This window comes from Juglans microcarpa x Juglans regia, chromosome 2D, assembly GCF_004785595.1.
Source record: "Juglans microcarpa x Juglans regia isolate MS1-56 chromosome 2D, Jm3101_v1.0, whole genome shotgun sequence".
NCBI lineage: Eukaryota > Viridiplantae > Streptophyta > Magnoliopsida > Fagales > Juglandaceae > Juglans > Juglans microcarpa x Juglans regia.
This window is the reverse complement of record NC_054596.1, coordinates 30,379,692-30,451,780: the sequence shown is the minus strand read 5'-3', so window position 1 is coordinate 30,451,780 and position 72,089 is coordinate 30,379,692. Positions and strand designations below refer to the sequence as shown.

At 36.9% G+C, this 72,089-nt stretch overlaps 2 protein-coding genes across 6 annotated transcripts in view; one reads left to right on the top strand and one right to left on the bottom strand.

The window, feature by feature from the left end:
* LOC121250205 (uncharacterized oxidoreductase At1g06690, chloroplastic) overlaps window positions 1-3,132 on the top strand; it is a 6,956-nt gene extending 3,824 nt beyond the window's left edge. Inside the window, exons 6-11 of one of the 4 annotated variants that reach the window (XR_005937731.1) lie at window positions 1-19; window positions 245-412; window positions 2,153-2,235; window positions 2,306-2,368; window positions 2,441-2,679; window positions 2,830-2,970. The exon at window positions 1-19 is cut by the window's left edge and continues 53 nt beyond it. Coding sequence is in view for 3 of the 4 variants with exons in the window: in XM_041149227.1 (XP_041005161.1) it covers window positions 1-19; window positions 245-412; window positions 2,153-2,235; window positions 2,306-2,368; window positions 2,830-3,015 (519 nt within the window). In the remaining variant the exon portion in view is untranslated. Of the gene's footprint in view, window positions 20-244; window positions 413-2,152; window positions 2,236-2,305; window positions 2,369-2,440; window positions 2,680-2,829 lie in introns of all 4 variants that reach the window. The other 3 variants (XM_041149227.1, XM_041149228.1, XM_041149229.1) reach the window with 3 other exon arrangements.
* A 27,812-nt stretch (window positions 3,133-30,944) lies between these two features.
* LOC121250191 (Fanconi anemia group D2 protein homolog) lies at window positions 30,945-69,923 on the bottom strand. 2 transcript variants are annotated; one of them, XM_041149197.1, is made up of 30 exons: window positions 69,427-69,920; window positions 68,499-68,949; window positions 63,674-63,928; window positions 63,382-63,594; window positions 63,158-63,289; window positions 62,942-63,071; window positions 62,805-62,851; window positions 62,631-62,732; window positions 62,344-62,451; window positions 60,342-60,484; window positions 60,142-60,236; window positions 59,963-60,041; window positions 59,827-59,875; window positions 59,668-59,748; window positions 50,389-50,484; window positions 50,208-50,308; window positions 35,950-36,424; window positions 34,430-34,631; window positions 34,212-34,345; window positions 33,875-34,055; window positions 33,532-33,761; window positions 33,303-33,398; window positions 33,103-33,186; window positions 32,989-33,021; window positions 32,752-32,886; window positions 32,569-32,629; window positions 32,435-32,490; window positions 32,301-32,357; window positions 32,079-32,199; window positions 30,945-31,294 (listed from the first exon to the last, which is right to left on the bottom strand). In XM_041149197.1, the coding sequence occupies exons 1-30, from the start codon at window positions 69,762-69,764 to the stop codon at window positions 31,146-31,148; spliced, it is 4,434 nt and encodes a 1,477-aa protein (XP_041005131.1). In that variant the 5' UTR covers window positions 69,765-69,920; the 3' UTR covers window positions 30,945-31,145. The 2 variants fall into 2 exon arrangements, 1 of the variants encoding a protein (XP_041005131.1); XR_005937729.1 differs by lacking the exons at window positions 30,945-31,294; window positions 32,079-32,199; window positions 32,301-32,357; window positions 32,435-32,490 and having other exon boundaries at window positions 32,576-32,629; window positions 32,989-33,038; window positions 69,427-69,923.
* Between the last annotated feature and the right edge of the window lie 2,166 nt (window positions 69,924-72,089).

The window sequence follows — 72,089 nt, the reverse complement described above, 5'->3', positions numbered from 1 at the left end:
GGTGTTTCAAACTACAGTGGTATTTTTCTACCATTCAAATTATAATTTATTATACTTCTGCTAATAAAATAATGCATAACTCTTTTTGTTTGAGCCATATTTTCTTTCTTTATTTTTTTTCCTGTTTTCATATAAATGAATGAAACTATCCACCAAAAATTACAAATTTTAACATGCATGGCTTGAAAATTTTACTCCATTAAATTTGTGGGGCACTGATGATGAGTACTGTGTATAATTTCAGAAAGGCGACTTCGCGATGCATATGAGAAGCTCAAGACGAGAGGTATTCCACTGGCTTCAAACCAAGTCAATTACAGCCTCATATATCGGGCACCGGAGGATAATGGTGTAAAGGCAACCTGTGATGAACTCGGGATCTCTTTGATTGCATATTCACCTATAGCTCAAGGTGAATTGCCTACACTCCAATGGTCTTGCTCCATTTTTTTCTTTTTCTGTGTTACATAGACATCTTAATCATTGCCTCTGAAACCCAAAGCTTAAGATCCCCAATTGGCAATAAGATGTGCCAAGAGAAACATTGTATTCTCAGTTCGTGTATGTTAGGCATCCCATCATGACTTTAAATGCTGTGGGCCAATGATGTAATGACATGAGCAGTTTGACCAGGAATTTCAATAACAAAGTTGCATCTGAGGTATGCAGGAAATTGGCTTATGATTCCGAGAAATCAACATTGGGCATTTCTTTTTCTTCAGCATTTCAATTTTTTTCCATGGTTTCTATTGTTGCTGTTGTTTCAGGGCCAATGATCTAATGACATGAGCACTTTGACCAGAAATTTTAAAAACAAATTTGTATCTGAGGTTTGCAGGAAATTGGCTTATGATTCTGAGAAATCAACATTGGGCATTTCTTTTTCTTCAGCATTTCAATTTTTTTCCGTGGTTTCTATCGTTGCTGTTGTTTCAATATATACTCTGTTCTATCACTTCAATATAGGTTATGGTTCTTGTTAACGGAAAGAAAAACAAATTCCTCTACACATGCCTATGCTTGTGCATGCAAATGCGTATGTCTTTTGCTAGGCTTTCAAGATTATCATCAGAGCATGCATTCAATCTGAATCTAATCCAATTAAATGAGATCCATAAATGAAAAATAGATTTGACGGTTAAGGTTTGATTATAAAATCTGAAAATGAATATAAATGGATAAAACTTAACTTTAATAGAATCTAATTCAATTAGAAGCTGACTATCATGTCTTTTGTTAACATATCTCACATAGATAGTAACTTTCGCTTTTTGCAATATGCCTTCTAGAATTTAAATTATGATCTGATTCACTCTCGTGAACAACTTAATGGGTTTTGCTTTTACCACCATTGAGTATGGTTGATTTTAATTATGGAAAATTTTACCTACCACACTTTCATTGAACTATGATGAGGTGGCATTGCCCATCGACCATTGAATGTTTCTTTAAAAAAAATAAAACATGATCCAAGGGTGATAAAAGTGCCACATTTTACACAGTGGGATGAAAGTGGGATGGGAGTGTGATATGTAGCAGTACTCTTTAATTATAGATGAAGTTGTGGTGATTACTTTGCATAGCAGATTTAATAAGTCAGTGAGTGAAATAGGTGTTAATTGAGTCCTGCTATTTGGTAGACAGTCACCCTTTCAAAATCAAATCACTATCATCCCATGCACATCTAGTTCACAGTTTATAAATTTACAATCACCCATCCAACATTGACAGTCTGGTAAACTTATATGAGAAATAAAACAAAAACAACTACAAACAAGTTGAAACTAAACCAAGCAAGATTCAAGATATGTTTAAGAATTTTATCATGATCTGATTCACTCTTGTGAACAACTTATTGGGTTTTGCTTTCACTACAGTATGTTAGAAGTCTTGGATTATATATTTCACTTTCGATCTATATGCTCTTCTTTTTTCTTTGCTTTCCATATGCACTTCACTGTTTATTTGTGTGCACCCTTGTTACTCCAAGTGGGGTGCTTTAGGTCCATGACACTTGTAAAGTTATTTGTTGAAGGGGTTCAATAGTTTAGAATGGTCCTGGTGTAATATTGTGTGTGATCCCAAGTATGGTACATGGTTAAAAGACGCAATGTCAGAAGTACACGATATATTATCTTTTCAACATATGTAGGTGTTCTTACGGGGAAGTATACACCAGAAAATCCACCAGCTGGTCCTCGCAGGCAGATTTACACCCCTGAATTTCTAACGAAGGTAAGAGCTGTGGAACATAGTGAAACATTACGTTCCAACTGCCTTGTTGAAATACTTCTGTGCTGTGCAGCTCCAACCTTTGCTTAACAGGCTTGGGGAAATAGCAGAGGGCTACAGTAAAACTCCCACACAGGTTTGTTTTGTTTTTCTTTTAAATAGTGTGTCATATCATGCCATAAGAAACACTTAAGGTTTTATCATGTAGGAGGAGTTGCCAAAAAACTTCTAGTCTGATTAGACTGCCAAAAGCTTCTTGTAGGAATCCCTTGTAATTTGCGAGTGATAAGAGTGCCTCGCAAACACAAGTATTCTTCAAAGTAATAAGGTTATTCCACAAGTACACTGCATATCAATAAGTTTATCTCTGAATCAGCAAGAAAATCTAACCAACCAACCAAGAAACAATTTCTACCTGAAGTCCACTTGTTGCGGACTTTATGGAAGGTAATAAAAACTGAGTGACATTATACCATCCTTTTTAGTCATAGGTATATGCACTATCTCATAATGTCTTTATATGCTTTCCTTCTTGTGTATACCAACTTCCATCCGGTGCCTTATGAGCAATACTAAGAGATGGGTTCCTCTCTATAGGTGGCCCTCAACTGGCTAATAGCTCAGGAGAATGTTGTGCCAATACCAGGAGCAAAAACTGCAGAGCAAGCGGAGGAATTTGCAGGTGCACTTGGCTGGAGACTTACTGTTGATGAGATAAATGAGCTGCGTTCTTTGGCCTCACAGATTAGACCTGTAGCTGGTTTCCCAGTTGAGAAGTTGTAAATTTTATTATTAGCATACAAAAGTATATTCCCTTATCGCCTAAGCTGTAAAATTACTCTCTACATCGATTACAAAAGCTTCTGTATATGAATATTACTAAGCAAATGCCTTCTGTAACGTGTACAGGCTTAGAAGCTATGGTGCCTTTCATTAGGGAAATATAAGATTGTATGTGAGAATACCTGAGAAGTGTTGAGAATGTTTATGTATAGTAGTGAAAAAGTAATAATAGAATATTGAATAGTAGTAAAAAATAAGTGAAAAGTAATGAATAGTAGTAAAAGTAGGTAAAAAATAATAATAAAGTAAAGAATAGTAGTAAGTGTGTTTGAGAGTACTTGAGGTACTCTTGGTTGTCAAAGTTGTAGTATAGTCTATCTCAGAGTATTAAATATCATGCGGTACCGACCAGTATGGCCGGTATTTACCGTGTTGGGGTAGTGATTGGTATAGGGAGGGAATGTGTTTCGTACCGGTCGTACCCGTGCATTTCGGTCAATACCGGCCGGTTTTTGGTGTACCAGCCGAAATTAATGGATTTTTGTAATTAATATAAAAACTCTTACTTTTTCGTAATTTTCACTCAAATTCTCACATCTGAATTCTCCACTTTTTTAATCCCCTTTTCTAGAAGGACTGATTATTTTTTTAAATAGTTGGATTGAAAACTTAGAAGTATTATTGAATTTTATAAATATGTGTTTTAACTTTTTAAGACGTGTATTAATATTATTTTGAAATATAATTTATACATATATAATTAATCTATTATATATAAACTATCGTGAAACAATATCCGAAACGGTATCGATATCGAAATATTTCGCTCTGATACATTAACCAAAACGATCATCGAAATAGTATTTATAACTTTGCAATCTTTCTTACCAAAATTTACGAATAGTTTCTTTTTTCTTTATTTTAAGTGACAATCTTTTCTCTGCTCGCGTGAAAGGTGCTTACACAAAAAAAGGCAAACCACCAACTTGGATTGTATTTTACAAAACACTTAAATGGCAGCGTCAGGATCCATCAGGCTCCCATGAGAATGAGGGCTCAAATTTTTAGAGGCATTCACCTTTCATTCAAACATGAATGATTGGGTTCTTCCACATCAACAACCCTTTTATCACACCATATGAAATTGTCGTCATAAATCTCAATAAAATAAAACATACTATTAAAAAAAGAATAATACTATATACTATACTCTCATCTTATTTTGATCATACTAAATAATATGTGGCACATTTATCACTATTATATGATAAAGAAGCATGCAATAAATAATAATTCAATAGTGATAAATGTGTCACATAATACTTAGTGGGATGAAAGTAGGATGATAGTATGATATATAGAATTTTTCCTTAAAAAAAACATAAAGGAATGGTCGTCCACCCAAGACATTTTTGTGGAGGTCAGTCCACTAAACTTGAGAGGTTGGTCAGCCACCATGGGTGGCAAGAACTATCTATGTGGGTGAATATGAACGCAACCTCGTGGTTGGTGAACTGCTTGTGTGAGGATTACACCAGCGCAAGGAGATAGACCACCAATCGAGTGAGAGTGGAAGGCAAAGACGAGAATCATTCCATTGGCTTGGTGAAAAATAGTCACAGGTGCTGCAAAATGCAGCTAGTCCAACATGTGAGCAAGCAACACTATGTAGAAAGCCTAGCAGACACGTCCTAGTGTAAGGTAATGAAGGAATTTTCACCTTGTTGTAGGCAAGCTAGAAAAGACACCTAACGCGTGAAGATGAGAGTGAGGAGCTGACGAGGCAGGTAGCTCGGGCAAAAGAGAGTTACCTACCCAAAGCAAACAATGGTCAAGGAAAGACTAGAGCATATATGTGAGCTTTTCAGAATAACACGGAAACTTTAGAAGGTGGTAGTGTCGTACGCAGAAGTCCACACTGCATTTGAAAAGTCACATCTGGAGTGGGTCTGCATAAAAGATCATGACTCGTCAGATCATATTATTTGAACTCAGAGATATGGTCCAACGCCACATGAGAGACCTTCACTCGAAGAGAGATTGAGGACTGGACTAAGGCAAATAGTAAGGATGTGCGAACCATGTCCTGCCAGTCTGTCTATGTCATCCTACAGTAGGACGATTGAGACAAAAAGACTCATATTCAAGCATAACTGGAGTTAGAAGTATGTTAGAAGGACATTTGAAGGTCCCGCCCTATAAATGGGATTGGATAAGGGATAAAATCTCACATTTGAGATCGCAAACACCTGAGTATCCTTAGACTTAGATTTTTCGGAGAAAGCAAGTGACTTCAAATGAGACAAAGAAAGGAGTAGCGCAACCATAGGCAGTGAGGTATGTTAGCTTCTAAGATAATGCTGAGAAATGTAGGGTAAATGTTGTGAGAATGTTATGGAATTTGGTATATGCATACTCTATAACCCCCTTCTTATCATGAATTAATAAATTTTTTCGCCATTATGTTTATGAATATTTTTACTTCGTGTTTTCTGAGATCTTGAATACGATTGTTTTCAGTGATATTTGTGTGAATAACCTTATCTTGTGTCAATCATCATGGAAGGGAAGGAGAATTCCCCCAACCATTTATGAGGTGCATTGCCATTTGTTCCATATGGGAAGGAGAACCCCTCGTGATGATTGGAGTAAGACAATATTGTATTGGCCTCACATGATAGAAGAGAATGAGAATATTCCGGGCATACCAAGTGTAGTGTCTTTGAGTTGGTTGGACGGGTAGACGTTCTCCAGTACAACATGTATATCTCTGTGTGAGCACTGACCTATTTGGGGCAGGTGAGTCGGTTTGCATGTTGGTTGGGTGTGAGTGATTCCCCAATTTCGAACGGTGAAGCGGCTTCCCCTATTGGCATTTTAGGCGACAAATGCTACGTGATGAACCTCTATGTGATGAATATAATGAGTTTTATGTGCCCAAGAAGAGGGTGATTCCTCACCTTGGTGATACTATACATAACGAGTTTTGCACAGAGGTTAGCTCCTCAGATGGTGATTCCTCGCCAAGCTTATATAATTGTGTTTTATTGGGAGGATGATTTCTTGTTATGTTACGAATACATGTTTTTTTTTGCTTGGGAGGGTGATTGCTCTACACACACTAATATATGTATTTATCCATTTCATTATATGAAAGTTTACATTGCATCTTCATGAGTATTATCTCTTGTTAGTGGTTTTGTCATAACTATCTAACCTACCTATGGGTGTTGTCGATAGGTTGGCATCCTTGGCACCACAGATTCTCACTAGGTCCTTTACCGAGGATCGGGGCACCACTGCTTGAACCTATACCTCGTGGTTGGCAAGATCCACCTATGTAGGTGGATCTCAAACCGCAGAGGAGGGTGGGGAGTATAACTCATGCGAGTCATTTTTGCTACCTACGATGATGGTCTTGGGGTGGTTGGACCACCCTTGAGTTGGTTTAGCAAGCCCCTATCTAACTTTTTTAATATATATATATATTAAATAATTTTGATATTATAATAATAATAGTCTTATATATATATATTAAATTAATCTTGATATAATAATAATAATCTTAAAAGTATTGAATAGGTGGATTGTTTATATTGCATATTCCATTGGTAATAGTATTTCATACTTCTCTATGGTGGAATGCTAAACTAGGGATATTTTTCGATTTTTATTAGCATTCACCTCAATTTTGCTATCAAACAAAGTTTATCAACAGATATCCTTACTGATTCTCTCATGTCAAGATCGATATATTTATGTGATTGCTTTTCAAATTCAAACCATTCCACGTGTGGACAAGGAAAACAAAGTTTGAGAAGACTCACTCTCCCTAGGACTACGAGTGTAAAGCCCGGTACTTGAATTTCATAGAAATTCTTTTCTCTGTGTATCTCAAAAACACTCCGAAGAGAAAACCATGGAGATAGATAGATTCTTTATGAGGTTTTGGAGGGGATTTGATCCAAAAAAAACCCACAGCTTCACTTCCAAATCTTGTAAATCTATCTATACCCCCAAATCCATGGGAGGTTTGGGACTAAGACTAATTGTTCAATTCAACAAGGCATTAATTAGTAAGCTAGGGTGGCATCTCATTAGTGGTGAAAGTAGGAATTGGAAATCTGTCCTCCCAACAAAGTACCTCAAAAACTCATCTTGGCTTAATGTTCTCCCAAAAAATTCTGACTCTAACTTCTGGAAAGGCCTTTTAAAACAGAGGGGCTTCATTGCCTCTAGTTTCTGCCTCCAAATCAACAATGGCTTTAATAATAAAGCTTGGAGTGACCCTTCGATCCCTATCGTTTCTCGTCCTGTCCCCTCTCCTAGATCCTCAAGAATAATTCAAAATCCTCTACTTAGAGTCTCTGAACTCACCTTAGAGGAACCTAGAAGATGGAATACTATCTTGATCCAAGCTTTATTCTCTGAGGAGACTGGTACTGAAATAGAAAGAATCCCTCTTTCTCAATATCAATACCATAATCAAAGGGATACTCTTAAGTGGAAACACCATTCCAGTGGTCTTTTTCAGTAAAATCAGCCTGTGCAGCCATTTCCTCCTCCATCCAGCCCAACCATCCCATCACTTTTAACTGGAAAAATTTGTGGTCTTTAAAGATCTAAGATAGGCTAAAATTTTTTTTGTGGAAAGTTAAAAGTAACATTTTGCCAACCAGATCACTCCTCAAAACCTGTCTCTCTTTCACTGAAGATCAGGCTCTCTGTCCATTGTGTTCAGGGGAGGAGAAATCTGATTCTCACCTTTTTTAAAGGTGTCCCTTTAGCCGCATTTTTTGGTGCCATTCCCCTTGGCCAATGGACATCACATCTATCACTGAAAATGATCTGAGTAAATGGATAGAAATTTTTCTTAATCCTGCCATCTCCTTAAATCTCAGACCTGAAGTTGTCCATAACTTCCAATTGTTTGCTGTTTTAGCCATGGATAATCTTTGGTTCCTAAGAAATCAAATTATTCTTGAAAATGTTTCCTCTTCTATTGAGTCATTTATCCAAAGAACCATTAAGTCCCACAAAGATCACTGCAAATCTTGAGTCTGGAAAATATCCAATGTATTTCCAAATTGGTCTGCTCCTCCAATCAACCATCTTTCGATGTAGCAACTAGGCATACTAGGAGTACTATAATTGCAATTTGCAGAAATCATGAGGGAGCCACAATCTTTACTGTTTCAAAACACGTACAGAGCAACAACTCCAACCAAGGGGAAGCATAAGCAGCTTTACTTGGAATTCAATAAGCTCACACAAGAAATATAAAAAAAATCATTGTAGAAGGTGACTCCCAAGTGGCTATTTCAACAATAAATGGTAACAATAATTCAGATTGGACTATATAGAAGGAATTGCAAGAGACACACGGTTTCTACTCCAAAGTTTTGAAAACTGGAAAGCAAGAAAAATACATCGATCATAGAATTGATGCGCGCATTCCATTGCACAATGGGCCGCTACCAACAATCAGTATGGTAGCATCCCGCTGATCAAGATCCCTCAATGCTTATTAGATTTCCAGAGTGGAAAGGATCCACCCTGTTTGTAAAGTTTTTGTTTCAAACTTTGGACTGCTTCTAGTTGTATTATTTTGTTATAATGAAGGTAGTTTAAACTTGCCAAGAAAAAAAAAATAACAAGGTTATGGTCGGCCACCCTGTTTGGGCCCATTATTTATAGAGCTCAACTAGGGACATGTTAGGAAATAACAAAATCTCTGATCAAATAGGATTCGCTTTTGTTTGATCTCTTTTTAATTTCTATCGATTATAATTTCTATCACCATAGAATTATAATTGCACTCTATGATTTTATTAATTATATACAGAGTAACCCAATTCACCAAAATTGCGAATGTGTCTCCTCTACAAAATATATGTGGAGAATTCAGGCAAATAAAACTTTTTATCAACTTGACTTTCTATACATCTTAATCCTTTAGTCTTAAACTAATACTTTAAAATTAATTGTCTCGTTTGGATACAGAAAACAGTTTCATCTCATTTCATTATTATAATTTTTTTAAATTCTCACAAAATATATAATAAACAATTCAACTTTTTCAAATCCCACAATAATAATATTAAAAAATAATATTCTAACAATATTCATGTAATCACTCAACATATCAAAGTATTGACCATCTAAGAGCTCCATAATATATCAAAGTTATCTACACTTGATATTTGAGTACATTAATTTAATAAGATTAATAGTCATTGCTATTAATGAATGTTTTGCATATTAACCAGAAGTCTCCACCACTACAACAAAATTGACTTTCAGGGATGAAATTATTTAGAGATAAATTAAATTTCGTCACAAAAAATTGATAACTTTAGAAAACCGTTCGACTAGATAAATATCTATTCGAACGGAAAAAAATACGTTCGAACAGAAAAATCTTGGTTGGAAAGTAATTTATTGTGCTGGGAAAGTTTAAAACCGTTCGAACGATAATTATTTTTGTTTGAATGGAAAATATTTGGTGGCAAAACCTGGCGAGAAGGTTTCTAAACCGTTTGAACGGAATATATTTAATTCGAACATAGTCAAGCACCACATTTATACATTCGAACGTATAATATTAATTTCAGTACGTAACTCAAAATATAAATTATATATATCATATATACAAATTCATTAATTAATTTTATGTAATTAATTTAAAAATATTTTAATGATTTCTTTTATATTAAATAAGATTTTTAGATAAATAAATATTATCAGCCATAAACCACATAACATAAATCAATAATTACTCCAGAAAAGATAAAATATGTAATTACAACTAAAGCAAATTATCCAAACACCGTATATAATGTCCATAACTATAACAAAAATAAAAAATAGAAACTACTGTGATGCGAGGTCTCTGCACACATCCTCGACTGCCACTAATTGTCTTTCTACTTGTGTCAGTCAAGTACTGAGCGTGACCTGAGTTGCATTATTGACATTAATCTCTATACGTAACTCAGAGACGCTAGCAGTAATTTCTGTATGTAACTCAGACATGTCAGTATGCACTATAGTATGCACTGCATCGATCAACGCTGATGTGTGTATGTCGATCTTAGCACGCAGTATGTCGGCCATCTCCTCGGGAGTAAATGTGCATGATGCCTCTGCCTGTGTAGATGCCTCACCAACCGATACTCCAATATCTCCATGCTGTGCATCTCTCTGAATATCAGCCATGTCAGGAACATGTCCACGAAAATGAAATCTCAAATGTCCTGTGCTCCATGACAGGGCGGTGCTATTGGTCGGTCCCATCGGCTCTCGTGCACGCTGGCAACTTCTGGCGTGACCAAAAAATGTAGTAAAAATTGAGTGATCAGGATCTCAAACGATAGTATATCTGTCGTAATGTACCGAACCTCTTATTGGATCCTCTCAAATATATACCCCATGGGGTCGATCGGAATGCCACGAGCGACCCGTATCATCAATTTCGCTCGATCCATGCCAACCTCAGTTTTGTACTGCCGAGGGTCAATATTGTTGACGATGATCAAATTCATGATCTTGAAGAAAGAAGATAAAGCTGCCTCCCTAATGCACTTCGTCCCATCGTACATTGGAGCATCTGGATCAACAATCAAGTCTCTGACCTCATGATTAGCAAGTCTATCGATCTCATATATGTAAACTGGTCCCTTGTCTTGAGACATCTTTGCATCACCTGAAGGATCATACTCTCTAGGCGGCAGGTTTGGATAGGCATCGACCAGCCTAGGAATACCGAGATATGCAGTGAGTAGGTTCGCTGAAAATGTAACAGGAGCTCCTCGAACGCAAATCCTGTATGCCCTTCCATCGTCTAGGTTGGCACCACCAAACTCTTTATAGAACTCAGCAAGGATATCAATAAAGGAAATGAGCTCCACTCCTTTTAGCTGATCGAAAATTGGTGCCCAACCACGATCATTGAATACTGATTGGAGGGAATGACACTCCCATATAAGAGTCACAAAATCAGATTGTTTTACCTACCGCTCAAGTAAAATAGTCTACTCTTAAACTGTTTGGATGGAAGATTCCCCTGATCTGCCATGTTTATGGCCCCTATATGACATTATTATGAACCTGAAATTTTAAAAATAAAATATATATTCAATGTTTGTGATAAAATCTAATATGAGAAAAGATTTACAAAATTATATACTAATAGCAATTTAATAAATTAATTGATAGAACAATTTCATAAAATGATGAAAATAATTTAATAAGCTAATACAAATTAACTTGTTCGAACGTAATATAAAGTGGTTGAATGACAAGAAAAGTGGTCGAACCAAAAATAGCTTGTTTGGTTCAAACCGTTCATACATTTAAAAAAGTGTTCGAATGGTAGGTTAAAATCGTTCGAACACGTTCAAATGGAAAACAGATCGAACTTGCTCATGCCTGAATCAACTCAGTGGCCATGAAAGCACCTAAAAATGCATTGATTCCATGGGTTTTTTCGACAAAACACATACTACTCTTCATTTCTAAACATCCTATGGTGGATTTGTGGTGTTTTACGGTGACTATTGATAAAAAAATATAATTTTCTAGAGAAAATGAATAAAACCATAAAAATAAACGATAAAATAAATTTTAAAGTACATACCTTCATTTAGGAGAAAGAGTGTTTGACGTAGGTGGTGATTACGATAGTAGACGGCAGTGATTGATGGGTGTTCATGCGTTTTCTCTCGTTTTCAAACAATGGAGATGACGGCGTTGGAGAAAGTTTTGCCCGCGATAACTTATATGTGCAGAACCATTCAAACGTTATATTTAACCATTCGAACATATTTGTTCCAATTTTAGTAAAAATTTATATTATAGTTTATTATATTTATAATCCTATAATTTTATATAATATATATACTATTATAGTAAATTATATAATATTGATACATATGATTGATCGATTTTGTGTTTACATTATACAGTGTCTCACAATTTTGCTACCAAAGAAGAAGGAAGTTCGCATTCCATCTCTATCTGTTCCTAGCTCTCTATCTGACTCACCATTAGAGACTGACTCTACGGAAAAAAAGTAAATAGCTAATACTCATTTTTTCAATTAAGATATATGATAATTGACACGTGGTAAATAACTAATATTATTTTATAAAGATAATAGTACAATCTCGTCACGGACGAGGCACTACTAGAGGCTTGACGTTGGAGAAATATCGTAAAGTAAGTAAGATTAAGGTTAACATTCTTGACGAATATACTGAAGACGAGGGACAACAAGCAGCTTGGCTTGCATCATATGTAGGTGCTCTTACATGGACTTATGCACATTTGTCTACGAATTTATAGCATAAAGTTTTGCAAGATGTGAAAGAGCTTATAAAGAAGCGTTGTTTGGACGTAATATTTAAATAATAAATTTATATTGATATTATTTAATATTCTAAATGATAATATTTTTGTGTAAATATTATTGTATATATACTTTTTCAAAGATGACATCGAACTAAATTTTGATTGGAGAGAGGAGCGTATGGCTGTTGAAGGGCTGATGTGTAATGCATTTAACAAGTATAAGGTGAGATGTCACAAGCATTATAAGAAGTACAAGAACAAGGAAGATGCACACCAGCATCCTTTTCAAGATGTCTAACTTGAAGAATGGGAAAAACTTTGCGACATGTTTGAAATGTTTGAAGATCCATCATATAAGGTAAATTAAATGAATTATTTATGCGTCATATTTGTAATTTTCACTTACTAACTTTTAAAACTTCTATGCAGGAGCGAAGTTCTATAAACAAAATGAATAGATCAAAGTTGAAGATTCATCATCATGCAGGATCAAGATCTTTCCATCGCCTCTTTCAGAAATTGTTAATGTACTCTTTTTTTTATTCTATATAGTTTGTTTTTAATATTGACTTTATATCTTAACAATGTCTCTTATAGAAAGAGTTAGACACCAATTATGATCTGACAAATTTATATGTTGTATCACATACTAATAGTAATAGAGAGTAGACTCATTCCGATGCTTGTAAGAGTTATGTAAGCATTATAATTTCTTTTAATTAAATATATTTAAATTATTATGTCAATATTAATTTTATATGTTGTGTGTAGGATAAAATGATTGCCCTCCGTGCTGAAGCTGCATCAGATAATAATTCATCAACAAGTGATGTTAAAATTTTTACACAAGTTTTGGGTTAATGTTCAGGATATTTGAGGAGGTTGGGTCGCTGTGTAAAGCCTTTAGGCTCTTTATCAACGTCAAGCACTACTACCATTGCATTAGAGAATGCAAATTCTAGGATAAAAAAATTGATTGCAAGACAACATGAGTTAGAGGTTCAATTGATGAAATAAGCAGACATGAAGATGCACATAAAGCAGCAACAAGATCAACAAAGAGAGATGCAACTCCAAATGCAAGAACAACAAAGACAGATGCAGCTTCAAATGTAGGTGCTTATGCAACAATTCAAGCCTCCAAGTAATTGATTTTCGTTAGAAGTGTTTTGCATATTGAACAATTATATATCATATACTGATAATTTTATTAGTATTATTAGTATTTTATTTATTTAGTTCTGACTTATTAGATTAGTTTTATTTATATTGAACAATTTGTAATGTATTTTTGAAATATAAATATCTATTTGGTAAATTAGTATTGTCCATGAAAATAATAACCGTTCGAACATATATAAATCGGATACAACTGTTTGAACATTACAAGTTAGAGTTCGAACGGTAAAAAACTTGTGTGCCGTTCGAACACGTTCGAACAAACAATTCAATATTTACGTTTGATCATCAATTTGTTTGTTCGAACGTTTCTTCATATGTATTTGGTCAAACGGATTGGTATCGATCTACCGGCCATAAAGTACCCGTTCGAATAGAAATATTGTTTGAACATTATTGACGCCTTTCGAACAATTTTTTGAGACGAATTTAAATCGTTCTAGAAAACAAAATCCGTTCAAACATGATCGAACAGTCCAGCTTAATTTCATCCCAAAAGATATTTTTTGGGACGAATTTGTGATTTTCGTCCCAAAATACCTTTTGGGACAGTTTTATTGGGATGACCTTGGGACATTTTTTTTTTGTCCTAAAATATATTTTGGGACAAAATTCCAATCTTTGGGGACAAAAATTTTCATTCCAAAAGACCTAATTTGTTGCAGTGCACTAGTGCACTTTCATGATCAAGACAAATTATCATATTTATTACAAGCTTATCAAATCAAATAGACGGTTTTATATATAGCCAACTATCATCTATAACTTGCAAGTCATTAGCAATCATCATTTAGGGATTCTAGTTTAGTTATCTACCACCGAGTTAATGCAATTCTGATGATGAATTATATATTGGAACAAGGGAACCCACAATAGTTTGCCTAAAGCCAGGCCAAAAGTAATTTTTTAAGGGTTTAACTTTGTCTCGTACTTTTTAGGACCTCAAAGGTTTCCTTTAAGTCGCCTGCAAGTTGCGCAATTTCTCTAATTTTCACAATTAGAACATCTACTAACACTTTCGTATTTCGCCCAATTGCATATTGAACATTTAGTTTACTAAAATTTGATAAGTCACCTTGATATTTTTTAATCCAAACGACAAGATGTAGCAATTTTGAAATAACTTAATTTGATTGTATCTTGAGATGGTTTATTAAACTAAGTAGTTTGTGGCCCACCGTTGAATCCACAATCAAATGAATTCACCGTATATAGAGGGAAGCTGTCTTTTGGTAGGTTTTATTCAGGTTAGTAATATTTATGCACATTCTCCATTTGATTCTTTGCCAAAACCACATTGGAGAGATAGTCTAACTAGGTATCCCTTATGAATATTCACTTCAAAGGTTTGTTCAGTTCTTCCGCTATGGCATGGTGTTTTTCTATTAAAAAGTTGTACATTTTCTGCTTACTCATTTTGCTGACAGATCATCAAGGCAAACACAATGCTCAATAATTCTGGGTTTATCCCTAGCATGCGTTCATGGTTTCAGGTAAACACATCTCGATGCTCCCACCGCCCTTGGACTAACTCTTCCTTTTGCTCATGCGGGATGTAATGCCAATTTTGATTGTCTTCTCTAAAGCTTCTGGAAGCAGATCAATTCTAGCACATCTATGGGCTTTCCTTTCCATAGGTCTTACCAACTGTTACCTCAACTGTATGGTTAATAATTTATGGAAGAGGAGGTAAGTTATCATTCACCGACATCTTCACCTCGCATTCGAGGCCTTTAGGGCTTACATGTAACGTTCTCGAGTGAGCACCTATTCCCCTCTAACCTCGCCTACTCCCCCTGCCGTCTAGAGTTTCATCTTTAGATGATACGATGAGACTATCGCCTTGATCTTATTCAACGTTGATTGCCTGATTATCATGTTATATGTTGATGATCCTTTCAACACTAGGAAATCCTTCATGGTTGACACTGTGTTTGCTAAGTTTCCCTCTTACCAAGAGCGTTACAACTTACAGTAGCTATGAGGTCTCAACCATGAATCCCTAGGAAGGTGATGGGGTTGCTCTTAGCCGGTCCTCTATTCCCATTTTCTTGAATGCTTCTCAATGCAGTAAGTCAACAAAACTACCATTACCCGTTGAGTTTGTTGGCATTTTTTAATAGAGTGTATTTGTTAGTAAGATTTCTTTTAATATAACTGTTGCATTCCTTAGATTTTTGTTGAGGAAATTTTAAACCAGATCTTTCAAAGTGCACATGTTAAAAATATTCAAAGTTGGTTTTAATGGATGAGCAGAAAATCAAGGCTAGCCGTTTGTATCATTTTTTCAGTTTTCTAAAATCTAGGAGTAGGAGATTTGCATATGGGATCAAACGTATAGTTTTTATTTTTATTTTTGAAAAAATGGCTTTAAGAGAGAGCCTATTGGGGTGTACGAAACAAGAAGGAAAAAGTTGAAATTTTTTGTCTATAGTGAGAAGCTTTACGATGAGAAACAAAAAATAAGATAATGTTTAGAGATTATTGAGAATTTTTCAAACAAAAGAGTGGTGTTATTTTTAGAGGAGCTTTGGGCTCAATAACTTGTGCAGAGTTGATTTGAACTATATGACGATCAGTTGGGTTGTTGTATCTTGGAGGAGACAAGTTAAGAAGAGGTCTGCTGCACCAGTTCAATTGAAACTTAACATACCACATAGGACTTGAATCTTCTTAAAGAGAGTGAGATTTTCGCGCCTCAGTTCGAGCTAATTTCGTTTGAATTTATCATTTCATTGTAATTTTTATTTTATTACTGTGTATTTCCTAACAAAGTTGTACAGATTTTCACAAGCATTGACACAATCAAAACATTGTCGTGAGCTATTGGACTCTCTTGCAATCCTTATTGCTGAAGCTAATGAAAGACCTCTCTATCTTGGCCACTGTCTGTGGGTGATAGAGAAATCACATAAACCTACTCGTGGTAGGCCTTTCTAGCTTGGGCCTTTTGTGCTAACCTTATGGTCCCCTTCCCCTGGAAAATCCACATGCTATTGTGTTTGTCTCACCAAGTGGGTTATGTTGCTCAGCAGTGATAAATATTATTTTTATGTGATTTTTATCACTCTTTTATTTATGAAAAATGTCATTTGCTCTTCAATACTATTAATTTCATTTTATTTCTACATATTTTTATTTATTTTCTTAGATTTGAAGGAATGAGAAGATTTAGTGCAAAAGGAGAGCATTTTAATACAAAAGAAGAGACTACGGATCCAAACCGATGAGAGGTAGCGAGATCTGAAGAGAGCCGATGAGATTTGGGCGAAGAGCCTTATCCCGTGGGCAGTAAATAGATCTTTCTCGCCCAAAGATGAGAAGACTTACCTCTAGGTAGGAGAGGAAACTCGCGACCAGAAGGCGCGAAGATTTGGTGACAAGGCTTTAGACAGTTAGATTGGGCGACTACTCTAAACAATCAACTTAAAAGACCAACCTAAACGACATTGTAGATAACAACTAAAAAAGGCAAGAGGAGTCTTTGGTTCCGATCGAGAGTCTTTCTACTCGGTAAGCGAGGAGAGGCCCGTTCATTTGTGACCTCCCCATCAACGCACACGGCATCTACTCCCCTCTACCTTTCTGAGTTCCACAATCAATCTATTGGCGACCAAATCCTCCCGAACTCTGCAAATCAAGCCGCATATCATTGAATTTTCTATTTTAGATAATTTCGATATTCTTGGGATAATTTCCTTTTATGTTAACATCTATCTTTAAAAACTATTTTCCAGATTTTTAAGCTAAATTGTAGCCATATTTATTTTGTTTCCGGATTTGAGTTTTGATATCTATTTAATCTCGTTTTGTGGGATGAATAGGGAGTCTTGGTTCTTACTCTTAGATTTAGTTTTAAGTTTTAGAGAGTCTAAGTTTAGGTTTGATAGTACGGAGTTTATTATTTGAGTTTCTTTCAAGGAGGCAGATCTGGAGAAGCAGAGGCGAGAGCCGCATATTTCATCAACTGACTTCAACGAAGAACACCAATTTTATTCTTTTTCTTTTTAATCTCATTATGAACTAATTTTATTTTCTAGAGTTTTGATGTAGCCTAACATTGAACACAGTTTATATTTTTATTTCAATATTTCCATGATTGAATGTTTATTCCTTGTTCTTAATACTTACAATTTTCTAATTAACTATTGTTCGATCTTTTGGATTGCAATGAGACAGAGAGGTAATTTGTGATTAAAGCTTTAGGATTAAACAACATTAGTTGAGCGAAAGCAGAGATGCTTTACAGCGACTAGTGTGATCTTCAAGAAAAATCCAAAGAACATAATGAGTCTCCAATTAGTTAAATTCATATAGAGATATTGAGTTATTTGTTGGAGATATTTTTGGTATTGTTCAAGAAAAAATATTGAATAGTTAAGGGATTTTTATCATCAACTTGAGATAATTTGAATTTTATAACAAGAAAGAATAAGCTGTGTGAGATTTGCTAGTGAAGTTAAATGCTCTAGATCTATTCTTATTATTTTTAAAATCTTAATTTTAATGTTGTTTTCTTCAATTTAATTTAGATAAATCATTATTCAAATTTCATTTTTCCAAATAGTAATTAATTTAGTCAATTTCAATACTCAATAGTATAATTATTCCCTATGGGTTTGATAACCGTTTTCTTTAAAATATTTTATTACTTGTTACGATTTTGTGCACTTGCAGAAATATTTTTATGCGAATAAGCAGCCATGTTCCTTTTCCTGGGGGAGTCTTTATTTTGGCTCCTTCCTCCGTTGTCCTTTTGGGAGCTTTTTTTCTCAATATCATTGCCAGTCCACTCACCCTAAGCTCACGAGGGTTACTTCTGCTGGGTGGTCATGTGATGCTTGGCCACAAACTTCATGAACATTTCATGCTGAATCATGTTCTCCAACTAGCCTCTTATGTATTCACATTATTCTATGTTGTGACCTCGACCCCAATGGAATAGGCAGTATCTGCTCATAGAGCCCGTTGCTGGTTGCTTATCTTTAAGCCACTGTAAGACTTGGTTTCCCTGTATCTACATCAACATGCAACTGTAGGTACGCTATGAGGTGTGTAGTGAAAAGGCCTGGGTCCCCTACGCTCATATAGTGCTCACTGCACCTTCCTTCTTGCCTTTTACCTTCTTTTTGAGATTTTTTTGTAGTTGCCATTTAAGCTTCTTATTGTGGAATTCTACGATAGTGTGTCTTCCAGGTTCAAGAATTTGTTAGCCCGGTCCATTAACTCTCTTAGTTTTGAAGGCATCTTGTAGGATAGTTCTGTCATGAAGGGACTATGCGACCACACCCTTAAGCGCTATGTCGCTAGAGTTTCCATCTCGTCTTGACTGTTCGTGTTTAATAACTCTTTACTAAACCCCGACACATATTCTTTTAGTGTCCCTTCCTCCGTTTGTTTACTAGGGGTATAATCGATCCGGTTTTGGACAAAATTTAGGACCGAACCGGTATGTACCGGTTTTGCATTTTTAAAAACCGATTACACACCGGTTACCCTCCTAAACAGGTACTTCTGATTTTACCGGTTTCTGGTCCAGTCTAGTCTAGTTTTCTGATTTTTTTTAAATGTAAGTTTAATAGTTTTTCATTTGTCAGTGCATGCAAATTACTATATGATTCTTAATTGATTTTGGTAGTTTTGAGCCACATTTAAAGATGTTTCAGTTCTCGATACCTATTCAAACTTAGAGATGATTTTGTTTATACAGATAGTGATTATGATGAAAAATGTTACAATATAGTTCAATCAATACAATAATTTCCTGGCCACTGCTGAATAATCAGGAAGTGACCATGTACCATGGTTGAAATATTTGTCAATTGGATGCCATTTAATTGTAATTTACTATATATTGACAATATATACATAAACCAGATGCAATTATCCCATTTTCTTAAAGTTATAAACCCAATCATAAAACCCTAATAACACAAACACAATCACAATCACAAACACAATCACAAAAATTCTAAATTTCAGATTCAAAAACCTAATAAAACAAATACCATCTACAGTTCTACCAGATTTCAAAGTAATTTAAAAAACACAAAAACAAATTACCATGGGTCCGTGAGTAATCTTAGACAGAGAGGGTGAGATGAGGCCCAGGGTCTGTGCGTGGTAGGTTGCAGTTCTGCGGCTAAGTTATGTGCAACTGCCAATGAAGGGATAGAGAGATAGAGACAAGAGAGTGAGGCAGAGAGACGAGAGTGAGGTAGAGAGTCTGAGAGATGGGCGTCGTCTGTAGAGAAAACTTCGATGGAGTCACGGAGGCATCGGATTGGTTGGAGGGGAGGGGGGATGCAACGGAGGGAGGCCTAGGATTTTTGGCTTTTGGGTGAGTGGGGGGAAGTGAAAGTGAAAAGTAAAAATTGAGGGGTGAAGTGACGAAAACTAACGTTGAAACGACGCTGTTTGGATTGAAATTGGCCCAAACGGCGCTGTTTCAACAGATGGTTTATTTAAAAAAAAAAACTGAACTGCGTGAAACGGCTCCAACTCAGTTTCAAAATTCTCCCCCTAGACTTAAATGGCACCATTTAGGTCCTGTTTTATACTAAAAGACGTCGTTTTGTGTTTGGCAGATGAGGTATAGTGTTATTCTTTTATTTTTTTGGAACATAATTTAATTAAAAAATTATTTAAATTACTAAAATTAAAATTAAGTAAACTATTCAATGTGGATTATTTAATTAAGTGATTAAAAAATTAATTAATTATAATTATATTTATGATGTTAATTGCTAATTTGTTACTAACTTAGAGTTAGAGTATGTCAATGTTTTAATATTATGAATCTATGTTAATTGTCAACATATTAAGCTTTTTAGTTTTCATATTTGGTATATGATTACATTGAGTTAATTACATTTAATACATTATGCTATAACTCTAATATATTATAATGATATTAGTATTAGTTGTAGTGATTTAGCATAACTATATTAGTATAAGTATAACTATTAGTATAGTTATATATTACTATATTACTATATTAGTATTAGTTATAAACTTATATATTGGTATAACTATATAATATATTAGACTATATATAATATAATTTAATATACATTTTTATGTTTAAAGCATATGATCAATTAAATTTTCATCTTCAAGATTAAACTTTTATTTTATAAATTATATAACATTATCTTATATATAATTATATTAATAACATATGATCAAACAAATTACAAATATTTATATTTAATATTAACATTTTATGTTATAAATTATAATTTATAAATTATAATATGAAATTATTTCATATATGATATATAATTATATATATTATATAGACAACTTTCACGTATAATTATATATTATATATAAAACTTATAAATAAAAAATATTTTTTATAATAGTAATTTTGTATAAAATTTATATATAAAATATTAATTTATATATATATATTTCTCCAACCAGTCAGGGAAAGCGTAAAATCGGAACCGGACTGGTTCCAGCCAGTTTCCCTAATACACGAACCAGTCTCGGACCGGACCTGTTTTCCTATTTTTCAGTGTAAATTTACACCCCTATTGTTTACTAGTTAGTAGGTAAGCTGCTGATTTTCTTCTATTCTTACATGCCTTGAATTGAATGAGAAACTACCCGCTGAGTTTGTCAAACCTGGAAATCAACAATGATCACAACCCCAACACCAACTCCCATGTTTCCCTTATAATGTCAACAGGACGGTGTAACAATCTATTTCACCAGGAAAGTAATGAAGCAACATGTATGCATTGTATGTTTCTAAGTGCTCTAGTGGATCATTCAACCTGCCGTACTAGCCTATTTGAGGGATCTTGAACTTTAATGGCAACGTGACCACCATTATATCCCTATTGAAGGGCGATGATCAACTCCATGAACATATTTTCTACACTGGAAAAGATTCCAACCATCTTCCCCATTTCTTCATATATCTCAATGAACTCCCTCCATGCATCTACCCACGTTCTTCGCGCTCCCCATATATGTAACATCTCGTACCCTTTGGGTTAAGAATAGTGTCATTTTAGAAGTCTAGGGGATTCCGAATTCTACTAACCTTTAAGTTTACTCTTCATGAGTCAAGTCTTGTCTTGCAGCTCCATCCTTTTAGTGATCCACACTTGGGGTGGTAAACATAAAAATAACAAAAATGAGTTGAGTATTAAATAAGCAACATATCAGACAGTAAATATAAAGTAATGTACATGTGTGATGCAAATTAATATGAAACATATGCATAAAATCATGATATTTATTGTGACAATTTTCTGCAATAGTATAACAGCTTTTGCATGTGATAAGGATCCAAAGTATCATAAAAGAACCAAACATATAAGTATCTGAATATCAGAGACATGGTAGTGCAAAAAGATGTAGTCTTGAAACATATTTCTGTGAGTCGCATGGTTGATGATCCCTTGACAAAGCCCATAGCGAAAAATTGTTCTCAATCCTCATGTTAGGAGTTTATGATTATGTAGATTGTAATTATCTTTTATTTTAGTTGAGAAAAAAAGTCAACTTTCCTTTGGGATTTAATACAATATGATGTTTTTTCTAAATTTGTTTATATCATATGGCATGATTAGTATACACGCACAAGGTATGACAACATGTTTAGATCGTCTCACTAATATAGGCTATCTATTGCCTTTGGCACTACAAAAATGTAGCAAGCAGAGATGAGATATTTTGTCTCTTTGTACTTTTTTCAAAAGAGATCAAATAAATTGAATAACATAAATATATGCGGCCTTAGTGAGAGCTAATATGTGTTCCATTATATTGGGCGGATTGTGCATAAGCATCCCACAACCCATGTTGCTTGTAGGATACCAATGCGAGACCCTCTTTAACGCTTTGGAAGCTAGCAAATGGAGAGAGTTGGGTTAGAAACGGAAATAACATCTAAACTAAGATATGTATGGTGTTTGATATAGACATATGCTCTTAATGAAAGAATAATCCACCGTAACATTTATTTCATACTACATGTGCTTATTCGATCAAATGTGGAAGTGAATAAATGATTCTTTGCTTCCTCTCTGTGAGTTCTATTTATTTTATTGAGTGCTTGTTCACCTTTGGCTATGTCATAAGATAGAGGTTTTGATGTTTGCTACTCTAGCGCGCTGTCTATGACCATGATTTATTCCGTTTAAAGAGGCATTGTTGGGAAAGCAGATGGACCAAAGTTGAGTAACATGAGGGCAAATGGAAGATTATTCGACCATGCATCATCAGTTGTGTTTGTTAATGTCGAGCTTTGGTGCTACAAGGTTGTAGTAACAAAGTGTCTAAACACATCGTGATGATTTAGAGTAGTCAAGCATAGTTTCGAGTTTTGAACTCAAGATGTATTAAAAGGCACGATCAAATGCGACCAAATGAGTCTAGGGCATGACGAGACAATTTAGGGATGTTTCTTTGTTGGGTTTCTTTGGGAGAGATTTGGTATAATACTCTCATGTTTCTCTTAAATGTGTGTTTGATGATCGCACGACCTATTTACTTGTATAAACAAAATTGAGAATACAACGAGAAATACCTACAAGAGGGAGATATAGAAATGTAAGGAGCACCCATTTGGGTAGCCCCTCTCTGTTGAATGCCCAGAACGGTAATGCCTGGTATTATGGCATGGTATTATGGACAGTGAAGGCTGGCTTTTAAGGCGAATCGAAAGTTACTAGTTAGGGGATATAATATATATAATATATATGGAGAGGCCCTCTTCCCTCTGTGAATTGATGGTAACCGCATGAAAACCCTCTCTCAAATTGTTGCTCTATGTGCAATGTTTTTAGGCTGTTGGTATTTTGAGTGTTGCTCCAGCTCTTGTTATGTAGTGCACTAAGTTACCGAGTAGAGGAACACCGAACACCAACCCTGAAGGACAAAGCCGAGCATAATGGAGCTTTGTAAACTCCATATATTTGTGGAACAATTGCTAAGATTTAAATCTCAGTATATGTCTAAACCTTTTTCCTTGTGCTCTGTATATTTTTTTATGAGCCCTAAAATATCACATAATTAGTCCTTGAAAATTACATATCAATATGAATGCCGACTTTAATATAAAAGCATAAAAAATTCAAACAAAAATTAAATTTGCTCGAATAACTCTGTCAGTAATAGTATTTCGCATACCCCATACATAGCAGACTTTAAAATTATGAATCTTTTTCAATTTTTAAATGTAGATACATGCCTTAAAGGTTTACCACCAAAGAAAGTCTACGTATGTATTAAGAGATCTTTCAACTCCTACTAGACAAAGCTAGACTAGTTTTGTGGGATCTTTTAAAAGGAAAATACTACACACTGCATTTTTTTAAAAGCGAGCAATGCTACGTAATCTCTACAACCTCCACACACCACATTTTTTTAATTTTAAATATTTTTTTTTAAATTTTGAGTTTATTCTTTTTAAACTAATTCAATTCTTCTATTCATTATTCATATATTAAATATTTGATAAAAGAAAAAAATAATAAAAATTAAAAAAATGTGGTGTGTCGAGATTGTGTGAATAGTAAAAAGTTATGAAAATTCTTCTAATTGGATTTGTTGCCCAAGACAAACAAATCTCAAGACAATCAATCCTTCTTCACGTTACTATGCGTTTAAGCCCAGGGCTTGAGCCATAGGAAAGTTCTTTTGTTTCTCTCAATATCTGAGAAACAGTCCATGTTAAAAAATAAAAACAACAACGGCTCATTTGAATACTTATAAAATATATTAGAATTTTGTGAATAGTAGTGAATAATTTGATTTAAAATATTTTATTGCGTTTTGAAAAATAAAAGATAAAAAAATTGAATAAAAATATTATAATATTAAAAAATTATTTAAATATAATTTTTGTTTTGAAATTTGAAAAAATTATATTATTTTTTATGCTTTATTTGGAAGTTTGGAAATGTTGCATTGAATTTTGTGTTTGAATAATGATTAAGTAATTATTAGATAAAAAAAAATTGAAGATTTGAAATTGAAAAGTGTTTTATAATTAAGTGATATTTGAGAAATAAATTATTAGAAATTTTGAGAATATCACATTATCCAAACAATGCTTAAGTCTATGGTCGACCACGCCCTGTCCTATTTATAAAGCTAAATAAGAAACTCGTTGATGAGTAAATAAATCCTAACTCTATTAGGAATTATCTTTGCCCTGTCTCATAAGGAATTTTTTAATTTCCAGTAGTTTCAATAGAACTATCCCCTATGAGTAGTTCAAGTGATAAAAATTTTGGTCTTAGTAATATGCTTCATCTAAGTCTAAGATTTGAACTCGTGGGTACAAAGAATTTTTAGGCATTATCAGAGTGAAAAGTCTTTTTGAATTACTCAAGGTGCACTTACGGAAAACTTGCGAGACCTTGTACCCTTAGAATGAGTTGAGTTTTTGTTCTAGATGTCGCCGCCTAGCTTTAAAAATAAGTTATAATAAATCTATAAATGCACTCTAGGACTTTAATGTTATAACCTGATTCAATGAAATTACCAATTTCACAACTTATTTTTAAACTTCCAAGTTATTTTAACTTGCTGCTACGGCTTCTTGAATTACTGTAAGCTTCAATTATCTAGTTTATAGATATTCTTGAATTGCTAATGGGGCGTTTCTAAGAGGTTCGTGTTCAACATGTTAGTCGGATTGGGAATGGAGTTGCTCATTCTTTAGCTAGACATGCTTGGAACATTGTTGATATTAATGTTTGGTGGGAGCAGATCCCTTGTTTTGTTAGTCATGCACTTTGGTTTGATACCAATTGATGTAATATTACTATTTCAATGAAGTTTCTTTATCAAAAAAATAATAATAATATTTAAGAAAGATTTTAAAAAAGAACAAAATAGATTAATTAATGAGTAATGATACATACAATTGTGGAGTGTGCAAGTGTCGTGTAGTCGCTTTAAAAAATAGTGACGTTCACTATTAAAAAATTAATTTTTTTTTCCTGCAGATCCTTTATTTATTCACTTTTTTTCAAAGTGATTGCACGGCGCTTACACACTCATGACTACAACTATCATTTCTCTTAATTAAATACTAAAGTGGTTCAATAGAAGCAGAAGAATATGCTTTGAAAATTATACCAAAATACATAAATTTATTGACAGCACTTTTCAGATTAGTTTATACTTAAATTACCAAAGTTATGAATATTCAATAATAATATTTAACGAAAATTATAAAAACTAAAATTGAATAAAATATTTTTCAAATTAGCCTAGGCAGGTGTTTTTGTTTCCCTCTCTATATGTTATATTCTCCAAATGTTCAGATTCCTACTTTATTCATTATATAAATTTACAGATCTGTGTGATACAGCGAGCCAGACATTCTCCGTACTTGCTTTGTTCTATGTTTAATCAAATTTAATCAAGAAGTTTGAAGCTTCTTGTCATGACCTGAGCTGAAATGTAAGATTGGAATGGAAGAACACAAGGCAGTGAGGGGAAAGTGCAGCGGCAGTACTTGGGTGAAGTTGAAGATAATGGTCAAAGTGAAGAACATAGGATGTGGGAAGCACATGTTCATTAATTGGGAGAAATGACTTAAGTATCCTTCCATTGTAACGAAATAAACTGTAATCTTGAATTGTATAAAAGGGACGTCATCTGTATGAGGAAAACACTGTATAAAACATATCAATGCAATTTGCATTCTTGGAGGCTCTGGTTCCTCCCAGAAGTATCATCTTCTTGAATTCTCAATATTTTTCTTTCTTTCTTTACATTGGTTCTTTCTTTCTTTGCAGTTTGGGTTGATTCTTGGTTGAAGAAGCAGCAGCAGACACACGGGTTCTTAACAAAGTGGCATCAGAGCAGTTCTTTCTTGGGAAAATGGCAGACAAAACACGTTATAAAGATTTAGAGAAGATGATTCTTGGGTTGAAGCAATACCAAAAAAGGGTGGACGATCATCGAGGGATGTTGGATGACTTGATTTTCAATATGGATTTGTTGTTGGAAGCAGTTAATGGGGTAGAGTTGGATCTCAGAATGGTCATGTGATTGGGCCAGGGGAAGTTTTTAATGTAGAAAATTCAAGAATGTCGAGGGGATGCAGTTCAGATCTTAAAGTTGGATTTTCCTAGAATCGATGGGGAAAATCCTACGGGTTGGATTTATAAAGCAAACCACTATTTTGCTTTGAATCCTATGCCGAATGGAGAAAAGATATGGATGTTATCTTTTTACGTGGAAGGAAGTGCTCTAGTAGGGTTCCAAGATGCTGTAGAAACTGGGACTTTTCGTTCTTGGGATTCTTTTGTAAAGGCACTGCAAATCATGTTTGAGAGTTCATCTTATGATAACCTAATGGAAGCAATTACAAGGCTAAGATAGACTACTATAGTAGCATCTTATAAGTCCCAATTCGAGGTTCTGTCAAATAGGTTGAGCGGTTTATCTGAGAATTACAAACTGAGTTGCTTCCTCATTGGACTCAAAGATGAAATCAGGCTACATGTTTGTATGTTGCATCCTAACAGTTTGAATATAGCATTTGGGCTGGCAAAGATTCAAGTCAAGTATGTCACAAGTCTTCATAGCAGTGGCAGAGCAGGGGCAAGTCACATTTCATTTGTTCCATTATCAATAAGAGGTTCTAATCCATCTGCTAATGTCAACAAAAGGGATGTTGTCCAAAGTCTATAGAGGTAATAATTTCAAAAGCTCACTTCCTATTCAGAGGGCCAGTCCTATAGAGATGAAGGAGAGAAAAAATAGTTTCTATTACTATTATGATGAGAAATGGAACCCTAATGATCATTGTAAAAAAGCTAGTTTATCCTGTGGAAGGGATGGATCTGTTTTCTAATAGTGAGTATGAAGAAGAGTAAATTTGTTACGAAGTAGAAGGGATTGAGAATTGTAGTAGTAGAGGTGGAGAAATTCCAGAAATTTCTCTACATGCAATAGTTGGGGCGTTAAGTCCAAGAACTATGAGATTAAATGGGTAGGCACAAGACTGTTTAGTAATGATCTTCATGAATGCAGGAAGTACTCACAACTTTTTGAATCTTTTGATAGCCAAGAAGGCAGGGTTACACATTTGTAAAGAACAATTTATTGAAGTTAGAGTGGCTAATGGTGATAGAATGAGCAGCGACAGAGTGGTGGAGAAGGTGAACTACAGAATTTTTCTTGCTACCTTTGGGAGGCTGTGATGTTGTTTTGGGCTTGCAATGACTGAGAATGTTGGTGCTTGTATTATGGGATTTTAATTCCCTCACTATGTCCTTTAAGAACGACAAGCATTCAGTGATTCTAAGGGGAATGAATCCAAACTATTCTGAGATAGTGCAGGATGTTGAAATCTGCTAGCTTACAACAGTGGAGAGAAAGGGCATGTTCTTACAGATTATACAGCAAAATCAAGATGGGGAAGTGGGGAACATTGATCAAGGCATAGAAGTTGTGTTGCAGCAATACAATAGGGTCTTTGAAGAGCCAAAGGAATTACGTCCAAGGAGGAGTAGAGACCATTAGATTAATTTGAAAGAAAGGGTAGTTCCAATATCTGTAAGACTATACAGATATCCTTTCTATCAAAGTCAGAAATTGGGAAGATTGTACAGTAATTGCTTGAAGCTGGGCTAATCAAAAGCATCCAATCTCCCTTCTCTTCTCTTGTGTTTCTTGTGAGGAAAGCTGATGACACGTGGCGTATGTGCATTGACTATTGGGGCTCTAAACTGAGACACAATCAAAGATAAGTTCCCAATTCCTGTGATTGATGAACATTTAGATGAATTGTTTGGAGCCACTATATTTCCAAAACTGGATTTGAGATTTGGTTATCTTCAGATTAGATTAAGAGAAGGGGATATTGAAAACACAGCATTTAGAACTCACCAAGGGCATTATGGTTCTTAATTGTGCCATTTGGTTTGACTAATGCTCTTGCCACATTCCAAACTCTCATGAATGAGGTTTTCCAATCTTTTTTGCATAAATTTGTAATTGTATTATTTAATGACATACTAGTTTATAGTAAATCCAAAGAGGAGCACTGAAAACATCTTTCTATGACCTTAGATAAACACACTCTTTTTGCTAAGAGGAGCAAGTGCAAGTTTGGATGTGCTGAAATTGATTATTTGGGTCATTTGGTCTCTACTGAAGGAGTTAGGGCACATTTTCTAAAACTCAAAGCTATGGTGGAGTGGCCATTGCCTAATCCATAAAATCCTTGAGAGGGTTTCTTGGATTGATTGTTATTATAGAAAGTTTATAAAAAATTATGGACTTATTACTGCACCTTTAACTGCTTTACTAAAAAAAGATGCATTTTGTTGGAGTGAGGAGGCTTCTACAGCCTTTGAGGCATTGAAACAAGCTATGATTAGCCCACCTGTATTGGCCTTGCTAGATTTTGAGAGGTCATTTATAATTGAATGTGATGCATCTAGATTGGGGGTTGGGACAGTTTTGATGCAAGGAGGAAGGCCTTTAGCTTACCTTAGTCAAGCCTTGAAGGAAAAGGCTTTGGATTTGTCAACTTATGAAAAAAAGCTACTTGCTCTTGTGTATGCTATAAAAACAATGGAGACCATACCTGTTGGAAAGAACCTTCTCTATTAAGACTAATCCACAGAGTCTTAAATTCTTACTCGAGCAGTAAATTGGAACACCCTCACAGCAGAAGTGGATTAGCAAACTGCTTGGGTATGACTTCACTATTTAGTATAGAAAAGGGAAGGAAAATGTGGTTGCAAATGCTTTATTGAGGAGACATGAGGCAACTCAAGTGGAACCTACAACTCATGCCATTATAGTGTTGGATCCTATCTAGTTGGAGAACTCGAAGGTTATTATATGTAGGATGTCGAGATTGCTGACATTTGTAAGAAGATACAACAAGGGTCATTAACTGAGAAAGGATTTGAAGTAAAAAATGATTTGTTGCTTAACAATGGGAAGTTGTTTTTATCAAAACTTTCTCCTTTTAAGCAACAGGTACAACGATTCATCCATGGTAGTGCAATTGGTGGGCATTCAAGATACCAAAAATCATTGCATCATGCTAAATCTAAATTCTATCGGTCTGGTATGAAGAGAGAAATTAAAGAATTTATTAAACAATGTCTCATCTCTGTCAGCAGTGTAAGGTAAAGAATTTAGATCCAACTGGACTCCTACAACCATTGCCTATACCCACCAAGCCATGGACTGATATATCCATGGATGTCATTGACGCTTTGCCTAATTCACAAGGTTATTTAGTAATCTTTGTAGTAGTTGATCGTTTTACAAAGTATGCACATTTTCTTCCACTTTCTCCTCCTTATATTGCAATAATAGTGGCCAAATTATTTCAAATGCATGGGACTATGTTGAATTTTACCTCAACTTACCATCCACAATCATATGGTGAAATTGAGATTGTGAATAAATGTTTGCAGTAGTACCTCAAATGTTTTGTTAATCAAAGGCCAGAGTCGTTGAAGTGGCCGCCATAAGCTGAGTGGTGGTATAATACTAACATTCATTCATATACTAAAATAACACCATTTGAGGCCTTGTATGAAATACCACCACCTACATTGCTTTCAGTGTGTAACGGGTACCATTCAGAATGTTGAGGTGGACTTCCAACTAAGATCTCAAGAAGAAATTTTTACTTTGCTAAGGAAAAACTTATTAGCAGCACAAGGAGTCATGAACCATCAATATGATAAAACCATACACCTCGAGAATTTGAGGTGGGAGACAGGGTTTATTTGAAGCTCCAAAAGTACAGGCAACACAGTGTGGCTCATCGTGCTAATTACAAGTTAGCACCAACCATCAAGATTTTTTGGCCCATTTAAGATTTTGTAGCGCATTGGTGGTGCCATATAGATTGGAATTACCTACCAATGCTTTAGTTCATCCAGTTTTTTTCGTGTCCTTGAAGAAACATGTGGGATCATCAGCACTAGTTCCATCTTCATTGCCTCTGTTAGATTCACATGGAGGAGTCAGGACTGATTATCCTCCAATGCCGAATGTGTGCTGTGGACAATAAGCCTTTGATTGAGCTCCTTGTTAGGTGGAAGGGAGAACCTAAAGATGATTCATCATGGGTTCCTGTGACCAGTTAGGTGCCAGGACCCTAACCCTGTGGGCATGGTCTTTTGATGGGGAAGGGAATGTCATGACCTGTGGAGAAATGGAAGATTGAAATGGACGAACACAAGGAAGTGAGGGGAAAGTACAGTGGCAGTGGGTAAAGTTGAAGATAACAGTCAAAGTGAAGAGCAAAGGAATACAAAGGAGCATGTGAGAGGCACGTGTTCATTAATTGGGAAAAGTTAATTAAATACCCTTTCATTGTAATGAAATAAACTGTAATCTTGAATTGTATAAAAAAGCCGTCGTATGTATGAGGAAAACACTGAAGAAAATATATCAATGCAATTTGCATTCTTGGAGGCTCTGGTTCCTCGAAAACCAGAAGTATCATCTTCTTGAATTCTCATTTTTCTTTTTCTTTTTTTTTTACATTGATTCTTTCTTTCTTTGCAATTTGGGTTGAAGAAGCAGCAGCAGACACATATACACGGGTTCTTAACACTTTGAGGGAACTAAGTCACTAATTACTCTACTTCTCTGCAATCTTCAGTAGCAACAATGGCAGGTTCATCATCATCATCTGCTGAATTTTCTACAACATGGTTATTTTGTTCGTCCACATATGCCTGCGAGCTCACCACCTGCCCCATCAAGTCTTTATGCTTTAGATTCCCTATCAAAAGAGAAATGAAGGGTTAGTGATGAACCATATACAGACGTTATGAACACCTCGATCTAAGGATGAAAATAGCATTCAATAACACCAACAAAGAAAATAGTACAAAAGCAATAAATTCAGTTTAAATCCATATATATATATATATAATATTTGTATATTTTTTATAAGTCCAAATATATATTTGTTCACCAAAACTTTTGACAAATCTAGAAAAAGATACTAATTCCAATCATATTTGAATTAATTTATAACTAGCCAACCAAGTTTTGCTCTTAGACTGAAGTAAACCTAGATTGCTTTAAGCCCTTGACAACAATTATATTATTGGAATTGGCAGAAATATTCCAGAGTTACAGCCAAAGTTACATCAAACTTCAAATTCGCACCACTGGTTATATCTCCAGCTGAGCTTCTGCGATTAGTTTGGCAGTGCAAACTCAGAGCACAGTAACTAGTAGTAAGCCCCCGAATATCTGATTTCCTTCACACCTCAAAATCATCACCTTAATCCTAAAGATCAGGTGAAGCACATGCTATAACTGTTCACATGGTGATGTAAGTGAAATTCAAAAACTATTCTGAACAAGGCACCAAAGTCAAGTATCAGTGATGTTCCTTTGTAGGGAAATATGGGTAATTTTATCATAGAATGACAAGACTGAATCCAAGTAAAGATCAACAAATTTATGGGTACTGGTAACAAAGAAGATTTTAGTCTCTGTGGAATTATTCAGATCAACTAGGTACTTTCAGCAAAGAACAAGGATTCATTGCTTACCCATCCAGAAAGAGCATCCACTTGATGTTGTGTGGAGCAAAGCCTTGACACAAAACAAGAAGCGTTCCATAGATCTCTTTGTAGCCGGGATTTTGCTGGTGATAACTGTTTGTTTCAAGCCCTTTTTACAAATTGATAAGATAAATAAGTGAGAACGAGGATCATTTAATCTCACCATTTTCCAATATTTTTTTAAAGATAGAGTTGAAATATAAGTTAAACCTTTGCTTCAGAACATAGTGTCTGTATCATTCTTGTGGCCTTTTGAAGCTCTTTCACCTGAAAATAAATTCCTAAATCTCTAGAACATCCAGCTGAAATTAATACCAGAAGAAATATGGTGCACCTTATCATACCAAGTGGATAATAAGCTCATTGAACATATTGAAGTGGGCCTGTAAGAAGTCAAAAACTGGAGAGTATTCGGATTTCAGTACCCCAAAAAATTAGTACCTCAGATCATTGTATGCCAAAAACCTCCACCCCATACCTTTTAAAAAAGAGTCAACAAACTTCCCACCATACTTGACAGCCATGGCATGCACAGTTACCTGTAACATCATTTTAGAATATCAACATTTTCCTGATGCTGAAACATCTGAACTTAAGGTGACAAATCTCCAACTGCAAAACAACTTTTGATAAAGAAAACCAGATCGCTCCATTTATATACCTTGTGATGTTTTCTGCACATGTTAACCAATGATACCACCACCTTCACAGAATGTTGCAGTTTGACCAAAAGCTCTTCAACAGTTTGAAGTTGAACACTAGCTCTGAGTTTCTCTAAGAGAACAACTTCCTTAACCTAGTAATGGGAAATGAAGAGTAAAAGTCTAATCCTTTGACATGGTAAATTGATCAACTCATATATGATATGAAAGATTCAATGATAGACTCTACTGCTCACCAATTTGTTAAGAACAGTAAGATTCTCTTCATGCTGCACATAACACCGGTCTGTGACATCTCCATCAAGAAACAGCATAACAAAAATCAAAACAGGAAACAAGAGATCCCTTACCAGCACTCTGTACCAAACAACAAACGTTGCAGAACATAGAGTTGGAAAACCATGAAGATCATCTTCTTCCTTTCTTGAAGAAACCTGCTCCAGAAAGGGAACAACCATGATTGAGATCCAGCATAGGATCATGAAGTCACCCAATGTCTAAATGTTAAATGGCGAATGCAATACAAAATGTATTGAAGACATTCAAGCACCTGAGGCAGTACAGAGCAGGCAAGGTCATCCAGCAAATCAGAAGTTGACTCACTATTTTCCAAGTAAATCTGCAATATTTTTTCTAGAATATCTCCCTGCAAAAATCAGAATGTTTGACTCTATGTAGGGAAACACAAATATTGTATAAGTGCTAAGATCATTCCTGAGCACTGCCAAAAATAAAAATAAGGAGATAATGAACTAGAAAACATATCATAGACGGTTTACTTTATTCTTCCAAACACTCAGAACTTGGCTGTTGTCCCAGTTCTGCCTTAAAAGCTTTTGAGCAGAAGCTCCAAGTCTGCTTCTTAAGGTAGGAAGAACACCATGGATAAAATCAGAGTGTCTACTTTTACCATTTTCATCCAACTTATCAAGAAATTTCTGGAACGAGTTTACAGTTGATTCTAGAGTAAGAAGAGATTCTGATGCCAGCATGAAGGAAAAGGAGCATACTGCAGCAACAAGATGCCAATACCAATGCAGTTATAATAATACTAATAAGGGTAGTAATAAAATAACTAAGAGCACCATAGATAACTATAAGAATCAAAACAGAATTATATACCTATGTCCAAGATACTTTCAATGTATGAATAAGCCCCTAAATATAAATATTCCAAAGTCCCTTGTGAAACGTTGGAACATATGTCTGATAAAACAGCATCGGGTGACTTGATGGGCTGGAATGCTTCAAGCAGATCTGACAGAATTCTATGTTCTTTCTGAATAGAAGAAAGACTTAGCATCTGTGCTCAAGCATTACAATGAATTGTTTGTTAGGTTTTTATATGATAACTTTCGAGGTATTGTTTAGATAGAGCACAACGCCCATCCCCCCCCCCCCCCCCCCCCCCCCCCAAAAAAAAAAAAAAAAGAGACTGACAAAAGGGTAAAAATTTGACCTTCCTGAAACAATGAAGTGTTTCTTTGAAAGTAGACATAGAAACTGCAGATCTTGAAAGCACAAGATTGGGTACATCTGGGTTCTCAGCAGAAGAAGAATGAACATTCCAATGCTCTTGACAGGTTTCATCACCTAGAAAGTATTGATTTAAGATTGCAAGAATATTGAAGCTCTGTTATAGTATTAATCCAACCAAGTTAAAAGCCACCATCTTACTTCCTCTTAGTATAAACAGTGCACTGTTGAAATGCTTCCGAAGACTTGGAAAGAGTGGTGTGATTTTGGTCAAGAATTCATTGACTGCCATCCTGGTGAACCCAGCTGGGGGACTTGGGCTTCTAGCCAATAATTGTTTGGCTGGAGTGAAATAATCCAGCTTGTAGTGAAGATCCCGCAGAAGATACAAAAATAGAGGTAACTAGCATACAATAGCAACGTTTTCCGGGTTTATAACTTCATTAAAAAAAAAAACGAAAAAAGACAGAAAGAAAGAAAGGAAGAAACTTCTGAACCAGAATCAGTGTATAATTGAAAAGTGTAAAAAATCCCACCATTCTTCTCAAATAAGTTGCATAGGTCTAATAAAGACCAAGAAGAAAATAGTTTTTAGCTCTATAAAATGTGGGCACAGCACATCTGAACTGATCTCAGTTTTATCAATGAGCAATGCAACAGACGTTATCATTAAAAGTGGTGCAAGAAACGTTATTCTACACAATGTATGTTTATGGAACTTCCATTAAGTGCCCTTTGACAACCTACACATTTTGCACAATTAAAGGTTCTGTATTTCCTAAGAAAATAAGACAAAATCAGAGAGGACTTATACCTGCATGAGTTAATCTCATACAGCTTGCAAGTTTTAACTGCTAAAAGTAAATTGTCTTATGACCAGATGATTATATACCTTGAATCCTAGTGTACAGAAGAAACTTTCATTTGCCAAATTTTCATTAAGTGCAATTGTTAGGTGCTTGAACCAAGAGCAATTCAGATTAAAACAATCAGAAACAAGCATGAGCTTCAGAATTTCCATTAGAGCTTGATGACCTCTGTAGATTGGGTTGTAAAAATCAGCTCACCTAGTAATTGATACCTAATGAATGCTGGCCTTCTCAACAAGGCAATCCTGACTGAAACTATGAGCAGTTCATATATGTCAATGCTAATAGAATCATAAATTCCAACACAAACATGTAATATTACTCAATGGAGGAAGAGACGGAAAGAGCATATATTTATTGCATGAATAACTAAACCTAAAATGTAACTGTTATTGGTTTTATGTAAAAACTCCTTTTTGACATTTGCAAGTTAGATTTCATTGTCATCGTAAAATTTATACATGCCCAGTCTTCTTGCTCCCACTAATTCCTCAAAAACCTTCACAGTATAACTTCATGCACAGATGTAAAATAAGAAAACTATCACAATACCTCTTCATTTTCTTAAGCACTCTCATAATCCAGTTGATAGATCTATGAAAATAAAATATAACGATCCTAAATGTGAATAATTTTGCCTGAATTATTCAAGAAACAAATACTTCATAATAAAGCACATGCAGAAAATCCATGGTCATAAAATTATAGTTACTCTGTTCTTTATTGAAGAAAATATATCAACAGAGAAAAGGTTTTCAAAAACTAGAGTCGCATTAATTCACAAGATGCTGCAGGTGATACTTTGCAAATGCAATGTATTACTAATCTCAAATTCAATGTATGCTGACACACCTCTGAAAATGTCAAAATGGAAAAGCATTGAACCAGAAGAGGCCTGAATTTGTATCTCTGCGTTTCCAGAGCTTTGGCAACTGGAGAAACATCAACAGTTACCAGCTTATCAGGGTCACAGAGGTATTGATCTTGTGACTTGGATGAGCTTCCCTGTGAAATTAGACCAGAAGACTCCTTATTTGGCACTTCTTGGCTAGTCATAGCTCCTGCTTTCTTCAGCACATCCAATATTGTGGGCTGCTGGAGTTTTCTATTGGTATCTGAGCTTGGGGCTTTTGATATCTTCTTGCCTCTTCTATTGCTCTTAGGCAAGGTGCACTCTTGTGTCTTCTGTTGATTGTTCTTTTCGACATGCCCCGTATGGTTAGAATGGTTTAGGAGTGAAGATCCAAAATGATCAACATAACAATGAAGCTCAGGCAGCAATATAGGGTGTTGTTCAATGGAATTGTTCAATAAGATCTCCAAATATCTGCATAATCAAAACTTGTCATATTTTTCATCCTGAAGCATTTTCATCCCTTTGTAACTATTGAAACCTAGTAATTCAGTAATTAGATAGGAAGCAACCAGTTTAGATTGCGATAAAAAAAATTGCAGCATAAACCCTGCCATCTTCAAAACAGAAAAATTGCATGAGTCTGTGTGTGCACATAAAAATGTCAAATTTCATTTTGAGCACCCAATTAATGCAACACTAACTTTTACTTTTGCCCTCATTTGCGACAAATTTCACAATCCCATTCTGCTTTTACATCAGAACCCTGTGCAAGGCACAAAGGTCGGTCATACAATAGTCTCTTATCCGAAATAGAATTTCCTAATCTTGTTGCAAAATCATCTGTTCAGAGCTCACATTAGTGGAGAAAGCATGCTTGCAGTGGGGCTCCCACACATTATTCAACTTTCTTTTAAGGACACAAAGAAGAAGTACCAATCCATCTTAGAGACCTTCAAGCAAAATAAAGTCACATTCATGTCCATATTTGATAGTTCTCAAGAAAATTGACTAATTGGCTCCTTTAATTTTTACAATCCTGAGATAAATAGAAAAGCTATGAGAATTACAACCCAATCTTTTATTGTGCAAGTTTTATATTTTCCTTAAGTAATACTTGTCAAGTGTAAGCAACATGACTTGTCTGAAAGGCTCCCATCCACATCTATCTTCCAGGGTTTACATTTGTGCATTCTCCGTGGTCAGAAGGGAAAAATCGAATTTACTTTTGATTATTTTTCTTCACAAAACTTACTCAAAAGTTTTTCACACACACACATGGAAATATATTTGTGTATACAAAGAATAGAATAAGATGGCCAAAACTGAGTGATATATGCAAGTGAATGTTTAAAAACATAACTACAGAGAGAGAGAGAGAGAGAGAGAGAGAGAGAGAGAGGCTTTGACAAGAGCAACCAGAAAACAAAGACAAAACTTATACTGAGGTAAAATGTAAAAAAAAGTTTAATGAAGAAAACAAGGATGAAAGTAACGCTGCAGTAGCAAATGCCTTATTTTACCAGCATTAGAGCACATTATGTGTGTACAAACACATGGGACAAAAACCTACTTTATTCACTGATATACAACCATATATATACCCTACATACAATTGACCTTTATACCCTCACATATTACACTAATTACAACCATGTCCTCTAACACTCCCCCTCAAGCTGGGGCACATATATCATATAAACCCAACTTTAAACAAATAAGCTTTAAACGACTACAACACAATAACTTAGTGAACATATCTACGAGTTGATCAGTAGACTTCACAAAAGATGTAGAAATGTCACCACTTAGTATCTTATCGCGAATGAAGTGACAATCAATCTCTATATGTTTAGTCATCTCATGGAACATAGGATTACAGGCAATATGCACTACAGCTTGATGATCACAAAATAGCTTAAGAGGAATAGGAGCTGGAAACCCAATCTCTTGGAGGAAGTGTTGCAACCATGTCAGTTCATTAGCAGTGTGAGCCATTGCCCTATATTCGACTTCTGCACTAGACCGAGCTACTACTTCTTGTTTCTTACTCTTCCATGTAACCAAGTTACCTCCCACAAAGGTACAATATCCAGTAGTAGATCTATCTAAAGGAGATCCTGCCCAATCAGCATCTGAAAATGCTTCAACTCTGTGATGTCCATTTGGTCGAAACAACAATCCAAGGTCAGGGGCTCACTTAAGATAACGAATATGAATTACAGCATCCCAATGTGAGACCCGTGGCGTTTGTAAAAACTGACTCAGTACACTCATTGTATAAGAGATGTCTGGTCTAGTGATAGTGAGACAATTTAATTACCCATCAAGTTTTTGATACCTACCTGGATCTACAAACAAATTCCCTTCCTCTTTCAAGAATGTATGATTTGGGTCCATAAGAGTGTCAATAGGTCGTGCACCTAACATGTCAATTTCTTCTCGAAGGTCAACTACATATTTCCTCTGAGATAAATTGATAACCTTTTTAGATCTACTGACTTCAATTCCAAGGAAATATCTAAGCTTGCCCAAGTCTTTTGTTTGGAACTAAGAATGTAAAAACTGTTTTAGTCTAGCAATTCCAGCAGAGTCACTCCTAGTAATTACAATGTCATCCACATATACAACCAACAAAATGTGACATGTATCACTATGTAAGTGAAATACCGAGTGGTCTGTTTGACATCTATGATGACCAAATGCCAATATAGCATCAGAGAACCTCCCAAACCATGCTCGAGGAGATTGTTTCAAAACATATAATGCCTTCTTTAACTTGCATACAGTACCTCAATACTCCCCTGAGCAACAAACCCAGGTGGTTGCTCCATATAAACTTCCTCATGCAAGTCGCCATGTAGAAATGCATTTTTAACATCAAGCTGAAATAAGGACCAATCTAAATTAGTAGCAAAAGAGATCGACACTTGAACATAAGAGATTTTGGCAACTGGGGAGAAGGTCTCTTTGTAGTCAATGCCATAGGTTTGAGTGTAGCCCTTTGCATTCAGACGTTCCACAGAACCATCAAGATGGAATTTAATAGTATATACCCATTTATAGCCAACGGGTTGTTTACCAGGTGGTAGTGGAATGAGATCCCATGTCCCGTTATGGTGAAGGGCATCCATTTCATTTTTCATAGCTGTCCTCCATCCCGGATCAGATATAGCATCCTGAATTGTTTTCGGAATAAAAAGTTTTGAAAGTTGAGATGTAAAACATGAGAATGATGAAGATAAGGCATGATATGAAACAAATTGGCTAATTGGATGTTGAGTAACACAAGAACGATTACCTTTGTGGAGAGCAATAGGTGGAGAGTCTGAAATACTAGACAACTTAGGATCTGAAGACGGAGACACGACTAGTTGGGCCATGGGAGTCGACGGCCGCAAGCGATGCGAGAAAACCTGTAAAGGAACTGGCGAAGGGACTGAGGAGGGTTGGGTAAGGTTGGGTGAGGGTGAAGGAGGTAGTGTAAGAGTAGATAATGGTAGAGGATCACACTCAACACTTGAAGATGTATTCGAAAAATAGAATATGGACTCAAAGAAGGTAACATCAACACTCGTGAAGTAGTGTCTAAGAACAAGGCTATAGGAGCGATATCCTTTTTGAGTTTGGGAATAACCAACGAAGAGACACTTGGTAGAACGGAGATCAAGTTTATCAAAGCCTAGGTCAAGGTTATAAACATAGCAAACACACCCAATGTAACGCCCCAATGGAAGACCTAAACTACATAGCCTATACTCCAAAAGGACTAGTCAATGATACAATTGGAGCCCCATTAGAACCTATAAAGAGCACGAATTTCTCCTTCCTAAGCAATGTGGGATCTCATACACCACTTACCTTTATCCTTATCATATAGGATATCACAATCTACCCCCCTTAAATTCCCGACGTCCTTGTCGGGTCTATCCGTTGTAGGTGGCACGGCTCAAATCTCACATTTCTAGTTAGGATAGACACTGATACTATTGTAACACCCCAAGGGAAGACCCAAACCACATGGCCTATACTCCAAAAAGACTAGTCAATGATACAATTGAAACCCCATTGGAACCTTATAAAGAGCACAAATTTCACCTTTCCAAGCAATATGGGATCTTATACATCACCTATCCTTATCCTTATCATATGAGATATCACACCCAAAAATTTTTGTTGGAAGAGAATGTCAATGGACAGCTTTGCTGTAAAGCTGTCCATTAATCATTCTTCTTTCCTTATTTTATCTTTACTTCCTTTACTTAGGTTTGTACAGTTAGCATATTGATAGAATATATAGTTTCCATATAAGGCTAGAATGCTAGAATCACTCGGCAATTAGTTTCTTCCCATGTATAGTTCTCTTGTAAAGTTTCTATATAATATACAGATAACTCAAAGGTCAAGGGATTTGGCCATTCATACAAAAATTTGATCTATTTTGACATGGTATCAAGAGCTGACTACTAAGCTCTTTGTTTCCTTCGATTTTTTTTTTCCTTCTTTTCGGTTTTGGAGACTTTCGGCACGTCTATTTTTTTGGGTTTGGGTGTTCTGCTGTCGCAGCAGCATCTCGTGGGATTTTTTGGCTTCGTCTGGGTGTTTTGTTTTTTTTCGGCTTCGTCTGGGTTGTTTTTTGGTGAGTCCAACGTGCAGTTCTCATCTTCTCAGAATTGTGCTTCTTGGTCTAGGTGTTTTCGGCACTTTTGTGCCTTCGTGACTGTCGCAGCATCCTTCTGGCTGGTATTTCGGTATTTTTGCATCTCCGTGCCTCTCGCACCTTGTTTCTGGTGGGCATCTCGGCACTTCTGTGCCTTCATGATTATCGCAGCTTGCCTCTGGTGGTAATTTCGGCATTTTTTCCTTGTCTTGGTGGTTATTGCAACACCTTTCTCAGCTTCTCTGTTTGTGGCTCTCGGTTTCTCTTGCTGAACAATGACTCATTTGGCTCTCGGTTTATCACTCGTGCCCCTGCTTCCTCTCACAGACAAGTCAAAGGTCCTTATCTCATTTTATTTTGGACTGCTTTGAATTTTTTTGTTGATTTACTGTCTCAAAATTTATTTGTGATGGACTCACCACATGTGTGTGTCAAGTTTACGATCATAAATTACTCTACTTGGACATTTCAGTTCGAACTTTTCCTAAAGGGAAAAGGTCTTTGGGGTCATATTGATGGCATGGATGTCGCCCAAACATCCAATACTGATAAATCCAAAGATCTAGGGGCTTCTCCTTCATGGGTTGTCCTTGATGCTCGGATAATGTCTTGGCCTCTTGGTTCAGTGGAGCCACATATTGTTACCAACTTGTGGGCTCATCGCTCCGCTCAATCTATGTGGAAATACTAGAAGAAGGTTTATCATCAAGCTAATGATGCTTCTTACTTTCAGTTAGAACATGCGATTGCCATGTTTCAACACGGTAGTCTTTCCATCCAAGACTACTACTCGGCATTTCTGACTCTTTGGTATGAATATACTGATTTCGTTATAGCGGATGTTCCTGTTGCCGCTCTTTCAACTATTCAAACTCTTCACGAGACTAGCCGGCGTGATCAGTTTCTTATGAAACTACGCCTGGAATATGAATCTGTTCGCTCTTCTCTACTGAACAGATCTTCTATTCCTTTTCTTGATATTTATTTTGGTGAGTTACTTCGCGAAGAACGTCTTAGTACTCAAGTTATTCTGGAGCAATCTCATGGCAGTTCCAGGACGACAACTGTGGCTTATACTGCCCAGGATCATCTATGAATTCTAAAAATTTGCAGTGTTTCTGCTGCAAGTAATATGGCATATTGTTGCCAATTGTCCTAAGAAATATTGTTTTTATTGCAAGAAGAAGGGTCACATTATCAAAAAATGTTGTATCCACACCCAGAATCGTCAGACCCAAGCATTTCAGACTTTTGTTATTGTTCCTCCCGCAGCAACTTTTGTAGCACATGGCTCTTCCTCAGGTGCTTCCTCTGATCTTGCACCTCCTGAAGCAAATTACTGCACACCAGAAATGGCGCAGCAGATGCTAATTTCGGCATTATCTACAATGGGGTTTCAAGGTAAAAAGTCTACTAAACTCTGGTACGTAGACTCAGGAGCTTCTAATCACATGACGAATACACCCACCGCTCTATGTCATGTTCAGCCCTATGCTGGTCAATCTGCCATTCAGACTGCCAATAGCTGCTGTCGGAGATGCCTCTTCTAAATTTACTGATGTGTTTCTTGCTCCTCAGCTTTTCACAAATTTTATTTCTGTTGGTCAATTAGTCGATAACAATTGTGCTGTTAATTTTTCTGGTGATGGTTGTGTTGTGCAGGACCAAGTAACGGGGGAGCCGATCGCGAAGGAACCTAAAGTGGGGCGTTTGTTTCCACTATTTTTACCTGTTCCAGCACTTTCTCCAGTTTCTTCTATTAAGTCTTTTGTTTGTAATAATGTTCCTGATCTGAGTATCGTGTGGCATCGTCGTTTAGGTCATCCCAATACTCAGATCTTATCTCATGTATTGCACTCTGATTTTCTTAGTAATAAAGAACGTTCTTCTTTATCTCCCGAGTGTGATTCTTGTAAACTTGGTAAAAACAAAACTCTTCCATTTCCTTTGCATGCTAGTAGAGCTTCTCACTACTTTGATCTTATCCATAGTGATGTTTGGGGACTTTTCCCAATTAGTTCACATGAAAAATTTAAATACTATGTGACTTTCATTGATGATCATAGCAGATTTACTTGGATTTATTTTCTTCGTTCTAAATCTGAGATTTTCGTACTTTCACTGCGTTTTTAGCGTATGTTGACAATCAATTTTCTGCAACTATTAAGACATTACGCACAGATTCTGGTGGTGAATATCTGTCTACTGAGTTTCAGGCATTCTTGGCTTCTAAAGGTATTATTCATCAACGTTCATGTCCCGCTACTCCTCTACAGAATGGAGTAGCCGAACTCAAAAATCGTCATCTTCTTGACGTGATATGTACTCTCTTGTTAGAATCATCTGTTCCATCCATGTTCTGGGTCGAGGCTATAAAAACTGCTACTCATTTGATTAATCGTTTACCTTCCCAAATCTTACACATGGAGTCTCCCTATTTTCGATTATTTGGTAAGCAACCTAGTTATGATAATCTTCGTACCTTTGGTTGTGAATGCTTTGTTCATTTACCTCCTCATGAGCGACATAAATTATCTGCTCAATATATTAGATGTGCATTCTTGGGATATAATGTGTGTCAAAAGGGATTTGTTTGCTATGATCCTACTTTACATATGCATAGGAATGTTATTTTCTTTAAAAATCAACATTTCTTTCATGTGTCCTATGTGCCCTCTCCTTCTACTGTGGTCCTCTCCTCCTTTGAGCAGCAGTTCCCAAATCTTCATCAAGTCAGCTCTCGCTTTAAACCAGGTATTATGTATACAAGACGCTCCCGCCCATAGTCTCTTTCAGTGGCTCACCCGATATCTGATCCTACCATGCTCCAGAACCAGTCAGTTGCAACACCTCCAGAGCCCTTGGTACGTCGCTCTCCTCGAGTGTCTGTACTTCCGGATAGGTATGAGTTTTCTTCTAGCCCCTCTATTTCAGCTCTTACTGCTACAATGTCCAATTTTGATATTCTCACATGCTACTCACAAGCTGCCAAGCATGATTATTGGCAACAAGCTATGCAGGAAGAAATTGCCGCTCTAGGGGCCAATCATACTTGGGACATTGAGCCATGTCCTCCAATAATTGTTCCTCTGGGTTGCAAATGGATTTACTCAGTCAAGGTTCGATCTAATGGAAGTTTGGATCGTTACAAAGCTCGGCTTGTTGCACTTGGGAATAATCAGGAATATGGTGTCAATTATGAAGAGACCTTTGCTCTTGTGGCTAAGATGACTATTGTTTGTACGATTCTAGCTCTTGCTGCTTCCAATCATTGGCCACTACATTAAATGGATGTCAAGAATGTTTTTCTTCACGGGGATCTTAAAGAGTGTATTTATATAAAGCCACCCCCGGGATTGTTTTCTTCTTCGACTTCGCATGTGTGTAAACTTCGTCGCTCCCTTTATGGTCTCAAACAAACTCCAAGGGCCTGGTTTGATAAATTTCGAATCACTTTATTACAATTCTCATTAAGCAGAGCAAGTATGACACTTGTTTCTTCAGAAATCAGACATGGGTATTGTTGTTCTTTTGGTTTATGTTGATGATATTGTGATTACTGGTTCCAATTTTATTTTACTTGGCCAACTCAAGACTCATCTCTCTGAGTCCTTTCATATGAAAGATCTTGGGTCTCTCACGTATTTTCTTGGTCTCGAAGTGCATCGTAGTTCATCTGGTATTTCACTCAATCAACATAAGTATGCTAGTGACCTGGTGGCTACAGCTGGCCTACAGGAGGCCACCTCTGTTGATACTCCCATGGAATTGAATATCAAGTTTCGCAAAGAGGAGGGTGATTTACTTGCTAATCCCAGTTTATACCAGAAGTTGGTGGGTAGTCTTGTCTATCTCACCATTACTAGACCGAACATTTCCTTTGCAGTATAGCAAGTTAGCCAGTTTCTTCAGACCCCTCATCATCTTCATTTGGCAACTGTTCGTAGGATCATACGCTATGTTCAGGGCACTTCTGACCGTGGCTTATTCTTTCCTGCAGACAATTCTCCTCACCTTACTGCTTATAACGATGCTGATTGGGCCGGTTGTGCTGATGCACGTCGATCCATCACTGGTTGGTGTGCGTTCTTAGGTGATGCATTGATCTTCTGGAAGAGTAAGAAGCAAGACAGAGTCTCTAAGTCATCTACAGAATCTGAGTACCGGGCAATGTCTCTTGCTTGTTCCGAAATTATTTGGCTTCGAGGTTTGCTTGCTGAGCTAGATTTGTCTGAGACCGATCCTACACCTCTACATGCTGATAATACGAGTGCTATTCAAATCACGGTCAATCCTGTCTATCATGAGCGCATGAAGCATATTGAAGTCGACTGTCACTCTATCCGTGAAGCATTTGAAGCTTGTGTTATCACTCTTCCACATGTTTCCACTGAACTACAAGTTGCTGATATCTTCACCAATGCTCTCACTCGCCATTGACATTGCTTCTTAAGTAGCAAATTTATGCTTGTTGATCAACCCGCATCAATTTGAGGGGGGCTGTCAATGCTGTCCATTAATCATTCTTCTTTCCTTATTTTATCTTTACTTCATTTACTTAGGCTTGTACAGTTAGCATATTGACAAAATATATAGTTTCCATAGAAGGCTAGAATGCTAGAATCACTCGGCAATTAGTTTCTTCCCATGTATAGTTCTCTTGTAAAGTTTCTATATAATATACAGATCACTCAAAGGCCAAGGGATTGGGCCATTCATACAAAACTTTGATCTATTTTGACAGAGAAAATGGTGAAGATGAAGGAAACAAGATGGAGAAGGGAGAGGAACCACCAAGAACGGATGAAGCCATATTGTTAATAAGGTGACAAGCAATAAGAACACCATCACTCCAAAAACGTTTAGGAACATGCACATGTAGCAAAAGTGTTCGGGTTACATCTAACAAATGATTTTTTTTGCGTTCAGCCACCCCATTTTGTTGGGGTGTATATGAACATGATGTTTGATGAACAATTCCTTTGTTACTTAAGTAAGTAGCAAAGGAACTAGATTGATATTCTCTAGCATTATCAGAACGCAAAACTTGAACCTTTTTGTTAAATTGAGTTTTAATTTCTTTCCAGAACACTTGGAATATGGAAAGAAGTTCAAATCTGGCCTTCATAAAAAACAACCATGTCACACGAGAGTAGTCATCAACAAATGTAACAAAATGCTGAAACTTGTTTGATTCAATGTTGATTGTTCCCCATTTATCAGAGTGAATCAATTCAAAAGGACTCGATGCTTGTTTATCAATACGAGGTACAAAAGATACACGATGATGTTTACTAAGTTGACATGCTTCACAAAAAAAGGGAGATACATTTCCCAAATTCCTAACTTGACACTTCAAGCGGCAGGGGTTGACCAAGGCGACAGTGCCATTCAAAAGCAGATGATGAGGGGGATGTCAGGGCTCGAGTGGGTGACTGTTGAACATCAAGGTAATATAGACCACCAGCTTCATGCCCCGTACCAATCTTGTACCCCCCGTCTTGAGATCATGAAAAATACATGAAGAGCATATAGGATAGATGGCAAGGATAGATTTTGAGTAATCTTACTAATAGACAACAAACTAAAGGGAAAACTAGGAGCATATAGGATAGATGGCAAGGATATAGAGTCAGTGAGCTTAGTGGATCCAATGCCTATAACTTTAGCAAGAGAACCATTAGCAAGAGTGACACTTTTTAGAGATGTTATAGTATTTAACTTAGATAAGGCAGAAGACAAACTAGTCAAATGTTCATTAGCTCCTGAATCAATGATCCATGGACCTTGAGTGGATGAGACAAGATATGTGCATGCTATACCTGAGTAGGTAAGAGTAGTTATGGAAGATGAAGCCCGTGTGTGACCCAAAAACCGTTCATACTCATCTTCGATATATTAATCATATCTGGAGCTGGGTTGGAGCTCGTTGACTGTGATGTAGCATCTTGGCAAATGGCCTGATTAGCAAACCCAGATGGTTTACCATGTAGATCCCAACAATAGTCCACCGAATGGTTAGTGCGACCACAGTGGGTGCACTTACGAGGCTCTCAACCTCGAGTGCGATTACCTTTGGCATCATGTTCCCAACGTGCACCTCTACCACTTCGGCCGCCACGCCCAACAGGAGCAACATAAGAGGCAACTAGAGCGGATCTCTCACTAATCAAATCAGAAGACAACTAAGATCCATGCCCAGATAATGTGGCACGTTGAAGTCGGGAGAACACATCAGGAAATGAAGGAAGTTGTGGACTCGCCAAAATTTGAAACCGCACCGACTCGTATTCAGGTTTTAAACCAACAAGAAACCAAACAACATTAAACTCTTAACGTTGTTGTAGCATACGTGAAACATCAGAAGTGATAGGTTGATACATCTTGAGTTCTTCACATATGCTCATCACTTGAGAATAATACTCTTCCAGGCCCAAAGTACCTTGTTCCAACCCAAAGAACTGCTTAGATAGCTCATAAATACGGGTTGTGTTCCCAGCACCCAAATACATATGCTTGAGATGGCTCCACACCTCTTGGGCAATGTCAAAATGGATCAAACTAGAGCAAATATTAGGCTCAATACTAGTCAACATCAAGGACAATATTTAAGCAAATGTAGAGTTATTTGAGTCAGGTTTTGGATCAACTAGGTGGCTAGAAAGTCCCTTACCTTTCAAAAATATTGTAACAAATTTTGACCATAACATAAAGTTCTTTCCATCCAACTTCACGGAAGTCGTAGGCATATTAAAGTTTAGTGCAAGCGACTGTGACTCAAACTTAGTTGCCATAGGCGCAGAAAAAATATCACAATTCTACTTGGAGATAGAAAATTCACACAAAATATGAAATATGTATGAAAAACTGGGGAATACGATCTGGAAAACTGGAAACCCAACTCAAGTACCCGAAAAAAACAACTTGAATAACCAAATTTCGGCCTGTATCGGCCGAAATTGGGCCTATATCAGCCAAAATCGGCTCTGTATCAGTCTATATCGGCCTGAACGGGTCTAAACCGGTACCGGTTTAAAAACTGAGCTGAAACAAGAATAAGTTATCCTAAACGAGGATAAGAATACTGTATACGTGTTACTAAAAATGTGTTATTCCGGATAGGAATACATTCTTACTCCAGGTTTTGGTTATTCAAACTCAAGGATTTGATAGCTTATACCTGCAACCAAACACTACAGGGCTTCAGCCTTTTGCCGGCGACGAAGGCCCTTTCTGCCTACGGCAACAATGCCGATAACCACAAACAAGGCTGGCAAGTCCACCCTTGGTGCCCAGTACCGGAGAAGATGTCGTAGAGTGGCCGGAAACCACTTCAAACACCTTTGTTCACCAACAACAAAGGGAGAATGCGCAGAAGACGATGGCGGGGACGGTGAACTCGGATACTACACCGGAAAACACTCCGACGAGTTCAGACAACAGTGAACTCAGATTTCGGAGTGAACCACCGTCCGACAAAAGGGATCTTTGATACCATGTACAAACACATGGGACAAAAACCTACTTTATTCACTGATATACAACCATATATATACCCTACATACTATTGACCTTTATACCCTCACAGATTACAATAATTACAACCATGTCCTCTAACAATGTAAAACTATACATTTTCAATATTACTTATACAATCCTTTCACAGATAACGTATCATTACACTTAAGCCAATTACCATGTTAAGACAAACAAATCCTACCAGAAAAGGAATACACAAAGACTTGGGCTTGAATTAGGAGATAAAATTTGGGAATTCAGAACTTTACTGAGAAATGAGTGGAAGAGAGAGAAAAACAGATAATTAATAAAAGGGGTGAAGAATTGATAAGAGACTAAAACCTAACAAGGCATTCTGATTCTTTCATTCCACCAAACGAACTGTGCCAAAATACCAAGAGAATTAAGCTTGGTCGATAAGTTTCAGGGATGATGAAAGCAAAAGGGGCCTAAAAGCACACAACTCTTTACTCCACACATACCCAAACCTGCAGCGATTTGAGAATCCAATTTGTATTCTTTCACTTGTAATGAGGTCAAAAGTAGAAGTCAGATGTGGTACAATAATTTAGGTCACCTTAATTCCAAGACTTTACTTCAAATGGTAAATTCCATTTTACTTGACAATAATAGTAATGACCCAAGTCCAAAGAAAACAATTGGAGAACGAATTCTCTCCCATTCTAGGAGAATAATCCAGGCCAGTTTGTGCTACTCGTTAGAGAAATTATTTATCAAGAAAGACAATGATCCCAATCTTGCCCAAAAATAGGAAAATAAAAATAAAGCCTCATTGTTCTTTCAAGTCCAGCCATATATTTCCAATATTAGCCAAATAAGAAGAAATCACCAGACTTGCATGTGGAGTTTCGGATGGAGGTGTCACATGTATAAAATGAGGCACTTTTATCACTCTTGGATCATCCTTTATTTTTCTACGACAAAAATTCAAAGGTTGATGGGAAATGCCACCTTATCAATAGTGGGATGAGAGAGAGGTATGTAGCATTATTCTTTATTATATTAGGAGTCATCATCTTTTGAGGTTTTTGTCTTTTTGAGTTTGTAATTTTGACAGGTCAAAGAGTTAGAAGTCTATTTGGAGTCTCTATGTAAGGTTGTTTCTTTTTAGTCTTTTAGTCGGATTGCTTTTAAATTTTTGGAAGCCCTAAATGGGTTAAATGATCAAACCCGCATAGTTTTAGAGTTTTGTTATTATTTGTTTCAGTGTTTTGAGTCTTTATATGTAAACCCTGCAACATGTGACACCCAGTCTCATATTGGGAATATGGATAATCCACATAAAGTAGGTGGGTTATAAATGTAGCCATGTGTGCAAAGTCCTGCATTGGCTACTTAGTAGGTGAAATTGGGCTTTATAAGTGATTCTACGGAAGCCTCATCTTGACTGGTATTTTTAGGTCATAGCCCAGCTGCGGCTGATACTTTTCCTGGGTTGTTTCGCAACATCCAGCAACTCTCTTGCCTTTGTTTTGACATTGGTAACATCATGGTGACACTTATTACTGAATTAATGGTTACCACCATGGTAAAAATGTAATAGCCTTAAAGTTCACCATAAAAAAGTACTAAAATTAAACTCAGCATTTTAATATTTCACACCATTCCAGCTATCTAGTAATTATAGAATCTCTCGATCAGAATCAATTGAAATTAATTGAGTCAGATAGAATTCCATGTAAGTGTGAGCTTCAGCTAGTTTGTGAGTGTAAAGAATGTAGGTTGGAATAGGAAAGCAATGGACACACCCAGCCCATCTATAGATTCTTCTAAGCATACTCCAAAAATTAGTGCCCATAGTTTTGTTTTTTTTTTTGATTGGCACCAGCAAAACAGCGTCCTGACTAATCCTAGGGGTTCACAGGCCCTCGGCAAGGGGTTTCCCACAAGTGCACCTAGGGTAATTCAAGGGAAAAATCCTCCGATCCGATGAACTCTAAAAATTGTTTGCACCCAAGGGGATTTGAACCCTTAGACCTAGGGGGAACATACCCCCAAGCCCAAAAATGTTAGCAACAGCAGCAAGTATTGTAAAGGATTGAGAGTGGTAGAACTTACACAAGATTCCTTAAACGATTCAATAGCTTACAAACAGTGTCATCCTTTGTAGCTTGACTTGTACATGCAATCCTTCCCACTACTGTACAAAAGGCGTTGAGCTACATATGGAAGCAAACCGCAGTATTAATAAGGACCCATCCAAACATGAAAGTTACAATTGAAAACTTCATGAATTTACCAGTTCCCTTATCCAATTTGCGGCATAGTAGAGAGATAGGCACACGATTTGTTTCTGCTTCCCTGTTAAAGATTTCCAGCCAGCTCCATAGAAGTACTGATATTGGTTTTGGACAAGAGAAAAAAAAGTGAATATACTTTTTTTTTTTATAAGTAAAAGGAAATTTTATTCAATGATTGTAATAGGCAAAGCCCATGTACACAGGAAGTATACAAAAGAAAACACCTAATTACATTCAAGGGGAAAAAGAAGACAAAAAATCATGAGCAGAAGCTCCATCAAGTCCTAAAGCAGAAAACCATTGCAATAAAGAAAATACAAAGAATTTCCAGATTTCCTCCATAGAGCGCTCATTATTAAAGCACCGCTCGTTCCTTTCCCACCAAATATACACCACATGAGACACAAAGGAACCATCTTCCACACCATAGCTACTTGTTTAGAACTACGAAGCCCCATCCAGCACGCAAGCAAATCCACTACTTTCATCAGCATGACCCAAACCAGCCCAACTCTACTGAACACACCATCCCACAATGCCTTTGCCACCTCATAATGCAAAAATAAATGATCCACAGATTCCCCATGTTTCTTACACATGAAGCACCACTCCATCATAACAAAACCCCGCTTTCTCAGGTTATCGATCGTCAAAATGTTTCCAAGTAAAGCTGTCCATATGAAGAACGCTACTTTGGAAGGCACATGAGACCTCCAAATTCGCTTCCATGGAAAAGAACAATGCTGAACAGTCAACACCTTGTAATAGGACCGAACCGAGAACTTTTTACTTCCCGTATGCTTCCATGTCAATTTATCCCTCTCATTACCCCCAACCAGCAAGGAATATAGGAAGCTGAAAAAATCAGTCACCTCATCAGGTTCCCAGTCCTGTACAACTCTAGTAAAACCAACATCCCACTGCAAGATTCCATTGGAATGGACTAACACATCAGAAACAGAAGCATACTGATGAATTGCTATCCGAAAGATAACCGGAAACACACTAAAAAGAGCCCAATCACCACACCACGTATCAAACCAAAAACGGATCCTTGAACCTTCGCCCACAACACAATTCATGTGTTTAACAAAATTCTCCCATCCCTTTCTAATAAATTTCTTTTCACACCATAGGTCCCCCTAACCTCCTCAGAACACCATAGGTCCCCCCCTTCCAATTGATACCTCCACAGCCATTTCCCTAACAAGACCTTGTTAAAACTACTCAAATTTCAAACCCCCAAACCACCATTTGAAACAGGAGAACAAACACTATTCTAACTAACAAGGTGGATTTTAGTCTCCTCACGCATTCCTGCCCCCAAAAAATGTACGAAATAATTTTTCAATACGGTTGCCCACCCTTGCAGGCAAAGGAAATAAAGAAAGGTAGTAAGTTAGGAGATTCGAAAGAGTACTTTTAATAAGAGTGATTCTACCCCCTTTAACCCTTTGGTTCCATCGTCTTTCATCCTAGGCATACCCAGCAGCATTGACAAGCTGAATTTACTAGGTAAGCCAAAACACAACAAAATAAGCTTTAATAACCAGTGCAGGACTATAAATATTAAAAGCTACAATACTCGTGAAGTCTGGAGACCAATTTGCCAACATTTTTACAAAATCATCTTTACGTCGTAATGGTTGAGTTAATTTTGTTCCAATTTCGTGAAAAAAAATATATAAAATCAAAACAGAGATTAACCATCTGGACTGTAGTGCACTGGAGTCTCATAACCAGGCAGCATGAAAAATAAATAGAACAATACAATCCAAAATCTCATAACAATTTAATGAGCATATATATTAAGAGGGAAAAAAAAAGAGTTATGTGCAAAGAAAGCTACCTATATGATCACAAGCCCTTCCACATGCAAACAAAGGAGACCATAGTGCTTCACACTTGCTTCTCAAAATCAATTACAAAGTCCATGAATAAGAAAGAAAAAAGGGAAAAACAAACAAACAAACAAGTTAGCAAGTATAATGCTTGCACCAAAAATCCAAACTACGCAACATCTGCACCCAACTCTGTTGACAGAAAAGGTGAAATACTGACTTAACGTTCTGAAATAATAATACTATGACATCTTGTGCTTCGAACAATTTTATTAATTTGAATTAGATCTCGAAATATGGAATTGTTCTGATTTAACATTTTGACATGGTTTTGCTTCTTGATTTGATGACCCTAATGAGGACGTCAGGAATTCAAATGGGAAAGTTTATAGCACCCCAGTCCCCCATCAAGTATATTGATAAGAGCGCAGATGTGATTAATGGTTTCCCTAGGTTATTACAAACTTCCGACTCTATAGTGCCCATAACTTCGACTCCACTCCGCATGCTCAAAATTGGAGTGAAATAGTGTCGTTAATTGGAGATGAGACAACAGAAAAAACCACTGAAAAAATCACAATGTGCAAGAAAGAAATTGAGTTAGGAATTCTAAAAACATGTTACTCACTTTCACTATACCTTTTTTTAAGGTAAAAGTAAAATTTTATTAAACACAATGAAAGGCATTGTCCGAGTGCACAAGAGGTATACACAAGAAAACACCTAATTACAATCTAGGAACTAGAAAATGATACAAGAAAGTCATGAACGCTAGTTCCGTTAAGGACAATAGCAGAAAACCAAAGAAATAAAGTGTGAAAGAAAAAGTTTCTAAGCTCATCCAAAGAACACTCCCTATCGTTAAAGCTCCTTTCATTCCTTTCAAGCCAAATGCACCACATAAGACAAGGGAATCATCCTCCACAGAGCAGCCACATAAGGACTGCATGTAGACCATTCCAACAAGCTAGAAGATCTGCCACCCTCAAAGGCATCACCTATGCAAGCCTGGTCCTACTATATATCTCAACCCATAATGCCCTTGCCACCTTGTAATGTAATAGTAAGTGATCCACATTTTCACCATTCTTCCTACGAATATAGCACCAATACATGATAATAAGTCCTCACTTCCTAAAATTATCCGTAGTCAAGATTTTCCCAAGAGAGGCAGTCCAAACAAAAAAAGCAACTTTAGTAGGCACCTTACTCCTCCAATACTCTTCCAAGGAAAAGAAAGATGACTCTGAGAAGACAACACCTTGTACAAGGATAGAACAGTAAACTCCTTGCTCCTAGTGTGCCTCTAAAGCAACCTATCCGCCCCATGACTACTAATACTCGAAGAGTGTAACAAGCTAAAGAATTCCGAAATGACTCCAATTTCTCAATCTTGGGCAGCTCTAATAAAAAGAACATTCCACTAATGAGAGCCATTAGAGCAGTCCGATAGATCCAACACTGAAGCCTCATGATCAAAAGGAATTCGATAAAGAGCTGGAAACGCCATCCTGAGAGCAAAATTACCAAACCAAACATAATGCTAAAATTTAATCCTAAGACCCCACTCCAACCTAAAAACTAATACGATTGGCAAAAACTCCCACCCTTTCCAAATAAATTGCCTTAGGCCCACCCCATATACTCCCCTCACATCATTAGGGCACCAAACCCCTAGGCACTCTCCCATATTTCAAATCAATTACCTCCCTCCATAGGCCCTCTTGGTGATATAGCCACAACCATTTACCAAGGAGGGCCATATTAAAAATCCTCAAACTTCAAAGCCCCAAGCCTCCACTAGAAATTGGACAACAAATCTTGTCCCAACAAACAAGATAGAAATTAGCGTCCATTCCAATTCCTCCCCATAAGAAGCACAAAACAACCTCTCAATCGGTTTGCCACCCTTGCAAGCAAAGGAAACAACGATAGAAAATAAATCAGAAGATTAGAAAGAGTAACCTGAGACATTCAAAAGTCAAGGTTCACTCCTTTAACCGATTGCAATTAACTTGGCAGTACAATAACCCTAATTTTCGGACTACTCGAGACATGCATGTCCAAATTCTTTATTTTCATTTCCGCACAATCATAGCAAATAACCAAGCAAAACCATTCTCCCTCTTTGTCAGGATACACTTAAAACTGACCTCCAATACCTCAACTTACCACCAATCAACCAACACCATTAAACACACCAAAATAGATCCCTCTCCAACAACATAACTAACATGGCTCACAAAACACACCCAACCCCGTACTTCATTAGAAAACTAACCCCGCCAAGCACTTCCATATTTCCAATCAATAACCTCCCTCCAAAGCGACTCCCCTTCTAATTGATATCTCTATAACCACTTCCCCAATAAAGCTTTATTAAAGACCCTCAAATTACGAACCCCCCGAACCTCCAACCGAAATAGGAGAACAAATTATATTCCAACTAGCAATATGGAATTTAGTTTCCTCTCCCACTCCACCCCACAAGAAGACACGAAATAACTTCTCGATCTGGTTGGCCACCCTTGCATGCAATGGAAACAACAATAGAAAGTAAGTCGGGAGATTGGAAAACATACTCTTAACTGAAGTAGTTCTGCCCCCTTTAGATAAATATAGCTGCTTCCAACCAGCTAGCATTTTCTCAACTTTCTCAACAACCCCATCCCATATAGCATTAGCCTTAAAAGGCACCCCCAACGAAAGGCCTAAATATTTTAAAGGTAAAGAAGTAACTTTACAACCCAACAAACTTGCCAAACTATTGATGTTGTGCACCACTCCCACCGAGACCATCTCGACTTTCCAAGATTCACCTTAAGTAATAACTCTGACCACGATCCACATTACAAAAAATAAGAGTCATCTACAAAAAGAAGATGAGAAAGTGTAATAGACCCATTAGTAGGATTACCAAGAAGCTTGAAAGAAATCCCCCCCCCCCCCCCCCCCCCCCCCCCCCCCCCAAAAAAAAAAAAAAAAAGCAAAACAACGGCCTCCACCATCCAACCCAACACCTCCATGATAATGACAAAAAGGAATGGGGACAAAGGATCCCCAGTCTCTAACCATGACCATGAGAGCTATGGAAAAAACCACCAAGGTTACCATTAACCAACACCAAAAACCGGGCAATAGAAACACAATGTCTAATACATGAAAACCACATCTCCCAAGCATGTAGAAAAGGGAATCCCAATTCACGTGATCATATACCTTTTCCATGTCAAGCTTACAAAGAACACCTGGAACACCCTCCCTCATGCAACTATCTAAAAATTCATTAGCAATAAGCACTGAATCAATGAGTTTTCTCCACCAAATAAAGGCATTTTGGGGCTTAGAGATAATTTGCTCCATCACCTTGCTCATACGATTAGTAAGTAGGGATGAGCACCAACTTAGTCGGAGTCAGATTCCCCTAAATCCGACTCCGAATCCAACTTGTCAAAGCGGAATCAAATTTGGGCTTTTAGCTTTAGCTTTTAGAGTCATATTTAGCCCATTTTAAAAAATTAATTTTGTGGGCTTTCAAATTTCAATTTTTCCAAAAAATTAAAAACTAAAACTAAATCATTTACTGCTAATTTACTTCTATACTAATATCTGACTTATTTTTATATAAGACTTCTACTATAATGTCTAATTACATGTTATCATACTATAGTATTACATATTATTTTTAGTGTCTAATTACATGTTATTATACTATACTATTACATTTTATTATATTATAAGTGTCAACTTATTTCTACACTAGACTTATTTTCAGTGTCTAATAACATGTTATTATACTTTAGTAAATTAGTATTATGTGTTATTAACTTATTATACTAGACTTATTAGTTATTTCTACACTAGACTTATACTATAGTGTCTAATTACATGTTACTATACTAATGTCTTATTTCTAACTTAATTATATATCAGACTTTCTAGTGTCTAATTACATGTTATTATACTTTAGTATATTTTTTTTTATAAGTACAAGTAATTTTATTGATACAAATGAAATAGGCATAACCCGTGTACACAGGAAGTATACAAAAGAAACCTAAATGCATTCTAAGATCAAGAGATTAAAGACAAGAAGTCATGCACATTGTTTCCATTAAGTACAATGGCTGAAAACCAAAGCATTAAAGTGTGTACGAAAAAATTCTGCAACTCCGCCATTCTACGCTCCCTATCTTCAAAACACCGCTCACTTCTTTCCGACCAAATACATCACATGATGCACAACAGAATCATCTTCCACACTGCTAACACTTGAGGACAGCCTTGGATCTCCTTCCAACAGGCCAATAAATCCACCACCCTAAGGCATGACCCATGCGACGTCGACTATTTCAAAGATCTCATCCCACAACACCATTGTCATCTCACAATGCAATAATAAGTGGTCTACTGATTCTCTATTCTTTTTACACAAATAGCACCAATCCATCACATTCCTAACTTTGCTTCTGATTTAAATATTCAAAGCCTCTTCGGAACAGCCCATCCGAAATTGTCCAAATAACAACCCCCCACTTATATTAAGACGTAGGAAATTTGTCTAAATAAACACTACAGAAGACCACACCTGATTAAAACTCATTTGAAATAAAATCCTTCTTTCCCCTTTGCCCATAGCCAAAACCAAAGGAACCACAAAAATGAAAAAGAGAACCAAACACAGAACAGAATCAGCTGCCAACAAAAGCCTGATTAAAAAGGGCCTCTAGGAAAAGAATATATATCTCATAGAAACTCCAATGACTCAATGAAAAAATTTTAATGAACTCCAACGCAGCCATAAATTGAAACTTGGGACTGATGAAGTATTACAATAGAGACATAAGAATTGACAGCAAAAACAGATCTTGGAACATTTTAAGTTTGGACCCATAAAGCCAAGTAAATAAGCCGATGGAGGAGGAGAGAAACTCACAGGAAGACGAGTTAAAAGTAGCGACGCGGTCGGTGTAAAACACAATCGGAGCAATCACCGTCACAAAGAGCAGGAGATGTAGATTAAACAACTCAAGTGGATAACATTTTGACAGATTGCATGGATATGACTGAATGCAAACCAATAATCACAAATTGTTGCATGAAACCAGTAAGCCGAAATAAGCCGAAACCAGGGGTTCGGCGCAGCGGGGGTTTCTTCATCTTTTCTCTCTTTTTCACTTGGATTTTATTTTTGTGGATTAATGCTGTTTTGGGTCCTTCGATTCTGCAGCTACAGATGAATTTGTTGAAGATGTTACCACCGTTGTAAATGGAAAGTTTTTCCCCTTTAGTATTATGTTCCTTTTTTTGTAAGTCCGTCAGGCATGGGAGAAAGATTGGAGAGCTTGTATTTTTTGATCAGTTGTTGGCAAATGCAGGAGATGTAGATTAAACGACTTATGTGGCAAGCTGTCATTAGAGGGCTGCTTTTTGAGGTTGGACAGCCCGACCGGCGTGAAGGTATTCTCTTAAATATTAGTATATGTGTTATTAACTTATTATACTAGACTGATTTAAATACTAGTGTCTAGCTTATTTCTATACTTGATTATGTATGGTAGCAATTCTATGATGTATACATAGACTCGGAGCAGAACAGAGTTGAAGAGGAGTCGAATTCGGGGTCGGATTTTCGGATTTTTTCTCAGCCCTATTAGCAAGTAACTTCTAAATGATCTTTTATCTTGTAAACCCCACTTACAAGACTAATAGGATGAAAATCCTTTAACTCGGAAGCCCCAAGTTTCTTAGAAATGAGAGCAATGAAAGTAGCATCGAGTATTTTTCAACTTTTTAAAGGAAAAGAACTCCTGAACACAACAACTACTTTCACAATCTACCAACAAACTTGGAAAAAGACCATTGAAAATCCATCCAGACAAGGAGCTTTATCTTTAACCATCCCACTAACCACCTGAAAAACCTCATCATCAAACACTCTCCAACCAACTCACACAAAGAGGATCAAGAGAATTAAAAGCCAAACCATCAAGTTTAGGCCTCCAAAAAGCTGGTTCACTGAGAAGGCCTTCATAACGATGCCAATAAGATCCTGAATCTCACATGGAGATGAAATCATACTATTATTGGAATGAAGCATCTCAATAGCATTGTTCCTCCGGTGTGAGTTAGCCATTCTATGAAAAAATTTAGTACATTTATCCCCTTTTTTCATCCAAAGAGCCCTTGATTTTTGCTGCCATGAAATCTCCTCCATCAACAACACCCTCTCAAGATCAGCCACCACTGATTTTGTTTCTCAAAAAGAGCTCCTCAGAAGGAACCCCATTCATACATATTGTATTAGAGGTGAAGGTTTTGGCAGCTAAAACTCTATCGCGAAAGCTCACAAGCATGAAGTAAGACTCTAAAGCTGAAATCAATAACTTGAGGAAAATTTAAATATGGGATGGGTAGTAGACCATCCATCTCCTTATGATTTGACAATCAGTACCGTCTTGCCATATGTTAATGTCTCATTCAGGGTTAGGAAAGAAGGCAACAGTTCGAGCAACTACAGCACGGGTTGAATTGGCCAATCGCTCAATCTGTGAATTGGATAGAGACAAGAACACAATCAATAGCAGACTTAAGCCCAATCCTATGAGAATCCTATGAGAGATGATCAGCTTCAATGGACTAGTGATCCTGGGGGAATAGTTTCTGTTAAAAGTGCTTGAGACCTCCCCATCACACCTAGATCGTCTGGCTAGCGATCCGTGACATATTGAACACTCAAAACAAGTTGCAAGCTTATGAAACTATCCAATATGAGAATCTTGACGCTGTCTACTATTCTTGCCCCTTGCTTGAGTGCATATGGTACTTGCTATGCTTAATATATCCACCCATCATCTATTGAAGGTGAGAAGGAACAATCAATGGATGAGTGAGAACTTCACAGGAAAATCTCCCATGGGGGTGGTTTACAAAAGACACTAGCTGCTGCAGTTAATGCTATTTGGATGGAAAGGAATGCTAGAACTTTCAGAAGCAAAGTTAGGAATGTGTGTGATGTTATTCATGACATTATGCATCGGGGAAGATTAAATATAACATCATTCGTAGTTTTAAGCCATCCCAATAAAACTAGATAACTATAAAGATTATGGGGCATTTCAGAGAATGAACTTAAGCTTCGGTAGCTCCAAGAAGTTTATTTTGTTATCCGAGTTGGTTTAGGCCACCTTACGAACCTGTTACTGATCTGTCTTGGTCTAGGGTATGCACTATGCTTTTGCACAGGCATTTTTCACTAATATAATCAGTGAATCACTCACTTACCCCCCCCCCCCCAAAAAAAAAAAAATAAAGAAAGAAACATTGATAAAGCTAAAATAATCTGAATCCTTTATGCTCTAAAACACATAGTAAAAAGGCACATAAGGTATAGAGACCAATTGATTACATTAAGAAAGGCATTTTTATTGGTTTGACCTTAGATGAAGGAAGGTGTAAAGGGCAGCCAAGTAGAGCATCAATTCCTTCAAGAGATCCTTGATTTGTTGACCTCTCAATCTGACAACAGATAGAAACTACCAATTAATTTTCCATTATTTATTTTGTTTCCCACTACCGAAAGGACCATGCACTTACAGTGGATAGTAAGAGGAAGTTAGCAGGAAGAAACTGCAAGGAAGCTGACCTGCACAAAACAAAATTTTAACTTCAGCATTCAGTAAAATTTGGGTAAGTTCTGAAGATACATGGGAGAGAATGGCCAAAACAATACTGCAGGGAAGAGGAAGCCAATGGAAAAATGTTCAAACAAACAGGAGATATATCACCGTCCAAGTTCATCCACAATTCACCTGAAAGGAATAAGCAGAAAAGGTGCTCAATCTACAGCCCAAGATAATCCACTTTCTTTTATGATTTTGGGAACTAAACAGAGTAAATCATAAAACTTACCTTCTAAACCACAATATGATTCCTTCAAAGGCATTTTCCCACCATCAAGATCGGACAGAAAAACAGATTCAAACTCTCCTACATGTTTCACAATCCTACAATATACAAGCAAATTTTTGAGAGAAAATGAAACGTAATGAAGCCATTTCTTGGTATTGCTACTAGTGATAAGAGAAATCAGTTTGTTAAACTTAACTTACAGCTCCATAATTGACGTATGAAGAGCTCCATTGTCCAACATTGCGGTCAGTTCATCATAAAACAGTATCAATGGTAAGGGGTACCGTCTGCAAGACTCCAGTGAAGCTTTCAGAAGTTCCAATGCCTCTTCACAATTTGATTTCTGTACCCATAAAATCCAGGAATGGTGAACACACTCCTACAATATTATTGCATTTCAAATAACTCATTGGCATACAAAGGCACTAAAAGATCATCAGCTCTTATATAATTTCAACACTGAAGAAGGCATATAGCAAGCACTTCCTGTCGTAAGATTATCATAATGGGCTTTATCACATTAATTTTGTGCATTTTCTTTCTGTTTTCCATTTCTTTTCATTAGTTAACTCAGTATCAGGGCACTTCCTGCCCTTTTTTATTGGTTCTCAATGTTTTCTCCGACACCTAGATCGATGTGCCTCACACAACGGAGTTCATCTAGATCATCAACTACGAATGATTTGGCATTTTCTTTTAAATTTTTGTTATACGTTATCATTATCGGGGGCTTAGAAGAATTGTTGCTGCAGCCACTGGATTACAGCAGATTACAGCAGTGTTTCATATCTCAGTAACTACAGTTTCTGCACTTGAGGAGCGGTAATGTTGATAACGCAAGGAAGACAACCAAAACAACAGATCGAATTCTTGGTTGCTATTATGGTGTCAAACAACAATGTCGTCTTCTCAGTATTTTTTCCTGGGTTGAAAAAAAATATGTTGTTTTGCCCTTCTACAAGCCAAAAGTGACAATATTTACAAGGCAAGCTTCTGACTGAAAAAAAAAAAAAAAAAAAAAAAAAACCCAATTGCTGTGTTTGGCTGCTTGGGTAGTTTACAAGTCTTTTCTGATGTGTTTTGTTTTGTTTTGTTCCCATTTTCAGGATAGTTCATGATTTATTTTTCTATAGCCTATTTGTTGTTATTGGAGATATTCAGTTAGTTTACATGGCCAATCAAAAGATTACTGAAATAAATCGCTTTACCAACTAGAGTTTCTGTGACAGTGTCACATTGGAAAAATGTTATGATCTGAGGAAGACAACCAAACGAAAAGTCTATTTCTTGGTTGGTGTTGGGGTGACAAACAACAATGTCGTTCTGTCAGTGTATCATTTTGCCAAGTATCAAGAGATCCAAGACTGAAAATATTGATTTTTGCCTTTGTACCATAGGTTGGGTGCTTGAGCACATGTTTCTCATATTACTTTTTCTCTCTGTTTATAGTTAATTTAATGGTGGATAAATGAAATATTAAATATACGATGTCCTCCCCAATGGGAGTATGGCCTTGCCTTGCCTTGCCTTGCCATTTGACCTATCTTCCCGTGTCACTAGGAATGCTTAGTGACAACCTCTCAATTGTAGGAAGAAGGCGTAAGCAAGCCTGAATATGGCTTGATTAACAAGAAGACTAGGTCAGATTATGCTCAAGAATAGCCTTGAAACATGCCACAAACTTCGCTAGAAACCTCCACATTGTGAATTGCAATTGCTAAGTTCTCACGAAAATACTGCAAAAAAGGGTTGCTCTCAGCAGCCTCTAGCAGCCTTAAAACTCGCATTTTTCCTCTATCTAGACATGACCAAGATTAAAAGCATGCTTATACAAAATATGAATATGTTAAAACACACCCACAGCATATGGCATGACGTAGTTGTAGAATCTGACAGATTAATGAAGTTTATACAGGATATGTGCATGTAAGACAGTATATTACCCACTCACTACTATATATATACACACAGGCACACGTACACACGTACATACTAATTCATATAAATGTATGTATGCATGCATGCTTCCATAAGATTTTTATAAAAGAAAAAATTTGTATGCATTTTATATATGTGGTCATACTCTATATTTTTACTAATTGCAATAAAATCCATACACTAAGTCAGCAACAAAGTAATCATATTAGCACCCAGTGCCATCACCTATGGAAGATCTCCAATATAAATATTACTAGGGCCTACCTGAGATGTGGAGCCATAGGAAACACTACTTTTATCTCCCATAAAAGAAACTAGCTTCAGAGTTCCAATTAAGCCCATCTTCTTAAACTTTGGATCTGGATTGCCTACCTAGTGGGAGGGGCAGCATATATTTAGTCACTTCACAATTATTAAAGATGGGAAAGAGAACAATTACATCAAAAGCATAAATACCCAATACCACACATTCGCTCAAAAGCACTTCTTTTCTTCAAGACCACAAAAGCAAACGACATATTAATTCCCTGCGAAATCGGCTTTTACACTACCTGCTTTCTTATGATCATTAATAGTTCATTTGCAACAGAAGATCCAAACGAAGCTGAATTTGATCGAGCTGAAAGTGATAAATGGCTAAAAACCTCATAAACCTGCACAACCATAAAGCCAGTGAAACAATGGCAGTAGAACACTTTACTGATTTCCATGACATAATAATATACCTTGTGTAAATTCTCAACACTAAATCCCTCCAAGTAATCCAAAATACCTGGATTTCAAAATGAAGAACACATCAAGGTATCTCGCAATTGACAACTTGACAAAATGAACATGACTCTAGGCAGGACAAAGAATATACCATTTATGTGACAAGAAAGAGGAAGCAAATCATGTGCATATTTGGAGGCCAGCAGAACCATGGTCTCCAAAGCAGACTGCACTTCAAAACTTACACCAGATCCAACATGGGTAACTAGTGCCCCAAGAACCTGCAAAGAAACCACAACCAAGAGTTCCCAGAAAACTTTACTTTCCATCATAAATAAATCACAAAATTAGTTATCAAGCTGCTTACTTCCTGTCTTGAATAATTATCAAGGAACTCTTCGAACAGACAAATATACATGTGAATGCCAAACTCCCGAGCTCTTTGTTCTTTGCAAGCCAACAGGTACTCAGACAAGGAAAGAAACGACGGGAAATAATCCTATTCAAAATTAATGAGACACCCAGATAGAAATTCAAAATATATAAAAGTGAAATGAAATAATCCTTAAACGAAATCATTGTTATAGACACCTGAACCAATTCCTTATTCCCACATATGCACTGGTTGAGCATAACTTCCTGAATGCAATCTTCAATAATTTTCTTCTTGAACATCTTTTCAATGCTCTTCTGCAGGGACTCACCATTACCATATATGAGCACAAGGAGCCATATGTCAATGACTTTGTGATCCCGAGGCTTCTCGAGGCAGTTCAATTCTTTCAAAATCTCCTGACAGAGAAACTGTTCATAGCAACAAATTCAAAAGGTTACATTAAATTCAAATAGCAATTCTGAAGATATAATATGGTGGAGGGCATACATTCCTGAATCGTAGACTTGATCTTAAGGCATCGAGAATAGAAGCCTCTGTGTTGTCTACTAGTGACTTTCCTTTGAGTTTGTTGTGTTGTGATGCACAAGAATTTGATAGTCCAACAAATTTTAACTGCTCACGAATATGTAAGACTATTCTCCGAATGTTCACTGGTGTTGCTGAAAGCAGCAGAAATCTAAGTAGATATGGCATGTGCTCGGCATCAATTGTTCGGATGCTTGATAATGCAATGGTAATTACCTACAAATTGAAGTGCGAGAGAGAACTTAGACATATGGCAAAACAAGATTCTTAGAACTGCAAACTAAACGAGAAGCTCCAACTCAACTAAGTGACTTGTCTTATTTCCCCATATCCTAAAAACTTCCGAGACTCCATATTTCATTGGAAGGCCCAATGCACTATTAGGTTTCTTTGTTTCTCCTTCTTGGGAGGTTCAGTACCTGGAGCTGTGCCAAAAGAGATTGTCTCGCGCATTTTGGAATCATTTCCCAATTTTGCTGGATTGTGGTGGTATTCATGTAGGTCAAAGGTATTTTAAGTTCGAAAACATGTGGTTAGGACCTAATAGTTTTGTTGATAAGGTTAGGAGTTGGTGGTCTTCTTATCAGTTCTCGAGTACTCCGAGTTTTATCCTTGATGATAAGCTCAAAGCCTAGAAACTCGATTTAAAGAAGTGAAGTGCAGAAGTTTTTGGGAATATTGACAGCCAGAAATATTCTCTATTAGAGTTGCATGTTTTGGAGGTTGGGGAGGAGAGGGATTCCTTTTGAGGAGATTTTGTGGAGAAAAAAAATTGGTGGTGGCTGATCTGGAGAGGGTATTGTCGATGGAGATTTCTTGGTGGCAAAAATCAAGGGCTCTCTGGTTGAAAGAGGGGGATAAATGCACTAAAGTATTTTACAAAATGGTCAACTCACATCAGCATAGAGATGCCATTGAGTTGCTTCATTCTGATAATTGTGTGATTTCATCTCCACATGAGATTCAAGATCATATTGTGCATTATTTTTTTTTATAAGTAAAATATCGCACATTATTATGAAGGTCTTCTCACTAAACCAGCTTCTTCAAGGCCTAAACATGATGGTTTGGCTTTTGATTCTCTTGATCCTCGATGTGCAAGTTGGTTGGAGAGATTATCTTCAACATGAGATTCAAGATCATATTGTGCATTATTTTTGTTTTATAAGTAAAATATCGCACATTATTATGAAGGTCTTCTCACTAAACCAGCTTCTTCAAGGCCTAAACATGATGGTTTGGCTTTTGATTCTCTTGATCCTCGATGTGCAAGTTGGTTGGAGAGATTGTTTGACGAAGATGAGTTTTTTCAGATAGTTAGTGGAATGTTTAAAGATAAAGCTCTTGGTCCGAATGAATTTTCAATGATCTTTTCCCATGTTTGATGGGATATTGTGAAAGAAGATGTGATGTGGGTTTTTCAGGAGTTCTTTTCTTTTAAAAAGTTTGAAAAATCTCTCACTGCGACCTTCATTGCTCTCATTTCTCATAAAACAGAGGCTTTTGAGTTAAAGGATTTTTGTACTATTAGCCTTGTGAGTGGGGTTTACGAGATAATTTCGAAAGTACTTGCTAATCGTATGAGTATGGTGATGGAGCAAATTATCTCTCACCACCAAAATGCCTCTACTTGGGGGAGACAAATCCTTGATTCTATATTTGTTGCTAATGAATGGTTAGATAGTCGTATAAGGAAGGTGTTCCTGGTGTTCCTTTTTTTTTTTTTTTTTTCGATAAGTAAGAAAGACAATTTTATTAAATTGAATGAAATAGGTGATGCCCATGTACGCAAGAAGTATACAAAAGAAAACACATAAAACAGAGAACCAAAACAATAAAGAGTGCACAAAAAAATTCCGAAGTTCCTCCAAAGTACACTCCTTATCATTGAAACACCACTCATTCATTTCCATCAAAATACACCGCATAAGACACAAAGAAACCATCTTCCAAGCCACATCCACTTGAGAGCAACCATAGCTTGTTCCAACACGCAAGAAGATCAACCACTCTCAAAGGCATCACCTAAGCCAACTTGGCTCTACAAAAAGCACCATCCCACAAAGCCCTTGCCACCTCACAATGCAGAAGTAAATGATCCAAAGATTCTCCAAGCTTCTTATACATGAAACGACAATCCATAACAAGATCACACTTCCTTAAACTATCCATAACAATAACACAACACCAAATATCAAACCAAAAATGAATCCTATAACCTAGGGGTGGAAATATGTGATACGACTTGTAAACCCAACATGAATACGACACGAAATTAGCGGGTTTGGATATGATGTTAACGGGTTCAGGTCAAAACAGGTTGACCCGTTAAGACACGATTTATAAACAGGTCATTAACGGGTTAACCAGCTTAACACAAAACCAACCCGTTATGACCCGTTTAGATTTTACTCACAGTCACAATTTTATTATTGTTGGATTGTAATATTGGTATTTTTCAATATGCTTATCTTTTTATTGTTGAGAATGTAATTATGAACCTATACTCATATTTGTTAATATTGAGATTGTAATATTGATTTTATTATAAGTTAAAATCTGAAAAATATTGATATTTTTTATTAGTGGGTAGTCTAATTATTATTTTTTGATATTGTGGCAACTAATAAATACAGATTTTAATTTTTATGTGAAATTATGTTAATCAGGTCAAATGGGTTATATGGATTAATTCAACCCGTTTACATGAGAAATTATGTTAATCGTGGTTTGAGACAAGAGAACCCTTTATCCCCTTTGCTTTTTGTTATTATCATGGAGGTGTTGGGTCGAATGGCAGAGGCTGCTGTTGGGGGGCTTTCTATCCGGTTTTTGGGTGGAAAATGCCAATAATGGGTCTATCACACTTTCTCATCTTCTTTTTACAGTTGACACTCTTATTTGTTGTTATTCGAATCGTGTCAAATTCAAGCCTTAAGGGCTGTGTTATTATGTTTTGAAGATGTCTCTGGCCTTTAGGTGAATCTTGAAAAGTCTGAGATGGTTCCGGTGGGGGAGGTGCGCAACATTAATTGTTTGGCGAGTTTTTTGGGTTGTAAAGTTGCTTCTCTGGCAATGAAATATTTAGGCCTTCCGTTGGGGCATCTTTTAAGGTTAATGCTATTTGGGATAAGGTTGTTGAGAAAATTGAAAAAAAATTGGCTGCTTTGAAGCAATTGTATTTATCAAAAGGGGGCAGAATTACTTTAATTAAGAGTTACCCTTTCCAATCTTCTCACTTATTTTCTATCTTGATTCCCATTGCCTACAGGGGTGGCAAACTGGATCAAGAAGTTATTTCATTCTTTCTTGTGGGGTGGAATGGGAGAGGAAACTAAATTCCATCTTGTTAGTTGAAATAAAGTTTGTTCTCCTATTTCGAATGGAGGTTTGGGGGTTCGTAATTTGAGGATTTTCAATAAAGCTTTGTTGGGGAAATGGTTATGAAGATATCAATCAGAAGGGTAGTCACTTTGGAGGGAGGTTATTGATTGGAAATATGGTAGGGCTTAGGGGGGTTGGTGCTCTAATGAGGTAAGGGGGCATATGGTGCAAGTCTTTGGAAGTTCATTAGAAAGGGTTGGGAGAGTTTAGTTAAACATGTTAGTTATGCTCTTGGAGAGAGTTCTAGGATTCGTTTTTAGTTTGATATTTGGTGTGGTGATCGAGACCTCAATAGGGTGTTTCCGGCCATTTTTCGTCTGGTTTCTAATCAGAATGCATATGTTTCTGATCTGCTAGTCTGTTCTAATGGATCTTTTTAGTGGGATGTTTATTTTACAAGAGCTGTTCAGGATTGGGAAATTGATTAAGTTTCAGCTTTCTTCAGTTTTTTATACTTTTTGAGACTTGGTGGTAATGATGGGGATAGGATGTTGTGGAAGTCCAAGTGGAGTAAAAAGTTTGCTGTTCGTTCGTATTATAAGCTGTTGATTGATCAGAGTAGTCCTCCTTTTCACTGGAAGAGTATTTGGAGATCTCACGTGCCTACCAAAGTTGCTTTTTTTATATGGACTGCATCTCTTGGGAAAATCTTGACGATGGATAATTTGAGGAAACTTGGTCTTATTGTTATGAATTGGTGTTTCATGTGTAAGAACCATAGGGAATCTGTGAATTATATACTTTTGCATTGTACTGTGGCAAGGGCTTTGTGGAATGAAATTTTTGTCTAACAGGGTTGGCTTGGATGATGCCTTTGAGAGTGGTTGATCTTCTAGTGTGTTGGAACGAGCTACATGGTTGCTCTCAAGTGGATGCGGTTTTGAAGATGGTTCATTTGTGTCTTATGTGGTGTATTTGGATGAAAAGGAATGAGCGGTGTTTCAATGATAAGAGCGTACTGTGGAGGAACTTCAGAATTTTTTTGTGCACTCTTCATTGCTTTGGTTTTCTGCTTTAGTAATTAATGGAGCTTCTGTTCATGATCTTTTGTTATCATTTTCCGCTTCTTAGAATGTATTTAGGTGTTTTCTTTTGTATACTTTCTGTGTACATGGGCATCGCCTATTTAATTCGAAGTAATAAAATTGTCTTTCTTACTTATAAAAAAAAAAAAAGATTTCTGTAAATCTTAATGCAGAGAACAAAATCAAGTTTTTCTCATACTTATTATTGTTGGGGATGTGAAAAAGCAGAAACCTTCATTTTATTAAGCTGAATTCAATCATGTGTCAAGTTTTGCATTATTACAAACCTAAACAACAATATAGATAGGACGAAAATACTTGTTTCCTGAATATATATTTTTAGTACCAGAAACTCAATGGAAGAGATTATGGAAAACCTGTTCTTGCAACTGATCATCCAGATTAAGGTTTGAAAGAGAGTCAAGCACTGGTACAATGATAGTGGAATCCTCTTGAAGCATTTGTTCCAGGCCCTCAACCACAATCTTATTGTTTTGATCACCAATAATCTCGGGCAATGATCCAATGATCTCCTTCTTCAAGTGTGAAGGGCAAATCGAGAGGACTTGCATCAATTTATTAGTGAAGACATTGTGATCGACAATAAAATCAAGCCACCGAAACTGATTAATAATAAGCCTAGCAACATCATCTTCAAGTGATAATGACGCTCCTGAATGTTCTGGACATGCATCAAAATATTCTGGAAGTTTCTCAAGGAGCATGCTCTGAAGGTCTAGTTGGACAGATGGGACCAGTAAGAGATGTCGGGCAATGCTCTCACTTCTGGTGGAACTAAGACCATCAGGATTTATAGAAATGAGAACTCTGCACACATGTAAGAAGCCGGAATTTTTTAAGATTTTGGAAAAATACTTCACAGTTCACATCGAACATGGTCTTTTTTTTTTTTTTTTTGGACGAACATAGTTAAAACTACAAATAGAAGTTTGGTTGTTTTGGTAAACTAAAAATACCCACCATTTGGTCGCAGAGAAAAATAAGAAAAACGCAAAATTAAAATACTGGAAATTTACGATTCTCTATCTAAGCATATAAGCCGAACATGTTAAAAGAATACTATGCTCTCTCTCTCTCTCTCTCTCTCTCTCTCTCTCCCCTATAATCTATCCCAGAGAATCAGGCAGTTTGCTTGCCAAGAAAACATGAGAAAAAAGGAGCCAGCTTAGGAAGTCGAAAGGAAAACATAACATAAGACAAATGAGCCTAAGAGATACTAGACATAACATAAGTTCAGGAAGAATCAGAATGTGAGAAAACAATAAAAAATATAAAACAACTGACCTGCGAAGATTAGGAGGGGAATGGATGTAGGAAGAGAAGCCGGAGAGGAAATCGGAGCGGAGAGAAGGGGCATTTTGGGAAGAGGAGAAGAGGCGGTGGAGGCGGCGGCGGAACTGGTGGGGATCGGAGGGGAGGCAAGGTGGGCCCGCCGGGTTGATGAGGGTGCACCCGGCGTCTGCCAGAACCGACACCATGGTGTCTACTGCAGGGGCGGTTTCCAGGACATCGTATTGCTGCAGGGTTTTGGCGGATTTGGGAGGAGGGAACGGTGGAACGAAGGGGGAGGAGGAGGAGGGTCTTTTACGCGAAGGGGCTTGTTGCTGTCGAAGAAGCACCATCTTAACTAGTTACTATGGTGGTCTGTGTCTGATTCTTCTCTGCTTCTGGGCTTGTTTCTTCTAGTCAGTCACTACTCACTCCTACAGGAGAGAGAGATGATGGAGAATGGGTTATCTCGCAGACATGAAAAGGCTAGAAACCGCGCCAAATTTGAAAGAATTCTCAGATGTAGGATGTACGTTACTTTGAAAATTTGTACGGGACATCAGTGTCGTATGACTGGATTAGAATTTAGCCTTGTGTTTTTTATTTTGAAAAATTCTATTCTCATAATTTAACTTAAGAAATAGATTTTAAATTTTATAAATTAAGACTAATTTGGATGTTGAGCTGAGTTGAATTATTTATGAATAGTAGTGAGATGAGATGGTGGAGTGAGTTTTGTAAGGACCACCTAAGATGAGTTTAGATGTATTTATGAAAAATTGAAAAAGGTTGTCAGTTTCACATGTAAAAGTATGTTAAGTTGAAAAAGTTGTAGTTCTCACGTGCGAAGTGCATTGTGCACTTAAGCTGCGAATGCTCATTGCACTTCGAGTGCATCATACAGAAAGATGGGAGAGTATAGGGGTTAGTACTGTGCACTTTAGTACACAGCGCGTGACAAACACTCAACAGGTCAATGTGCACTTAACAGTGCACGTCCCGGCCATGCATGGCACAGACAGTGCCATGCACAGGAGTGTAATGGTTGCATGTTGTGCACCCAAGAGTGCCACAGCGTCGGCAGCCACCATATAGGTCGTCGGTGTCATCTGACTCTTCTACGGTGGTTCCTGACCAACCCCCTTGGCGGTAGAGGTGGCTCCGCCATGCTAACCATGTGTACAATGTAGCACAAGGTAAAACTCCTCAGCCCAGTCCCACCATGGTAAGGTGGGGTCGTCGGCGTTGTATGCACCCCTAGGATTCCCGACCACCCCAGCCACAGATAGTGGCCCTTGGCCACGTGCACAGTGCACAAAATGTGCACCAACGTACATGACAGGCTCACGGCACTGCCATGAGCCCATGTCCCAGCCGACGATCACCACCTGCGACCGCCGGCATCTTCTGCCACCCTTGAGGTGGTTTCTAACTACCATGGCGAGCATGGTGGCCCTCAGCCATACAACCCTCCCACGAAAGGATCACATTGGCGGGCATGTAAGCCCGCCACCTCCCTCACGGTGCACGGCATACTCCTGCCATTGTACCAGACGCCCAAACGAAGCCACAAGCGGCCACGCACTACTGGTTTCTCATCGTCGGGCACTGGGAGGCTGGCAATTCATAGCCCGCCAGCTTCGTCAGGCTACTAAAGCCATGGCTGAACACGCCGGCACTTGCTAACCATCAACGGCAAATAACCTCGGCGAGAACCTCCCCAGCCAAACTAGTGGCCCTCAAAACGTCCCACCTGTTGACTCGGCCATTATTTCTCATCCATGGGTGAGTGATGCACGATAGGGAGAGCTCCTCGGCTACTGGGCTCTTCAGCCAACATGGCCACTAAGGGTGTCAAATCGTGTTAACAGGTTGTGTTCGTGTCGTGTCAAGGTATATACATTACAGTTAAGGGTCAACACGACCATGACCCGTTAAGGATTTCGTGTAAAAATTCCAAACCCGAACACAACACGTTAAGATAACGGGTTGACACAACACGATCCGTTATGACCCGTTAATGAATAAGAAATAAATTAATACGACATGACATGACACGACCCTTTCCGTTTCAACCTGTTTACGTTAATGGATTGAACAGACACAATATGACACTACACGACCCGTTTGACTTGATTGATTTTATATAAATATTTAAATATAAATAATATCTATAAAAAATAAAAAACTAACTACAAGTCTAAAATTATAATTCAAATAAATATGATCCACACAATTTAAAATAATATTCATTATTAAAATTACATCCCAAATATAATAAACAAAACATACAATGTAAATATATTAATATTACAATCCCAAATATAATAAAAAATTAAAAACACAGATCTAAACAAATTTAGAACTTGAAGAAGGAAATGGAGCGTCTTCTTTGCCCTTTAGGTCTAAGGGTATAAAAGTAAATTTAATTTTCTTAACGGGTCATAACGGGTTGACCCGTTAGTGACCCATTAAGCAATCGTGTCTTAACGGGTCAACCCATTTTGACCCGAACCCATTAAGGCTAAACTCTAACCCGCTTTTATCGTGTCGTGTTCATATTGGGTTAACGGATCGTGTCACATATTGCCACCCCTAATGGCCACTAACCCACCATCCACTTGCTCCTCGGCCATGAACTTCTCGGCCCAGCGTTGCACAACTCAGCTACCCACTAG

Excerpts from the sequence above, each read along its gene's own strand:
- LOC121250191 (XM_041149197.1), bottom strand. The coding sequence starts at position 69,764 with ATGGTGCTTCTTCGACAGCAACAAGCCCCTTCGCGTAAAAGACCCTCC. Across the intron at positions 60,042-60,141 it reads ATCATATTGTGGTTTAGAAG|GTGAATTGTGGATGAACTTG; the intron begins GTAAGTTTTATG and ends TATTCCTTTCAG. Across the intron at positions 59,876-59,962 it reads TTGGCTTCCTCTTCCCTGCA|GTCAGCTTCCTTGCAGTTTC; the intron begins GTATTGTTTTGG and ends TGTTTTGTGCAG.